This window comes from Canis aureus, chromosome 2, assembly GCF_053574225.1.
Source record: "Canis aureus isolate CA01 chromosome 2, VMU_Caureus_v.1.0, whole genome shotgun sequence".
NCBI classification, from domain to species: domain Eukaryota; kingdom Metazoa; phylum Chordata; class Mammalia; order Carnivora; family Canidae; genus Canis; species Canis aureus.
This window is the reverse complement of record NC_135612.1, coordinates 67,899,418-67,971,506: the sequence shown is the minus strand read 5'-3', so window position 1 is coordinate 67,971,506 and position 72,089 is coordinate 67,899,418. Positions and strand designations below refer to the sequence as shown.

At 37.8% G+C, this 72,089-nt stretch overlaps 2 long non-coding RNA genes across 4 annotated transcripts; one reads left to right on the top strand and one right to left on the bottom strand.

Annotated features, from left to right (window-relative positions):
• Positions 1-27,896: 27,896 nt before the first annotated feature.
• LOC144301299 (uncharacterized) lies at positions 27,897-54,321 on the bottom strand. 2 transcript variants are annotated; one of them, XR_013368131.1, is made up of 3 exons: positions 54,193-54,321; positions 32,040-32,218; positions 27,897-29,069 (listed from the first exon to the last, which is right to left on the bottom strand). It is a non-coding gene; the product is annotated as an uncharacterized LOC144301299 (long non-coding RNA). The 2 variants fall into 2 exon arrangements; XR_013368128.1 differs by lacking the exon at positions 54,193-54,321 and adding an exon at positions 44,079-44,502.
• Positions 54,322-57,067: 2,746 nt separating this feature from the next.
• Positions 57,068-60,195, top strand: LOC144290917 (uncharacterized). 2 transcript variants are annotated; one of them, XR_013358399.1, is made up of 4 exons: positions 57,068-57,214; positions 58,533-58,668; positions 58,971-59,014; positions 59,668-60,195. It is a non-coding gene; the product is annotated as an uncharacterized LOC144290917 (long non-coding RNA). The 2 variants fall into 2 exon arrangements; XR_013358398.1 differs by lacking the exon at positions 59,668-60,195 and having other exon boundaries at positions 58,971-59,639.
• The last annotated feature ends 11,894 nt before the right edge of the window (positions 60,196-72,089 follow it).

Genomic DNA, 72,089 nt, shown 5'->3' with positions numbered 1-72,089 from the left:
TGGATAAAAGGCATACCTTGGTATAGGGAGCAGAAAACTTCATGAAATTGTGTCCTACAGCCATGTGGGAAGTAGAACTTGTAAGCAATGAACTGAGGGACTGGGATATAGCTGAGGAGATTTCCAAGCGACACATTGAAGGCATGGTTTTAAAAAAAAATCTTCCCATGAAATTAATTTAGGAGGAATGCATGAAAATTAGTGACCTCATCCATTATAATGACAGCAAAGTAAATTATTTTCCATCTGATGATCTCTGTTTTATCTGCAAAGTTGGGAGAAGGAAGAGAGGAAAGCATTACCTGCTAAAAGCAAGAAGGTGGGTAGCCAAGTAGAAAACTCCAGAAATGAAGTCAGGGTTTGAATTAGCTTAACTGGGGTAATGATGATGACAATGATAAAAGGACAAATAAACACTATTTGCTGGAGCTAATATTTCTCACGCATGTACAATATGCCAGACACAATATTGAGAATTTTTGGAGTTCACTATCGCGTTGAACATAAGCCCTTTATTATTTTAAATTTTTATTATTATTTTATATTATAATATATATAATACAGCATATAATATCATATATGCAGCATAATTATAATATATAGACATATGTTATATTACATATGATTAATTATTATAAATATAATGTTTATTTTTTATCTTGTTACTATTTTCCAGAGGAGCAAATAAGTTCAGGGAGGTTAGGTAAACTGACTAAGCACACATACCTATTAGATAGCAAACCATGGAATCAAATCACGGTCTGTCTATTCCAAAGTCTGTTGTCTTAACTATTATATTTTATTACATCACCATCTTAAAATGTTTTCTCAAAAAGCCCTCTCACAAATCTGAATAACTTTCTCTTAGTACTCCTTATCTTCTCAACTCAATATCATTCGTCCATGTTCCCGTTTCTCCACAAAAAAGTGTTCCTCACACTGTTATGAGATCTCTGCTGCCAACTCTACCAATCATATCCACCCTTACATTCCTCAGCATCTGATGCCCTGCACTCCTCTTTTCCACGCACCTCCTTGGTCCATTGCCTGCAACAACAACACCTTTCTAGATCCCATTTCTTTGGTGGAGCCCAGTGTATCATTTTCACAAGCTCAGACTGAAGGCTGCCCTGAAATGAGTATTGACCAGGAAGACTACAGAGCTGGTCCTCATTCTCACTCCATCACTGAGCCTCTGAGTGGCCTTGGGCACTCTCCTCATTTCCTCTACACCTCAATTTGTTCACTTCCAAATAAGGGAGATGATCCAGAAAGTCTAAATCAGCTCCCACAGTCTATAATTTCAAGTTCATAAAAAGGACATTGAGAGGGAGAAATCTTGGCTGTCTGCCTCAGGGAAAAAATAATTAAGATATCACTTTGCAAAAGGAGTAAGTGAATTTCAACAGCATCATGCCTGTCTCTGCCTGGAGTTGGCTGCCTCTCCAGGCCTGGCCTCCCTTTTGGACACTATAAATTATCCAAGGACATAGGCTAATTGACACAGTTGAGAGGAGAGGGACACAAATAGTCCCAGACTTGGAGAGTGAGACCTCTGTGGGGAGGTTAATAGAATTGGAACAGCTCAGGCTGGAGGAACGGCCGCTGAAGGGAGCCATCATTCTGCCGACACGTTCATAAAAAGATATTGTGAGAAGGGCAGGGATCAGTCTTCGTATTAATCAACAAGGGCAGAATGAGAATTAACAAGCTGTAAGCTGCAATGAGGAATATCGAAGCTAAATATCAGGGAAAATGTTAGACCACTGGGAGCAGTTAGGCAATGGAACACACTGCTAAGAGAAGCCATGAAGTCACTCTAATTGGGGACATTCGAGACAGAGAGCAGATACACATCTGTCACAGGGGAGAGAACTCCAGAGGGAAAGTGAGGGCTAACTTTGACAGACCTCAGTGACCTCAGTGTAACCAGCCCTCAACTTCAATGTGGAGCACTATCTAGAGTCCAGGTTGAAGGCCAAGTGGGGTGACATTGGTGGTGACAGGGTGGAGATAAACATAGAGTTTGGAAGGTATGGTTGTTGAGACCACGGTTTTGAGAGTTCTCATGACCTGGGTTCAAACCCTAACCCTGCTACCTACCAACTTGCACAGTTTCCTTCTGAGATCCCTGGCTAGGAGATGCGGACCATGATGACTACCCTATAAAGGCTGCCATAAGAATGAAATAAGGCCATGTCTACAAATCATTCAGCATGGCATCTGTCATATGCAAAGTTCCAGGAAGACAATGTTTATGATGAGAGCAAGAGCTCCCTGGGGCAGGAAGTGAGGCAGAGGGAAGGTTCCAGGCCCCAAATAGCTTCAATGGTTAGTCCTGGACTTTTGAGGAGGACAGCGCTCAGTATCCAGACCTTGTGATAGACAAACACTGATTGTGTCTCCCTTGCAGGAGACAACAGTATTAAGATTTTATGGGGCCACATGTGTGAAAGACTGCTTTTCTGAACTATCCATGTGTTAGGGAGTACCAGAGGCCAGAAACTAGAAAAGGAGTTTGATAGCATCCAAACACTAGGAATTTCTGCCTGTAGCAGATGTGCTCTGTGTCTCACAACATGCCCCTTCTGCCTACTTCTGAGTTCACCCACTGTAGCGGACAGTCCCACATGAGCCCACACTCAGATTAGGATAAAGCCCTACCTCTAATGCCAGTCTTTCTACTTCCTGCCTTGGAAGATAGCCTCTCTGAAGTCAGAGAGACCTGTGCAAAAGTGTACCCCAGAAAAGCAGATTTATTAATATCCCAGAGACAATCCTCAACCAACACAAGATAGAAACCAATGGATACATGACCCCAGTTTCCTTTCCTTCAGGCCAAAATTCTGGGACGTATTAACTCCTCAGAAGTCCCCCCAAACCCAAACTCCTCTGCCTACAGCAGAAACATCCCTCCTATCAGGTTTCATTCCTGCTCTGATTTAGTTTCCCCACGCCCTCGTTCCTGCTCCCTGGGATTACTTTCCAAATAAACTACCTGCACACAAATCCCTGGATCAAGTTCTGCTTTGCAGGGAAACAAACTAAGGTACTGTCTGAAAGAGACAAAAACTCCTAAAGTCAGAACTTAGAGGGACCTTTCAATAGAGAAGCTTTGTATATTGACTAACTGTGATGAATACTTTAGAAGCAGTATACATCCTCAGTCTTTAGTTTTGAATATATGTTGCCATCTATTTGTTGTTTAATTGTTTTCCCTTCTGATATGCCTCCATCCTCCATACAGAGGTGAAAGCAACAGTTTAAGGCTTTTGAATGCCTTCTATCCTTCTCTTCTCAGACCCTCTCATGGCTGAGATTCATTCCTGATCCTTTAATCAGTATTTTTTCTGGTTCAATCTACTAAAGGATTTGTCTTCTGAGGTTTACAGAGCATTTTGACCTGAGAATTAATTTCCACCAAATCCCTCTTTGATTTAGTGCATATGTGTGTCTTATCTTCCTAAAGAATAGGAATGGATGGAGCTCATGGACACAGCTAGAAAAATATAGCTCTCATTTTATTGGCTAGATTTGTATGATATAGCTGCTCCTAGCTGCAAGAGAAGCAGGAAATTGAGTTTTTTCTTCTAGAGTAGAGATGAGCAAGGAAAAAAAAAAAGTAAAGAATGAACACTTAGGACCTATCAAGATTTATTCAAGGAAACTGTGACCTGTTAGAGATAATTTAAAACTCCCACAAACATATAGGTGCAGAAATAATAATTGCTGTTTGTTTCATAAATTATGCTTGTACCATGGAATAATGTGGCATCTACCCTCGTGAATTTCCCTGTGTATTAGATGTGCAAGGAGCTTACAACCTGTTAGGAATTTACACAGATAAGTGCAGTGCAGTGTGGAAAGTGCAGTGAGTGTGGTGTGCATACAACATTGTGGGAGCAGGTAATTGGTGGGAGTGGGCACCCAACCCAGATCTCTTGATGACATTCAGAGAAGTCTTCCTGGAAGAGCTATGGAGGGGCTTGCTTTGGATTATAAATGGTTTCTTTTGCTTAATGTGAAAAGGAGCCATTTGGAGTTGTAAGCAGAAGAACAAGGTAATCTGATGTATCCTTTATAAAGAGCATTCTATTAGTTATGTGGAGAGTAGAAGTAGGGAGACTGGTTGCAGGTCCCTGAAGTTGGCTGGGAGAGAGAAAGGTGGCTTGCTCTGAGGCTGGAGCTTGGGAGATGCTAAGGAGTGATCAAATTCAAATTATTTTTAGAGCTACTCTATGCCATTGAATCGAATGGAAAATAGAAGGAAAAGAAGGGGAAAAATGACACCTAATTTTTTTTTCTCAGCAGTGGTAGATAGAAACATGTAGGTTTTATTTACTATCATGGAGAAGACTGAAGGATGGATTACATGAGAAGGGAGGGTCTCTTGTATTTTTGTTAAGTTTGAACGGCCCATGAGTTAATGAAGTACAGATGCCAAGTAGACTGACTGGTATTCAGAGAAAGTCTAAAACCCATGGAGAAGCATGATCACTTCCTTTATGGGAACTTCCTTGATGCCTTCACTCCTAAATTTGATTTTTAAGTGTGCTTCTATGGGCTTCTTTAGAACCTCCAATGTACCTGTTATCCAAGTCTGCCTTGATTCTCTTCATCCACCTTTCTACCTGCCTTTAACCTTGTTGAGTTCAAATAACCTTGTTGAGTTCAGTCACTACACATTTTATTTATCTTTGCATTCCTGTCACAAGATCCAGCATATGATAGGGGTGTCAAATGTATCTTTTGGTGGCAACAGTATTTTGTTTAAGAATAAGCGAGCCTAACTGTAATAGAAAAAGCATAAATGACTCTAATCATCTTCTCAGCATCTGCATTTTACAGGTACTGAATGTGACATGTAAGGGACTCTCAACCCCTCTTCTAATTTTCAATCTCTAATTCTTTTCACTAGACCATGCAGAATCAGATCCTTAATAATACAGATTGACTACATTGACTTCTTCACATGGCATCCAAAAAGAAATATCTCACTTTTTAAATGGGCTTTTCATAGAGGATAGACTCCCAATGGAATGTCCATCCCTTGTCAAAGCCTGTTGCTTACAAAGGTTAATGGGTAAGTTTTATTAATATTTGATTAAGTTGTACTATTGAAAAAAATGTGTCAGCACTGGGGGATATTACCAACAGTAGTCCATATGCACAGCATTTCCATTTCAATGATAATTTTTATTACCTTACTATTTTAAGGTAAAAGAACTAATCTCTCAGAGTGAGTCTTTGTGCACAATTTAAAAATTAAGCTGGAGTTTGGGCCACAAAATTTGATATACATTTTCCTATAACTTCTCTGGAACAGAAAATAAAAATGTCCATGTTGAAAGTATTATGAAATATGTTATTTAATTGTACAAACCTGATTCAATGTGGAGTAATACATTCAAATAACAAAGATTTTCAACACATAAATTAGATGTTTATTTTGCTTTCCTTTACTTCAATTCATATGTACTCTTAAAGATTTACTGATTATGAGTGTGTTGTGATTATGACCGCTAAATTGTTATTTGCTTGGGATTTTCAAAGTTGTAACTTTGCAGTCAACATCAATCTGTAGCCTGTTTCAGTTACACTCATTTGCAGTGATTAATTAACCTTGTGGAAAAGTTGACACTTCTCCTGGGGATCATTCTTTGTTATTTTTTACCATGCTTTTTTTTTTTTTGTATTAAACTACTTATGTTTATATCTCCTGAGGCCATATAATTTAATACTTGGTGATTTCAGATAGATTTAATTGGTGGAAAACCTTACATACTATTGCTAATGTAAGAGAAAGGCTTAGGGAAAGCCAAATTGAGTTTAGAAATTATCATGCCATGGTATTTAGCAATACCTACTATAATAGTCTGCATTATTTTAGATTATTTTCCCCAAAATATAAGTGAGTTCTATGAAAAAAAAAAAAACCGGTGATTGTGTGCCCATCACCTAGAACAATATCTGCCACATAGCTTATGCAATAAATTCTTTTTGAATGATGGCCTCATTTAGTTAAAAGTTATTTTTATGATTGGGAAGCTATTGGGATGATCTCCCGGTCTTCAAAATATCATTGGTTGATCATGTAGCGACATGGCAATAATACTCAGTTACATCTGTACAGCACTTTAAAATTAGCAATGTAATTTGTAATTCTCAAAGTGCTTTCACATTTGAGAATCACAGAAACTTCATGAAGCTAAAAGAGTATTCGTATTTTAATTGTGCAGTGGAGCAAACCAAGGCTCCAATAAAAGGAGAGTCCTGGACTCAACATAGGTCTGAATTTGAATCTATGTTCTTTCAATTGTACCACATTAAGGGCTAGAGGACATCATGACATCAGCCTCTAGAAGACTAATTATCCAGTATGTGGGATTAATAAACCCTGTTGTGGAGTGGGGAGTGTCCACCACATGAAAGAGGTGATGCTTTAGCAGGCTGTTTTAGGAATTAACAAAACTAGGGAATGGGAACAAGGAGGAAAGGACTATAGAACTATAATTTGCACTCTTTCTACTACCATGCTCCATTCTCCAACCTGCTTGTTTCTCCTAGTAGCTTTTATCGCTCACTTGATTTTACTGTTTATACTCATGTGTCCATTGGCTACCTCCCTCAGTACAATGCAAAGAGGCAGGGACTCTGTAAGTTATACACCTCTGCCTCCTCAACACTTGGAAGAGATTCTGGCACATTCTAGGTACTTAATACATATCTGTGGGGTGAATGAACACTGAAGAAACCGTATGTACAGATATAGGGTATGTGACAGAGCAGTGGTCCTTTTGGAAAAATGCAAGCCCTTTTGTCTCTCTAATAGGTTGAACTGTATCAGATGCTGATACTTGACTGCTTTTGATAATATTGACATGGAGATTTTGTATAGTTCATCTTGATAGAACACAGAGAGAAAAATCAGTAAAAGAACACTTAAGGTTCGAAACAAAGGAAATGACCAAGTTTGGGATGGCCTTGGCATGTTAAAATGTTGGATAGTTCTTATGAAAAACTGGTCGCCATTGATGGGCTTTAAGTAGAAGATTAACATGACCAGATAGATCTCTCTGATAATCTGTAACTAGGGATTCAAAGGCAGAAAAATAGGAGTCAAGAGATAGCAAAAATGTCATTGCATCATTAGGCAAGAGACAGCAAGTGCCAAAACCCACTGGTTGGTGAGGCTCTGACTCAGCCCCACTCAGGCTCACTTTTTCCAGTTTCTCTCTCTCTCTCTCTCTCTCTCTCTCTTTCTCTGAATACCTTCTACATGACATGACCTAGCTGGTCTTCTGAGTACATAGCAGTGCTCCTTTTTGACTGTTGTCTCAAGCATGAAATGACTCAAATATATTTTGAGTGTCTACAGCTGAGACAGATGGGATTTCCTTGAAAACTTAGGGGATATGAAATGTAAAGAAACAGACAAAAGCATCAAGTGCAGCTTTCTGATCTGACTGAAGCTAGTTCACCCATCACAAGATCTCTGAGATCCCACCTCCTCACCCTTTTGAATTCTTACCCATTTGCCCACCCTTTCTCCTGATTAATCTGCTTTGTACAATTTAAGCCAATTTTTAGAGGGGAAAATGCACTATTTATAATGAGTATATATCAGGATTTCCCTGGACAATCTGGCCATAAGTCACCCTGGATACAACATAAAACTCAACATAGAGGCAGTCATTGGATTTCTCCCTGAGGGTGAGTTTTGCAACTAGCTTGTTTGGGATACTTCACCAGGATAGTGCAGTGTATAAAGTCTAAGTGTTTTTTAGTATGACTGTTATATCTTATTTAAATATTTCTGTGCTAAAATTATTAGTGCTTGTTCCTTCCAGCTTTCAGATGTCTATTTGGTGTCTTCTGAATGTTGTAAGAATCCTATGAGGATTCTGGGTTAATATGTGCATTTTATAGATAAGGAAATTGGAGTTAGGGATATTAGATCTAAAAAGCAGTGATATAAAGGAGAAGCAACACTAACCCTGGGTCACAGAATATGTTCTTTAGCACTGTCCATCAACACTGTTTACAACAGCACTACTCAAAGTGTAGGCCACCGATGCTTTCATCCAAATGCAATGAGAGTAGACTACAGAAACTTTTATAACATTCAGCAGAATTTCTTTATGTCTATCGAAGCTAATAAAAAAAATCAAGCTTGTATTTTATAAGCTTTTTGATTGTATTTTTCCTCATAATTCATGTTTATTTCATTTTACAAAAGCATCAGTCCATGGCAAATTGAAAATTTTTAAATATAAATCTTTTACTATAGCTCATTTGAGAAATACAGGGCTCAAGGAGATCAGGCAGTTACTTAAGCTCACTGGGTTTTAGCTTCCTCACTTTTAAAAACTGAAAACAATCTGTCATTCCACCTCACAGGACTGATGAAATGATAAAAAAAATATATATATAAAGTAGTAACTAACTTTTGTATAGGTCCTAAGGGTAGAGATTTTTAAAATATTCTCAGTAATAGCCCCAAGAATTGATAGGACTTCAGTTAGTGGAGGATGGAGCTTGGTGAATGATTTTAGCACCAGTTCTGTCCTACTCCACATTCCCTCTTCAAGCTAAGTGGTTTCATTTTCATCTCTTTCAAATATTAGGTTTCTGCTCTGAGATTGCTAGGAAAGGTGTCTGTTAAAAACAAAATCCCAACTCTTCTCTAGAATGTACAAAGTGCTTTTATACTCATTATCTCATTTAATCCTCACAAAACCATGTGATGTCCGGATTATTATTTCACAGATGAAAGAAAACAGGACAAGCTTACATGGCAGTCGGCATCTCAGCTGGTAACTGATGGATCCTGACACAAGCCTGGGCCTTAGGATTCCATGCCCTGGTCTCTTCCTGGCAGTCTGGCAAGTATAAAAAAGAGCCTACAGTTTCTGGAACATTTTTTCTTTCCTTCTACTTCTACATTTCCTTGCAGTCTTGGCTCACAAAAGAACTCTTAAAGAAGGAGTTCAAAGATCACCAGAAGTATATATTGTGCTCAGGAAAATCAAATTTATACTTCCTAAATAATAGAAACATCTCCCTACTGAGGGTTAACTGTGTGTGTGCATGTGTGTGTGCCTTATGGAGTGTGCATAAATTCATATATTCAAGTTTTTACCCCAAGGCCTCAGAATGAAACTATATTTAAGGAAGGTCTTTAAAGAGATAATTAAATTAAAATGAGATCATTAGAATGGGCCCTGATCCAATACGGCCAATGTCCTTATAAGAAAAGGAAATAGAGACACAGATGCAACAGAGAGAAAATGATATAAAGACACACAGAGAGAGAACACAGCTGTAAACAAGCCAAGGAAAGAGTATTGAAACAGATCCTTCCTCATGGCCCTCAGAACAAAGGAAAGATGCCAACATCTTGGACTTCTAGTCTCCAGAATTGTGAGAAAATAAATTTTTGTTATTTGGGCCACCTAGTTTGTAATACCTTATTATGGCAGGCCTATTAAAAGTACATAGTGTGGGGTGCCTGGATAGCTCAGTCAGTTAAACATCCAACTCTTGATTCTGGCTCAGGTCATGATAGGGTTGTATGATCAAACCCCAGGTTGGGCTCCACACTCAGCATGGAGTCCGCTTGAGAGTCTCTTTCTCTCCTTCTACCCCTCCCCCATTTCCTGCACACTCTCAATAGATAAATAAATAAATAAGTAAATCTTTTAAAAAAGAAAAAAGAATACAGTAAGTGTATGACATTCATAACAGCGTGTGGAATCTCTGTTACTTTTTATGTGCCAGGTAACAAAAACACATCATATTATTATCTGTCCCATAGATTCAGGAAATATTGTGTTTGCATCCCAAGACAAGTGAGTCACAGTTTTGAGCTTCTTTCCTTTTTTTTTTTTTTTGTTTTGTTTTCTTTTAAAATTTTGCATTTTCAGAAGCATGATAAAGCCCATAACCAAGTATTTTGTTAGCAGGAACTAAAGTGTTCTTTGCAGCTAGCAACCCAAATTTCTATAGGGATCTCACTGCTACCTGTAAAGTCATTAGGAAGGCATCTATCATTCCTAGACATAATTTTTCATCTGCAAAACAGAGAATTAGGATTATCTCTAATAATCCTGTAACAATGTATTACAGTTATAAGGGCACTGAAGAAGCAGAGATGGAGGTGGAGTCAAGTTAGCAACTCAAAAAGAGGAGACGATATTGAATAATTCACCCATTCACTCAATAGATGCTTATTAAACATCTAGTAGATGCTTATCACTGTACTCATAGAAAGGGAGAAAGTAACTTGGATTTTCTTGCTTGATCAAATTCAATAAACATGTTGATGGCCTAGGTTGCAGCAGAATTGTCTGAATCCAAGTCCTGATTTTATCACTGTCTAGCTATGTGATGTCAGGTCCCTTAACTCCTAGGAGATTTTATTTACTCTTTTGTAAAAATGTGGGTAATGTACTGAAATCACAATGTGGCTATGAGGACATAGTAGGATAATAAATGTAAAAATACTTGAAACACTGAAGAATCCAAACCAAAGTTGATTTTGCTTTCCTTTTAGTTCTGATATGCTAGGTCTGTGAGCACTTTGAAGGGATTAGATAGTATCTTAAAACATAATTTGAACTAACTTTTAAAGGCCTAGCAAGATTGCTTATGTAGAAAAAGCATTTCAATTATCCTGCATTTTTATTTCTTATCAAGGCATTTTATTTTTTTTATTTTTTTTTTTTCAAGGCATTTTAAAAGGCAAGAAGGACATCTTCTGGACATTACCATGACATGCCAGGGCAAGATGTCAGTCAGTGTGGAAACTGATCATCATCTCTAATATCCCTGCTGTTGGATGGGATGTCTTGGATATGTCAGAAGTTATTTTTGCCTCATCCAAGTTCCTAGTAACAAGCATTTCATAATTCTTAGCCAATAAAAATCCACTCTTGTTTAAAGGCCAAAGTTTAAAATCCTATTTCTTTTGATTATAACATAAACTCAAAAAACTGTACCCAAATTTTCTCTACTATATTTGGAGGTAGATGTCTTTAATTTCAAATGAGCAGATTGAAGGTACTATAGGGTCTCAATGAAATAAGATCCAAGTGGATTCTTAGTACTCACAGCCAAGCCTTTGGGGCTATCTTACAGAGTCTAAAGAGTATACCAGCAGAGATCATAGTTCTTTAGATCCCTGGAGCAGAGATGGAGGTGGAGTCGAGTTAGCAACTCAAAAAGAGGAGACAATATTGAATAATTCATCCATTCACTCAATAGATGCTTATTAAACATCTAGTAGATGCTCATCACTGTACTCATAGAAAGGGAGAAAGTAACTTGGATTTTCTTGCTTGATCAAATTCAATAAACATGTTGATGGATTAGGTTGTAATCTGCTAGGAATAAAAATAAATATACGAAAGGGTCTTCCCTTCAAGAATACATAGAGGAGACATACAAAAGTCAGTTATTATACACATAAGGGCCCAAAGCAGAATTGATGTCAAGCTGCTACTTATTAATAGGAAAGTCAGTAACTGACAAACTGACAACTATTTAAGGAGCCCTGTTGAAGGGTCCTTAGGAGCCTGTGGCTAAAGCACAAGGTTGAAGGCAGATCTCTGATCACCCAGCCCCTGGGAGATCTAAGCCTTGGGATCTTACCACCTTTGACTGACAGCAAAGAGAGAAGAATTTGTGGAAGTTCCAGAGTCCATTTCCTTGGTTTTGGAGAAGCAGAGAAAGTGAGAGAGTGAGACAGAGAGGGGCAGTGGAATTTGGGAGTATGAGAGGAATCCAAAAATTTTTTTTGCTAATTTGACCAATAAGATCAATGATTTCCCCTCCATTATCTGGAAATTAAAGGAGATCAGTGATAGGAAAATATTAAGGCTTTTCCTTCTTTTAGGTTGGAGGGAAGAAGCTAGAAACAGGGAAATGAGTTAGAAAGCTATTCTCATTGACCAGGGATACGTTCCTCCAAAGGACACTGGTGCTGTAAATGATGGAGGTATATCTGAAAGAATTTGTGTGAGAAAAAAGCATTAAACATAGAGCCTAAGAATAACAACAGCAGAGCCTTGAAAAGATGCCATATTTTTGAAGCCTATTCAGCCAAGGCAATGACTACTGATTTACTCAACACTTTAAATCACCTACTAGGTGCTTTCATTGACCTAGACTTATTGATTCATAGATATAGACATAACCTCTTAAGTTCAACTATCTTACATTTTCAGGTCAGCTATATCCATAAACACACAACTGGAATACAACATGGTTGTTGCCATAAAGGATGAACATACCAGAAACCAGGCAAATGCTGAAGGAATGCCTTGTTATGCCCCAGGACATGGAGGAAGGCTCCACAGAGACAGAACATATGAACCAAATCTTTGAAGCAGAAGCAAGGGCTCACTGAGCAAGTTGACTATATAGAAAGAGAATGTTGACTAAGTAGCCAAAGGAAAGGAAGCATGGCCAAACACACGGTATGCTGAGAACCATTTATATGTGTCTGTTGAGCTCCTGCCCTAGATAGGGATATAAGAGTTCATCACAGAGAATGTCTCTGATCTTGTGAAGACTCCACTGTGGTTATGAGAGAGGGGGAGCACAGACAATAAACAAATAAATGATAAATATATTACTAGAAACCAACACGAGTACCTAGAAAATAAAATGGGCTAATGGTATAGCCAGGAGACCTATTTTATTAGGGGAGGGGATCAAAGTAAGTGTCTTTTGGTCATGACAGTTGAACTCAAATATTAGGAGGGATTCAGCCATGTGATGAAGATCACTCCAGGAAAATGGGGTAATGAGAGCAAATGCTCAGAGACAAGAACAGACTTGGAAGATTCAAAGAATAGGTCAAATGTCTACACAGTTGGACCAAAAGAAACAGGAAATGACCAGACCATGTGAGACCTAGGAATATTTGGCATGGTAGGGATGTGGAGTGGGGAAGCTGGCAGCAAGACTAGCTCATGAAGAGCTAAAGGGGCTGAACTAGAATCAGGATTTCTAGCCACTGTGTTAGCTCAATCTTGCTGCTATGAGAAAATGTAATCAACTGGGTGGCTTGTAAGCAACAGGATTTTTTTTTTTTCCACATTTCTGGAGGTTGAGAAGTCTAAGATCAACTCGCTGACAGATTTGCTGTCTGGTGAGAGCCCACTTCCTCATAGCAGTCTTTTCTCTATGTACTCACAATGTGGAAGGGGTGAGGGAACTCTCTGTGGTCTCTCTTGCAAGGACACTAACTTTATTCATGAGGACTCCACTCTTATGACCTAATTGCTTTCCATAAGTTTAAATTGGCCCTGGTCCTAATGCCATCATATTGGGGGTTAGAATTTCAACATACGAATTTAAGGGGGATACAGCACTCAGTCCATTGTACTCGTATAATTAGAAAGTAGTGAAAGGAACAAGATTGGAGGAAAGTTTTAATTTCAGTTTTGTTAGCCAGCTGAGTGGCTGAGGCGCCCTCACCCAGACACCATCCAGCCTCTGGATAGCTTAACAATGGTCTATAAAGGGATGCTCACAGCAGGCAAGACTGGGGATTAAGCATTAATAAATTGTCTCTGTGAGCCTGGAATGCAGGCCCAACAGTCATCCAGGGAGAGGCAAATTCACAAGATTGGGATTTTTTTTCTCTCTTCTTTCACAAGCCCCTTGGACACAGAATGTCCTCTGTGAACTAGCCAGGAGAAAGCAATCTGGCTTTACAGTGCATGTAATCTGGAAAGCAGGGAAAGAAACATTTAAGCTGTTATTCAAACAAGTTTCATTCCAATTACTACTTTCCTCTCTGTCAAAATCAATTATTCTCACTTTTGACATGGCCATTGCTTGCTGAGGCGATGGAGGCATCTGGTTCCATATTTTTCTCCTGATGTTTTCTTTTTTGGTTGCTTTCGGTTGTGGGTTGTTCTATAGTGTTGTTGTTGATTTTCACATTGCAGCCAGCGCCACGGAGTTGCTTTTACATGGCCATAAAATGAAATGAATGTACACAGGAAAGGGAGCCTTGCTCCAAGTCAAGTACTGGACAGCTTAGGGTAATATGCACTCAGTTTCACAAGCAGAGACCTGTTTGCTCTCATTGCTTAAAGACACAGTTACCATTTGCTTTGTGACATCCTCCACACCAGCACTGGACTCCAGCCAGATGAGGACTGACAGGCCAGCTCATTTTTGCCTTGTGACCCTGGAGAAACGCGAGTCCTGACGACTTTGATGGGCTAATTGTAGCAGCACACTGAGTTAATCACACCACAGTTGGGTGCCTGTCAGCACCTCCATGACGCTATCAGCTGAGGCTTCATGACATAGAGAAAAGGGAAGTGAACAGAGAGAGCTTAAGTATTTCCTAATATGTGGCTATTAAATTGAATTTGACCAATGTTCATGCAGTCAGGTTGGATCCCTTTTGGTTCTGTCATCTTGAGTTGCCTTGTGTTATTCTTTGCCCTGTCTTCTGAAAGTCAGGCATGAATTTCCAAATGATGGCCAGCATGCGTGTTTTCAGTTACTAAACTTTTTATTAAAATTTATTACATCAAAATTGTTTTAAAATTTATTCAGCTGCAGTTTTAAAACATCTCTTAAATCATATATTCTTTCCTGTCCATACTCTGATGGACTCAAAGAAATCCAACTTAAAACTCAGTGGGATGATGGTAAGGAAGATGTGGGAAGGTTCAGAGGTACCCATACTTTGTTTTTGTTACAGCCATATTGAATTTATTTTTGTCCTCTGCTTATTTTCTGCTCTTTATCATATTCAAGATTTTGTTCATAGTGTTTTTACAGACTTGTCTTAGTCAGTTCTACCTACTATAATAAGTTATCATAGACTGGGTAGCCTAAACAACAATTTACTTCTCACAGTTCTTGAAGCTTCTTGTACACACATGTGATACAGTGAAATTGAGGATGTCTATCCTATACCAGTCCCACCACTGTATTTTGTACACACATAACTTACTTGGTTTCACAGGTTCATAGTTGGAGAGGAATTTTACCTCAGGACTAACCCTACCTTGAGACTTGCTCGTATCTGATTTATATGATGCTTAGAATTTAGGCGAGACTTTGGACTTTAAAGTTGATGCTAGAATGAGTTAAGACTTTGGGGCTGTTGGGATAAAAGAAATGTACTTCTCCTACAAGAATGACATGAATTTTAGGGGACCACGGGCAGAATGCTGTTGACTTAATATTTGTGTCCCCTAAAAAATTCATACGTGGAAGCCCTAATGCCCAATGTGAAGGTTATTCAGAGATGGGACCTTGGGAGATGATTAGGTCATGAGGATAGAGGACTCCTAAAAGCGTTAGCTACTTCTTCAAATTTTTTCTTGGAAATTTCTTCAGTTAATTATCCAATTTTATTGGACTCAAGATCTACCTTTCATAAAATACTAGAACACAAACAATTCACTCAAGTTGTTTGCTGCTTTATGACAAGAATCTCTTTTTTGTTTCATTGTCCAGTAATATGCTCCTCGTTCCCATCCTAAGAACTCACCAGAATGGCCTTGACCATCCGAACTTCTATAAACATTCGGTTCATACTCATCCGTGCATTCTCTCAGGAGACAAAAGCTTTCTTGAAGCTATCCTTTTTCCTTGTTAAATTCCTGTAGGAATCTCTTTTCACAGTCCTTTATGACAACCTGCCTTTCTCTAGCATGCTCCACAAAACCCTTCCAGCTGCTACCTCTCAACCAGTCCCAAAGCTGTTTCCACAATTTTAGATGTTTGTTACAGCAGCACCCCATTCTCAGTACCAATTACTATCTTGGGTCATCTTGGGCTGCCATGGCAATTACTATAGATCATAGTACTGGAGACTAGAAAGTCTGAGGTCAGAGTGCCAGGAAATTCAGTGTCTGATAGCTCTCTTCCTGGTTTGCAGATAATCACCTTCTTTCTGTATCATCACATGGATGAGAGAGAGAGAGAGAGAGAGAGAGAGAGAGAGAAATCATCTCTTTTGTCTCTTCCTATAAGGCCTCCACCCTCATGACCTAATCACCTCTTAAAGGCCCACCTCAAATACCACCACATTGGGGATTAGGGCTTGAATATATGAATTAGTCCATAGCAGAAGAATTAAGAGAAATGATTGATCTCCACAGTTTGGTTTATATTTATTATTCTCTTAAAAGGTTTCTTCCTGTACACATACTTACACATACATGTGCATATATATTAACATGTAAATATATCTATAGTTATATATTTTTCTTATATTTATTTATTTATTTATTTTTAATTTATTTTCTTACCAAATGTCATGGTTGCTAATATGTTCTATGGTAGTACTGGAAAACCTCGAGATGTATAGAAAATTATTTATCTCAGGTGAACATCAAGATTTTCCCATATTGAATAAGCCACTTTCTGTCACTCCTTATTTGTCAGATTTGCCTGCATAACAATGAGTTGACTATATTTAACACAGCCACCAGAAATATCATTGCTGTATCTCAAATTCAGTAATTTTTATTTCTTCCAGAAGAATATCTGACACAGTAACTCAAGGACGTAAAGAAGTGGAGATCTTTTCTCGTCTATTGTACACACAAAAAAATAAAGTCACATAAAGATAAAGTGGGTCAGGGTCTTCAGAGGCAAGTTATATTGACTGTCTTGTTCACCTCTCTTCCCTCCATCCAATACTGGTGTATAATAATTGCTTAATTACTAAATAATGAGTGATTAATTTGTCAATCTACTGATTAATTGTGGAAGACACATCATCCTTTACTGTCACAACTGCTCCTCTAGTTTCTGGTCTGTAAACATACAACTCTATGCTAAGTGCTTTGGTCACAAGCAAACATTGCGTGAATACCGTCACTTAAAGATTTTGAAAATGTTTAAAAAGTATCATAATCATTATCATGAGAAAGATAACTTTATTTGATGTTTTAAAAATTATCATATGTCTTTGAGTTGTCTATAGGTTATGTATGAGAGGAAGGGAATGGGGCCCCATAGTGCTTTGCTATTGTGGCCTCTGAAATTCTTACTTTAGCCATCTCTCCATGTTCTTTCTTCACCAGTTCCTGCTTCCTTTGCCCTTTGAATTGGAGTGTTTGGACTCTTTGATGCCTACCAAAAGGAGTTTTCATGGCCTGGAAAATCTCTGTAAGAACCACCTCTAAGATACCCACTCAAAAACGCAGAAGCTAGTCTGGTCTCAAGTAAGAGGCAGACCTTCACCACAGAGTGTTTATTTTTCTTATAATCAATTAGTGAAGCAACACAGACATTACAGAAATGCTGAGGGCCCTCTCCCAAAGGACCAGCAAGATGAGGTTAGAGAAGCCGGGAGGATCCCCTGGTAAGTCTGGGCAAACTTAAAGACAGCCCTGGGCTTTCTCAACTCTGATTTGAAACCTCAATGGCCCACCATGAGGCCTTCCTAATGAACTTTGTCCCACTGATGGTGGGCATTACCGGAAGAGACAACAACCGGCTTTAGTACCCTCTATGGCCTGGGAAAGATAGGTAAGTATGTGAGCTACCCAAGGTTGCAAGGACAATGAGCCCCTGCACTAGATGGTCTCAGAATAGACTCATAGAATGCAAGAGGTAAAATGGCAAATGAACCATTTCTATAATCTTTTTCAGTGGTAGTTTTTATCTACTGCTAAATGACTCCTGTGATGTGTCTTACCACTTTCTAATGTTGGAATTATTAAATCAAGTCATTTTAATTGCTAGATATGCCTACTAAAATATAACACAAGGTGACCTTGCATTATTCATTGTTTTGCTCTGTGAAGGAAAAATAAATGGGAACTTTTTCCTACTTTCTGTAAGAAGTCTTAAAATATTTGAAGATAGGAGGCTTACAACCATAATTCTTCTTTTGTCTGGGCTAAATAACTCCATTTCTCATCCTGCTCCAGCCTGGTTTCTACCCTAACTGAAATTTCTCACCATGGCTACCAGTGAACTTGCAAATAATGAATCCTATGAACAGATTTCAGTTCCTACCTTACTGCACTCCTCAGGTACATTTGACAAGCATAATTACTTCCTCCTTAGAATATTTATCTTGATACATCTTTCTCTGTTTGCCAGCCCAATGGCATGTATTATTAGTCATCCTTCTGCACTGGTTTTCTCTGCTTTAACCACCACCTAAGTGTTGACATTCCTTGGGTTCTTGTCTTTTTCTTCTTATCACTGTAGGAACCAGCCCTCAGTGAATGCATCCATACCTGTTCCTCAACTCTTATCTAAATATTGATGATACCCAAATTATACTTCCTTTTTGAACATCACATAACTATATTCAGCTTCACCAAAAAACATCCCGTTGGGATCTCAAACTCAGTAAGTGCATAACTATGATAATTACATTCCTTACAAGAATGAATTCCTCCTCTTCTGTGTCCTTGCTTTCCTCCTCTAGAGCTCCCCAACTTAATAAACTGCCCTGCCATCTATATCCTCAATGACACAGTGAAAAAACCTACAAGTTATCTGTGGCGTAAATTACTTATCTGAAATTTTCCAACAAATGAGAAATCAAAGGTGGAATTTAAATCCAAGATTTCTGCCTTCTTGATTCAAAGTCAAATGGTTTTTCTTCATATATTTATGTTTGTATACCTATTTTGTAATGTATATTACTCAGGTAAATATATGCAAATACAACTTCTCAGACAAAATTTACTATTATATGATGAAATTAATTTCAATGACAAATACAATATATATTTCCAGGGTACCTGGGTGGCACAATTAAGTGGCTGGCACTTGATATCAGCTGAGGTCATGATCTCAGGGTCCTAAGCTTGCAATGGGCTCCACACTCGGCGGGGGGGGGGGGGTCTGCTTGATATTCTTTCTTTCTCTCTCCCTCCCTCCTCCCCCCACATGTGCTCTCTCTCTTTAAAATAAATAAATCTTAAAATACACACACACACACATATATATTTCCATTCCATTTCATATCATCTCCATATAAATACAGAACTTTGATACATCCTACAATTTGCTATGAAGTCTATTTCTGTCAAGGAAAGGTGAGGCAACAAGGCAAAGTTCGTAGCTGAGGCCAGGCACACTTTGCCAACAGTTAACTTCAACAAGGAGAACTTTGACATTTGTAGTAAGGGGAAACCTTTCCGTGAATTGCTGCTTTATTAAAACCTTGCCCAGCAGATGCAGTGTAAGTGGAAAGGGAATTTCTGCTGCTGTTTATAGGACTGTGGGGTCAGATGTCAACCAGGGTCTTCTCAAGCTGGACTGGAATAGCTCGTCTCTTCTATGTCAGCCTCCATGCTTTGACTGATGACAAATATTTAAGAATTAAATACTTCTATTAAGGAAAGCATGACACCTCTCATAGCCTGCACGCCTAAGGGTCACCATGGATGTGAATTTCAGTGTTTCTACACCATTTCTAAATATTTGCAGAGAACCATTTCCTGCTTCAAGAATTACAAAAGTCTAACTTGGAGATTAAACATTTTAGGGTTAGTCAATTATTTCAGAAGAGTTGTACTTTGTTGAAATCAACACTCAAATACGCTCCAGTAACATTGGAGGGTGGCAAGCTTGCCTAATCTAGGAAGATCAAAATAAAGGCTGCATGCTCCATCCTTAGAGCTCTGGGTTCAGGTCAGACAGCACAGTGGGCTGTTACATAGGAGGCCATTCTCTTGAAAGCGAGTGGTGGAAATTGGGCATGAAATCCTCTATTCAGGAGAATACAACTTGGTATTATCCTAAAATGTGCATGATTAGGTGAACACATTCAGATAGAATAACATTTCTTCCCCAACCCACCCTGTTAACCTTCATTCGCCTCTCAAATGATTTCATTATCGAGATTATAAAATTTCACTTATTTGCCTGCTCTTGCTGCCAAAAATTTGCAAACTGTTGCTGGGATCTGCTAGATATTCTGAGGATGAATTGTCTAGTGTCTCACAATATCATATATATTCACTGTGCAGAAGAAAAATAGTTGCTGCCATTTACCAAATGCCTGTCATATGATGTATTCTATATGAGGCTCTTTGTTAACCTTATCTCTTTTAATTTTTATAAGTATTTTATGAGGCAGGAATTATTTTAAACATGTGTACATTATTCCTTAATCCTAAAAGAACTCAAGGCAGAAAAGATGATAGCAAACTTATTCCTTCAAAGAGTGATTTAAAACTCAGAGTACTTAGGTCACATTCTAAGGGGTATAGAGCTAAGGAGCAGCAGAATTGGGGATTATACTCCAATAGGAAGAATTGGGGATTATATTCCAGTTGCAAGGATGATGCATTGCCCACCACACCATCAACAGGCACTACAATGATGAGCAAAATGACTGGTGACCCACAGTAGGACTGAGGGTGACAGGACAGGGCAAAGCACAAGATGGGAGAAGCAGCTATTAGATGGAAAAATGCAAAACCAGGAGTGAGAAAAAACTTCTTTTAAAATATCTGTGGCATTTAGTATCTCACGATGGGAAGACGGTAGGCTTTGGGGATGGGATAGATATTTCTTTATCAGAATTCTCCCCACATTGTAGGATGGTGCCAATCCTCTCTCCAGATACTTAATGCCAGTAGCATCCCTTGTCACTGAGATAAACAAAAACACCCTCTGCATTCCAAATGCCTTTTGGGGTGGGGGTGGGGGTACTGTTCCCAGTTAAGAACCACAGCTTAGAGGAAGGGGGAACTATAATCCTATTACAGATATTATTATTCTCATTTTTCTAGAAGTGGAAACTCTAAGTTCCAGTTCATACCTTTGGAATGGAACCTATCACTGAATGGTGCTAAATGTTATTCTCTTAACCCAATAATACCACTGTCATAATTGCCTGGATATTTCTTTTCTTGCAAAAATCATAATCTTTTGGCTAAAGGGTCATTTTGTAAATACATATATGCAGATCATTTCCTAAAGCAGGACACGGTCTTCTACAATCTCCAGAGTGTTCTTCTTATGATATATACTTAAATACTCTGCTTAACTTCATTTTCTACTTACTTTATTAAAGATGAGATCCTAATAAACATAAGTCAACTCTTTTTTAAAATTCCAGTATAGTCAACATTCAGTGTAATATTAGTTTCAGGTGTGCATTTTAGTGATCCAACACTGGCATACATAACCCAATGCTTATCACGACAAGTGCATTCCTTAATCCTCATCACCTATATCACCATGCGAGTGATGATGACCACTCCCCTCTCTCTGGTAATCGTGTTTGTTCTCTATAGTTAAGAGTCTCTTTCTTGGTTTGTCTCTCTTTCTCTGTTTTCCATTCCTTTTGTTCATTTGTTCCTTTTGTTCATTTGTTTTATTTCTTAAATTCCACCTATGAATGAACTCATATGGTTTTTCTTTCTTTGACTTTCACTTAGCATTATACTCTCTAGCTCCACACGTGTCATTGCAAATGGCAAGATTTCATTGTTTTTATGGCTTAATAATATTGCATGGTGTATATACACCACATCTTCTTTACCTATTCATCTGTCAATGAGCATTCGGGCTGAATCCATATTTTGCCTATTGCAAATAATGCTGCAATAAACATAGGGATCCATTTATCTCTTTGAATTACTGTTTTTGCATTTTGGGGGTAAATACCCAGTGGCAAGATTACTGGGTCATAGGGTAGTTCTATTTTTAACTTTCTAGGGAATCTCCATACTATTATCAACAGTGGCTGCACCAGAAGGCAAAACAACTTTTGATCCATTACTGCTTGGGAATATGAACAAGAAAGGTTTAATGAAATAAGTGGTAATCTGGTAATACTAATTCAATACTCAATATTAACTTAATATTTATTTAAGATTTAAAGGATGTTCATAGATAGGAAGAGACATTGTGATTGAGAACATAGTAAAGTCTGTGACATGGCAAAGCATTCATAATGTGGTTACACTTAGCTGGACCAAGAGTTCAGATTATTTCCAAGTAGGAGAGTAACTTAGAGTTTCTTCAGAACTTTTGAATAGGAGACATCTCTCTCTAACCAGTGTAGTCTCATCTTTGTCCATTCTTGTCCTTGTCCATAAGTGCCAGAAAATGACCATGTCCTACCTCCAAAACTTTCACTATAGCACATGTTTCTAATGAGCACCCCAAAAAGCATGAACTCCCAGTAAACATATCACAAAAATGCAAACTTCTCAGAATGAGCCAGGTTTCATTAAGGCAAGGAAAGGAATGCTTTTATAGCCTCTCTAGGACCTTTAGTACAAACTGCAAGCATATAATCTGCCATCCAACTTTAACTCAGTCCTTCATTAACACCCAGACCCTGATTTCCAGTCTTTTCCATGCATCCCTTCTTTAATAAAGTCCTCCTTTTTTCTCTCAACTAGCTAGCTTATATCCACCTATTACCACCACCCTGAATGTGTGTATTACCCTTCTTTGTCCCATGTTTCTTCTGAAATCAAACTTCCATGATGGATCTCTCTGACTTTCAACTGGGTACGACAATTGGGAGGGGAGATCCCAATTGCAGAAAAACAGGATAAGTGGAGAGAGTGCTGGAGCATTTATCTCCCATCCTCCTCCTCACTGCCTCCCTGACTTGCTGATGTGGTTCTGGCAGTGGTTGTATTCCTCCTAGACCACTTTCCATAAGCATTTATTCCTCTATGGTCTGGTGCTTAGTGGGCTTTTGAATACTGTTTCCTCTGTTTGGCCCTTTAGACCAAGGGGTAGTAATGACTGGCCATGATTACCAGTCACTGGGTACCTTAAATTTCCTTGCTTATTCCCCTGAACCCTGCCCACATCTTGACGAATGGTTCCCTTTATTAAAGTCTCCAAAGTTGAACCATCTGAGTGGAATTCACTTCTGTTAGGACTCCAACCAATGTGTCCTCCCTCCATTGCTATCCATCATGCCCTGGAACTCCCCTCCTGTAATGAGCAAGCTCCTCTTGATCCCTGGCCCTTTCACAGAATATTCACTCTCCCATCTTGCCTAGAAATCTAGCTGGGACTCTTTCCAAGTTCACTTTCTCTATAGCTTTGCAAGTGGAAGATCTGTTATCTCATATCTTTTGTGGCTTAGGAGCAGGACTGGCTCATCATCCAGTTTTCTGGCCATTATCCATTACACACACACACCAAAAGCAAAGGAGCTCCTATAGCTTAAAACAGTCTTGCCATTCTGTTTTATTTTATTTTATTTTATTTTATTTTATTTTATTTTATTTTATTTTATTTATTATTTTTTTAATAAATTTATTTTTTATTGGTGTTCAATTTACCAACATACAGAATAACACCCAGTGCTCATCCCGTCAAGTGCCCCCCTCAGTGCCCGTCACCCATTCACCCCCACCACCCGCCCTCCTCCCCTTCCAACACCCCTAGTTCGTTTCCCAGAGTTAGCAGTCTTTACGTTCTGTCTCCCTTTCTGATATTTCCCACACATTTCTTCTCCCTTCCCTTATATTCCCTTTCACTATTATTTATATTCCCCAAATGAATGAGAACATATACTGTTTGTCCTTCTCCGATTGACTTACTTCTCTCAGCATAATACCCTCCAGTTCCATCCATGTTGAAGCAAATGGTGGGTATTTGTCATTTCTAATGGCTGAGTAATATTCCATTGTATACATAAACCACATCTTCTTTATCCATTCATCTTTCGATGGACCCCGAGGCTCCTTCCACAGTTTGGTCATTTACAATTGCACCCAAAAGCATAAGATACCTAGGAATAAACCTAACCAAAGAGGTAAAGGATCTATACCCTAAAAACTATAGAACACTTCTGAAAGAAATTGAGGAAGACACAAAGAGATGGAAAAATATTCCATGCTCATGGATTGGTAGAATTAATATTGTGAAAATGTCAATGTTACCCAGGGCAATTTACACGTTTAATGCAATCCCTATCAAAATACCATGGACTTTCTTCAGAGAGTTAGAACAAGTTATTTTAAGATTTGTGTGGAATCAGAAAAGACCCCGAATAGCCAGGGGAATTTTAAAAAAGAAAACCATAGCTGGGGGCATCACAATGCCAGATTTCAGGTTGTACTACAAAGCTGTGGTCATCAAGACAGTGTGGTACTGGCACAAAAACAGACACATAGATCAATGGAACAGAATAGAGAACCTAGAAGTGGACCCTGAACTTTATGGGCAACTAATATTCGATAAAGGAGGAAAGACTATCCATTGGAAGACAGTCTCTTCAATAAATGGTGCTGGGAAAATTGGACATCCACATGCAGAAGAATGAAACTAGACCATTCACTTTCACCATAAACAAAGATAAACTCAAAATGGATGAAAGATCTAAATGTGAGACAAGATTCCATCAAAATCCTAAAGGAGAACACTGTCATTCATTGATCTTCAAGTCACTTCTACTCATTCATTTAAGTCATTAGCTGTTAATTCATCCTTCACAGCAATATTCTTGTTTTTTAGTGACATCAGCATTTATTCACTTATTCAACAGATATTTATGGAGCAGCTATTAATAGACCATGCTGTAGTTACTAGATATACAGTGTTGAGTAAGACAGCAGTATCTCCTACTCTCACATACTAATGTGTGGGAACAAGGGAGAAAATCTATGTGAATTAATCATTTAAACCTTAGCCTAACCAGTGTCACAGATGACTATTGAATGGGGTCCTAGGAATTATCCAAGATAGTAGCCCTGTTAGCCCTTTTTTCCTCACTTTCCTTATCTCCAAAGACTTTTCAGTCTGACTTTACCTACTCACTCCCATGTGTCACACACATTGTCACCACTAGAACCTGCATTGCCTACAAAATCTCAAATTTTTTAATTTTTTAAAGATTTTATTTATGTATTCATGAGAGGCAAAGAGAGAGAGAGAGAGAGGCAGAGACAGCCAGAGGGAGAAGCAGGCTCCATGCAGGGAGCCCAACGTGGGACTCAATCCCAGGTCTCCAGGATCACGCCCTGGGCCAAAGACAGCACTAAGCCACTCAGGTTGCCCTAAAATCTCAAACTTAAATATGGAATTCTCTGATCCTCATCTTCCATTCTGGGGTCGCTTTCTCTAGTGCCCCTCCTATACGTTGTTTTGCCTCACTAGACCCTCAGTCTATTGATACCACTTTTTTCTCACTATTCCTTAGTTGTTTTTTTTTTTTCTATTGTTAGGACAAATGGGAGAGCTGAAGTGAGACTACATATTAATACAGAGATTCTCAAGGACATTGAGTGGTCCCAGCTAATGGGGACTGATAATACAATACCTTCTCTTTGTCCACCAGACCAAGAGTGGTTGTGTTTTGTGATGTGGTTAGTCTCTGTGCAACCTCTCTTAAACTTGGCAAGTCCACAACCTACATAACCAAAGCCCCGTAATAATATTCCTCTGTTTAAATTCTTTTTTTAAGGTTTTATTTATTTATTCATGAGAGACACAGAGAGAGGAAGAGACACAGGCAGAGGGAGAAGCAAGCTCCATGCAGGGAGTTTGATGTGGGACTCGATCCTGGGACTCCAGGATCATGCTCTGGGCCAAAGGCAGGCACCAAACCGCTGAGCCACCCAGGCGCCCCTCTGTTTAAATTCTTTTTTTTTTTTTAATTTTTACTTATTTATGATAGTCAGAGCGAGAGAGAGAGAGAGGCAGAGACACAGGCAAAGGGAGAAGCAGGCTCCATGCACCGGGAGCCCGATGTGGGATTCGATCCTGGATCTCCAGGATCGCGCCCTGGGCCAAAGGCAGGCGCCAAACCGCTGCGCCACCCAGGGATCCCTCTGTTTAAATTCTTAAAGTTGTTTTTGTACTCTTCTTTAGACCCTGACTAAAATACAAAAGGCCAATAACATCCAACTCAATTGTATCAGGAGGAAATCAAAATTAAGACAATATATCAACCAAATTGACAATAAATAAAAAGCTTCTGCATGGCAAAGAAAACAACAAAATTGAAAGGCAACCAGTGGAATAGGAGAAATGTAAATGACATTTCTATAAAGGGTAAGTATCCAAAATATATTAAGAACTTTTAAAAGTCAACACCCAAAAAATAAATAATCCAATTAAAAAGTGGGTAGAAGACATGAATAGACATTTTTTCAAAGAAGAAACACATTAAAAGATGCTCTACATCACTCATCATCAGAGAAATGTATCAAAACTGCAATGAGATATCACCTCATACCATTCACAATGGCTAAAATCAACAACACAAGAAACAACAGATGTTGATGATAATAACAAGAAAGGGAAATCCTCTTGCACTGTTGATAGGGATGCAAACTGATGCAGCTACTCTGAAAACCAGTATGAAGTTTTCTCAGAAAGTTTAAAATAGAACTACCCTAGGGATCCCTGGGTGGCGCAGCGGTTTGGCGCCTGCCTTTGGCCCAGGGAGCGATCCTGGAGACCCGGGATCGAATCCCACGTCGGGCTCCCGGTGCATGGAGCCTGCTTCTACCTCTGCCTGTGTCTCTGCCTCTCTCTCTCTCTCTGTGACTATCATTAATAAAATTATCATTAATAAAATAAAAAAAAAAGAACTACCCTACAATCCAGCAGTTATACTACTGGATATTTACCCAAAGAATATAAAAATACTAATCCAAAGGGACACATGTACTCCAATGTTTATAGCAGCATTATCTACAGAATTATGGAAACAGCCCAAGTGTCCCTCAGCTGATGAATGGATAAAGAAGACGTGATATATATTGACAAAATGGAATATTACTTAGCCATGAAAAGAATGAAATCTTGTCATTTGCAACAACATGGATGGAGCTGAAGCGTATTATGCTAAGCAATAGAAGTCAGAGAAAAACAAATACCATATGATTTCATTTATATGTGGAATTCAAGATCCAAAACAAACAAGCAGAGAGAGAGAGACGGAGAGAAATCAAGAAAAGGACTTTTAACTATAGAGATAAACTAAGGGTTACCAGAGGGAAGGTGGGTGGGGGATGGGTGAAATAGGTGATGGGGATTAAGGAGTGCACTTGTTGTGATAAGCACCAGGTATTGTATGGAAATGCTGAATTGCTATATTTTACACCTGAAACTAATATCACACTGTATGTTAACTAGCTAGAATTTAAATAAAAACTTTTAATAAGAGAAAAACACCTATATCTTAAAGAAAAGTAGTTGACATGGTTATAGAATTAAGAAATAAATACATTTCTACTGGGTCTGTAAATTAAAATAACAAATTGAAATTGAAAACAATTTACATTACCTTACATTAGTAGACATTTACATATATAGAATTTCTAATTCCTAATAATTAGAGAAACTCTTGCGCTTTATACTCTTATGCAAAGGCTTGCATAGTATTAACATATTTTTTAAACGTTAGTAATAATTAGAAAGAAAGAACTCCAAATGGCCATTAACAATGGTATGGATGATAAATTTTGAAATATAAATATATACATATGATAAATCATGAAATGTATACAAAAATGGAAAAATCTACCTTAGAGAGTTTTAGTGGTGGCGGTGGCGGTTGTTGTTATTATTATTACTTGGAGAGCACGTATGTCCATGCACATGCTCATTCATGAATAGACAGGAGGAGCAGAGGGAATGGGAGACAGAAACTTAAGCAGGCTCCAGGCTCAGCATAGAGCCTGACCCAGGGCTAGATCTCACCACCCTGAGATCATGACCTGAGCTGAAATCAAGAGTAAAAATCAAGATGCTTAACTGACTGAGCACCCAGGTGCCCCTCTATTGGTTATTATTTAACTGTTCTATGCCTCAGTATCTTCATTGGAAGAATGAAGAGCTGACACTGCTCTCCTGGGGACTTTTGTGAGGATGAAATCAAGTAATTTAAGCAAAGCATTTAACAGTTTGTGGCACAAAGAAACATTCAAAAATGATATTTCCTCTTATTTTATTATCAATAAAATTAATGATATTCTCACATAAAAAGTAAGTCATAGAAAGCACAGTACAGAGATGGTTGGTTGTAGTGCAAACATGACAGAGTTTTTCTGAGATAGCTCCACTCTATGAGAAGGAACACTCATTCATGTATTCAACATCTCAGATAAGCTACCCAAAGGGCATTAATAAGACTTTTTACTGCACAATCATGACCTTTTCCAAAGAATGTCCAAAATGCAAGCAGAGTGACCAGAAGGAAATAGTCCTGTGGTCAGAAATAAAGTTTAAACAGAAATAAATTATATGACATTAATGAAGTTCCATCTCTACCTCCAAAAAGCTGGGCATTAGCTTAGTCTCACTATATCTTAATTTCCAAGTTTTATAATAACGTTAAAAGACTGGTCTCTGCAATGAAACTGCTAGAGATTTAGTCTTAAATCCACTGCTAACCAACTATATGACTTGACTCAGTAAACTCTCTAGGTGTCAGTTTTCTTATATATAAAATAAGGATAATAATACATAAATTGGTCAAGAAGATAACATGAAGTAATGTTTATAAAAGACTTCACCCAGTAGCAGGCATATTCAAAGTGCTCAATAAATGTTTTGGCTGCCATTTATCTGTCTCCATCATGGCAGCTATTTAAATCGTGGGAGTCACTTCCCATTTATCTGTATCACTCTACATCCCCTAAAATCCAATACATAGTGTATGTTCAATCGGTATTTGTTGACTTGCATTCTTGTTGATCACAGAAAACCCAATTAGGTCTTTAGCATCCATGTGAAGCTTATTTGGAAAACCCTTCAGAGTTAATTGGTGCTGTGCTCTCAGTAAAGCATGGCTTCCTTGGTAGCAAGAGGGGAAAAGTCTATATTTTAAAAGGTTTCATGGACTGCCAAGAACTGTTATAAAACAATATTTTGATGAGTTATACAGTAAATGAATCAGAAACATATGAGCTTAATTTCCCTGAAAATACATGTGGGTTTAAAAATGAAAGGAAAGGAATCTTGGCACACTTTGCTATGCCAAACCCAAAATGTTAGAAAAACATTTTAAGATGTTAGGATGCACAAATCCTAAATGCAGCTCAATTTGCTCATCCTTAAGTGGCCTGCTCCCAATGTACCTGTTGAGTCTGGTCTGCCATAGTCATAATGAGGAAAACCTAAAAAAGAAAAAAAAAAAAAAAGCACATTGGCATAAGACAGGAAACCAGGAGTTCCAAGTCTAGGCCTGGGCCTGCCACTGGCTAGCTGTGGGACTCTAGATTAATCACTTAGCCTTCCTGGACCTCAGCTCAGGAAAATAGTCCATGACTTGCAGACCTCACAGAGTTGTTAGAAGCTGTTAGAATGGCAGTTTAAAAATGTGCTAAGCCCCGAATGGTAGGGACCAGGCAAAAAAGTGAGCTGGTGTCCTCAGGGCGGGACAAGTGTCCAGATGAGTCCAGATCAACATGCCAGAATAAAACAGGCATGAACAAGATGAATACGTGACCAGCTACAGATAACTCTTCAGCAAAATTAAGCAAGCACCCATGGCAAATTATCTGAACCATTCATGTCACCAGTCTCCTCAAACCTCTTGCATCTCCTGCCTTTGCAGAGCAAAACCCCACCATCAAGGTAGCTGGAAACCTCAAATGTAAGGTCTTCGACATAAGTTGGACCCACAGCGATCTTTCTCAACTCTTCTACTTCCATTATTTCTATTCTATTTCCAGCTCTGCTCTTTTCCATTATGCTAGCCCCAGACTCATAAGTGAATTCAAACTCTCTTCTAAAACTACCATCCTCTTATTTGCAGCAAATTTGGAGTCAATAAGCATTAATGAATCAATATTATTCTCATCTCTCTATTTATTCTTGTCCATATGCACCTATATCTATTGCAGTGTAACATATTACCCCATAACTTAGCCCCTTAAAAAGTGCATTATCCCACAGAGTTGCAGATGGTGGGAATTGAGGAGTATCATAACTAGATACTACTAGCTCAGGATCCATCACATTTTTGTACTCAAGTTGTCAACAGGGACTACAGTTGAGGGAAGACTTGGAGTGGGGGGATCTATTTACAAGTTCCCTTAGGTGGTGGTTGGCAAGTCTCAGTTTTTGTTGGCCCAGGGGCCTCTGTTTTTCATTGCACAAGCCTCTCCATAGGGTTTCTGACAGGTTCTCAGGAATGGCAGTTGGCTTTCCCCAAAACAAGTGACCAGGAGAAAAAGAATACACCTAAGACATAAGTCAATCTTTTATGAACTAATCAAGAATGTGACACACTATCAGTCTTCCCATATACTACTGGCCACACAGATCAATCCTAGTGTAATATAGACAGGGAACAACAACAAGGTGCAAATATCAAGAAGTGGCAATCACTGGGGCCACCTTGGAGGTGGCTTCCACACCACCGACACTCTCATCTGGATGTTTCCTTCAGCCGAGATCTTGGCCCATCAAGTCCCACCTCCTCTGGGCTATATTGTTCTCTGTCATTCTCCTGGTGCTCTACCTGCCCTTGAAATTATTCTCTCCCTGTTTATGGATTCCCATTTCCAGCCTTAAAATGTATTTATAAGTCAATCGGAAAAGGACATACATTATATGGTCTCACTCATTTGCAGAATATAAAAATTAGTGAAAGGGAATAAAGGGAAAAGGAGAGAAAATGAGTGAAAATATCAGTGAGGGTGACAAAACATGAGAGACTCCTAACTCTGGGAAGCAAACAAGGGGTAGTGGAAAGGGAGGTGGGTGGGAGGTTGGGGTGACTGGGTGATGGGCACTGAGGGAGGCACTTGGCGGGATGAGCACTGGGTGTTATGCTATATGTTGGCAAATTGAACCCCAATAAAAAAACTGAGCTATAAAGGTCAAAAAAAGTGTATATATACATATATATATTATACTTGTACTTGACTAGCTACAGAAAAACCCTATGGCACCTCAGGAGATTACTATACCTAAACATCCCCCCTTTTTAAAAACAGTAGAAGTTTAACTCTTTTGATAGTTTTAAGGCTTATGTCATTTGTTTAGTAGAAGAATTATGCCACTGTGTTCACAAGTGATTAAAGTAGTAAGTGAACTACACATTCCTGGGTAGGGACTAAACAAGACTGAGGTCAGCCCTATCTGAAATGGCTTGGTGCCAATGTCATCCCAAGGGCCTCCATACTGGTCAGTAGCAAACCTGTGCAAATAAATCAGTCCTTATTCAAAAAATAAGTATTAAATAAATGAAGAGAAGTCAAGTTACCTGGATACAGGGCATAGACCAAATAATGGAAACATGATGTGTCAGTTCCTCATATTTTTCATATATTCAAATCTGCAAACAGGGAACCCAAAGCTTCTGAAGAGCTAAAAAGATAACTTCCCTTGTTTCTCTCATATTCTTATTTCTTATAATTAGTATCCCATTGTCAAAGGGAATCTATGCAAACATAAAGTGCCTGATTTTCCCATTCCAATAAATAAAAAAGTACCAGTAGTTTTTCCTATTGCAGCATTCCAACCATACCTCTACTACTTTCTTCTTTAGTCAAGATGAACTAAAGAAACTATTTCAGCCTCTGGACCTAGACTACCCCCTTCCAACCCTTCTTTGTGTAGAACTACCCTGTGACCCATCAGTGTTCATATCTTCTCTACTTACTCATACCCTATTAGTTTTGTTCCCGGATTATTTACAATGATGTGTCCATGCAACACAGGATGAGTGACATGTTGGGGGAAAATATAAGCCATGGTGACTTAGCCAAATATAGACTTTGACTTTTGCACACACAAAAAAAGAAGATAGGTCTTCCATGGCCAACTGGCTAATTTAGTACCTTTCTGTGTAAGCATCATTGAGTGTAGTTTTTGTCCTCATGCTTGTGAGTGCAAAAGATTGTAACTGATTGCTTCAAGTCCAATATTGCATCAGTGTCCTAGGCAGTAACAAGAAATGCAAGGGTAAAAGGCATGTGGCATCTGTGTCTACCCTATTTAAAGAGTTCTCCTGGAATCTTCACTTAATGACCTTAGTTACATTTCATTGACGAGAACTCATTGCCATCACTACTGATTACCAATCCCAGCCACCTGTAAAGGAGTTAGGATATATATTTTTGAACAGGGAACATTACCTCTCTGAACAAAATCAGGCCTCAGTTGGTACAGATGAAAGAGAAAAATAGATATTGAGGGATTTCTCCAGTTTCCATTTCAAAGAATCCAGAGCAAGACAGGCACCATGGTGATTTCTATCGTGTCAATTTACCGAAGCAGCAACCGAGTATCCCAGAATCTCCTTTCCTGTAAGGTTCTGGGCGAAAAAGGACAATTTGAATCAGATTACAAGGTAGGAGTGACACAACAACCATACTCTTTTTATGCCTGTGTGGTCAGTACAAAACACCAGGAGCTGTCGTGATCATGCATGTTGTTGATCTGCTGGCTTGTCTTGTGACCATGAGGCAGCAGCTGGGCACACAGCTCCTCTTTCTTCATGTCCTACAGATTTTATTTGCAGCACCAAACACAGAAGGAAAGGCACACATCAATGTTTGACCTACTTACAGAATTATATTAGTTCAAGTCCTTGTGATAAAGTTCATATTTTGAATCGTTCTTAGAGGTTCTATTTCTCTTATCAAATAATGGCTGATTAAAAAAAATTCTCCATTTGGTAGATGAAGAAACTGAATTATCTGATGACTTCCCAACATTGAAGTACGTAGAAAGCATCCTACTCGTAGTAGAAAAAAATCTTCTGTTACTGATCAGCATGGTGAAGAACAAAGTGCCATGGATACCAAAGTCAGAGAGTCATTGGTTTATGTCCCAGATATGCAACTTCCTGGAGGTTTGACCTTAGGAAATGCAACCTCTTGAAGACTTGGTTTTCTTATTTGTAAGACAAAGCTAATTGTATACCTATCTTTCAGGATTTTTGTAAGTTTTACGAATAATATACATAAAAGCCCAGCACATTATTTAATAAAAAGTAGATGTTTCTAGAAATCCTGGCTGCTAATGAACAGTTTCCATTATACCAATGGAAAATAAATAAAAATATCTTTTAAGGAGCCACACATCATAAATGCAGGAAATCAACAATGAATTGTATTAGATAATATAAACAGGAAATTTGTCTGATGATTGATCATTTAAGACAGAATTGATGCCTTCTTTCCCTCTCTCCCCCCCACCACTATCCCACTGCCATCTCAGTGTGGAGATTTAACAAATAACTTGCATCTTTTCCAGTGCCATTTAACTGCCTTAAATATAATTTAAAAAATGTTTTGATCCATTAATAAACAGACAAATATCTAGGTAGAAAAACAAACAAAGAGCATTAGTGAAAAATTGTCAGGAGAATGAATGGTAATGGCAAAGTCATATATTAAAATATATTCATTCTGGGCAGGAAATATACAAGATGAGCCTTGCAGAGTACTGGTTTGCAGAGCCCAAGTAAGGGAATGCTCGAACGAGAATAAGAAAGAGTTGCAATGATAAGGATATGTCACAGTGACACAGGAGCCACTAAAAGTGCTCCCAAAGGTCAAAGCTGGAACAATCTAAGAAATCAAACAAATAAAGTAGTAATTTACTATATCCCAAAATATTAAATAAATATCCATGAGGTCATACTGATATAAATAAATGAGTGGATGATACATAGGTAGATAGATGATAGATAGATAGATAGATAGATAGATAGATAGATAGATAGATTAGATAGATAGATAGATGATAGATAAATGTATAATAGAACAATCTCCCATGCAGAAAAATTCCAAATAATTTATGTAGTTAACTGACCTAAAGGAGGTGAAGGATAACTTTGCTCCTTGAGTGCAGGACACACAAAGTGACTTTCTTCCAATGAGTACAGTATGGAAAAGGAGAACAAAAGAGAACTTTCTAGCAGAGGAACTGACAAACACTACTTCAGCCAAGTGATCAGGTCAACATCAGCATTTATAAGTCATTTGATAGCATATACCATAGACATAATGTAATAAAAATGGCACTTCACCTCTGTTATCTTCCACATAACTAGAAGTATAATCATGAAAGATATCTCAGGAAAACCTCAATAGAGGAATATTCTACAAATACCTGACTAGTACTCCTCAAAATCATCAAGGTCATCAAAAACTGAGAAAGTATGAGAAACTGCTGCAGCCATAGAATGTTATAGAGGCTATGTAATACAATATCGTGAATAGGATTCTGAAAAGAAAAAGAACATTAGGTCAAAACTAAGGAAATCCCAATAAAGCACTTACTTTGGTAATAATAATGTATCAATACTAGTTCATTGATTATAACAAATGTATCACACTAATGTCATATATTAATAATAGAGGTAAAGGTGTATAGGAGTTCTCTACTACCTTCACAATTTTTCTGTAAATGTAAAACTATTCTTTTGAAAAAAGTTCTAAAGAGATGCTCATTATCATTTTAAGAAATTAATAACTTTTGAAGGGTACCATTTTTTCATATGTTTTACTGGCAAAGAAATTCGGTGTCAACCAGAAAATAGATACTCAAACTCTGGAAGTATAAACTTATACAACTTTTCTAGAAAGCAATTTGTGTTATAAAACAGTTAAAAGCAGAATACACTTTGATTTAGCAATCTCATTTCTAAAGTGTATTCCTATGATGCTCACTTACTGTATAAGTGGGCAATTGTACAAGGATGCTTCTTGAAGCTAAATGCTTATCAGTATGAAACTAGTTAAGTAAATAGTGCTGCTAGTTACTAGTTAAATAAATAGTGCTTATCCAGCCACTAAAATTATGCACTTGGAAAAATTATGCTCATATCCAAGTTTTGATTAAAATTTTGCAGTATGGCCCTACTTCTATGAGTGTAGTACAATATTACATGTGTAAATTTACACACAGACACACCCACACACACACACAGAGGTTAAAATATTAGCAGCAGTTAATGGAGAATGTGGTATATAGAGATATCATTTTTCTATTTTTCTGTTTCTTATTGATGTTTATAAAGTATAATAAATCTATTTTATATGGTAAAGCCATATGATATCTGTTTGTTTTTAATTTTTAGACACCTAAGGAACACCTTACCTTGGTGAATGAGTCCGTAACTATGAGCCCCCTTCTGCCCTAAGTTGATGCTCAGAAAAAGAGGTTCTCAACTCCCAGTCCCACTTTCTAAGTGAAGCTCTTTGGATCTTAACCAGCTAGGGGAGTGGAGAGGGCTGGAAATGTGAACAAAAGGAAACTGAAGTCTTCAGTGGTTCAAAAACTTGACCAAGGTCCCACTGTTAGCGAGAAGCCTCAGCAGTATGCATATACTGATCTGTTTCATTCCAGAACTAGTCTTACAACCAATTTCCAGAAATTGTTTCAATTTTGACTCTACTATGTCTTAGCTGTGTCAATACTGAACAATTTAAGTAATTTCTCAGACCTTTTCATTTATCATCTGTAAAACTGAGGTGGCTACACCCAGTTTGCAAAGTAATGTGAGAAAAGGATGATATTGCCAAAGTAGGTACTAAATAAATATTTCTTGAATGAATAGATGAATGAATGTCAGGACAATAAATATTAGCTAAACAGAGTATAATGACCATTTTTGTCGACATACTAGTAGAATAAGAGGTTCCTAATTATAAAACATCCTCTACAGGAATTATTCATCATAAGATACAAAACTGTGTATACTTTATTCACCACTAAGTAGTTTTTATCACTTTGATCTCCTTCAGAAGTGTCCATTCTTTCTCAAATGTATACTATGAACTCTTTTAAAAGGTGTTTATTTTTAATTTGGAAAAAATACTACTTGCCAAAATAATAAATATGTTATATATACATAGGTTTTTAAAACTATTGTATTATATTATATTAAAATAATTTTATTAATTTAATAATTGGAATATAATACATTAACAATAAGGATGTTTTGACATTAAGAATCTGTCAACATGATATCTAGAAAGATATTATAGATATATAATATATATATAGCTGGAAAATTTCTAGAAAATCTAGAAAATATAGAAAAATTTGGAAGTGAAGCTATAGTCCAAACATTGATGCCTCTCATCAGCTAATTGAAATTGATATATATCAAGAATTACCTCACCATCAGGGTTATGTTCCCCCATTTTTTGTCAGTATTGGTCAATTATATGATGGCAGCATAAATACACATATGAAAGTTGATCTTCATAGGTTTTTTAAAAAATATGAATGTAATTTTTCTTTGACAATTGCTTCTAAAGGTACATTTCTTAGAAAAAAATAAACTCCAGTTTGTTCTCTGTATTTAAGAGTCTGGTTTTTTTGTTTGTCTCTTTTTATTTATACATTTCCTCATTTGTTATTTCTTAAATTCCATTATATGACATATAATATTATATAGTGCATATAATTGTATAATATTTATGCACATGTGATATTGTATAATGTACTTAATTGTATATTATGATATACACATATAAACATATAATTTATTATATGTAAATATAAATTATGTAAAGTAACATACAAAATATTGTAAAATACATAAAAATGTACAACATAATCTAAAGAAAAAATAAATGAATAAATAAAATTCACACTATAAAGTAAATGGCATCTTTAACCCCTTAAAAATAAATAAAAATAGAAAGATACTAAATAAAATAAATAAGTCCTCTTTTGAAAAAGAACACAAAGCTGAGAGACAAGAAACTGAATTAAAACTCCTTAGCATTTAAACTTGCCTAACCCAAGAATTTCCACAGGCCTGATAGGGATGAGCTCAAGCTCTGTGGTAGGAACAGTGCTGTGGGTTTATCGGCAACAACGATGGTTAAAATCCAGGACCTTTATGACCTGCTCAGTGGTGGGTTTACATTGAAACTGTTATAAATTATTACAGAGGTGAAGCCAAGCCAAACAGTCCAACATAAATATATCTGCAGACACACTGGCTACTATATATTCTAAACACTGTCAGTAAATGAATAAACAGAGGTTTCTAAATCATTTAAGAAAATATATTTATTCATAAAATCAATAGTTTTTACTTTTCAGCTTGAACCCCCATCAAAAAAAAAAAGACCTATTATATCAAATATTTTGGAATCTGTAAATCTCACGGACTCCCAGGTGGCTCCTTTCCTGCAATAATGGCCAGAACTTCATGTGTCTCTGAGCGATGTGTGAATGTTTTTCAGTTTGTATACTTGACTAATCACTACCTGTTAAAATTGTTCCACTGCATTACACAAATTAAATATTTGATCTCCACAATTTCAGCAGACTGACTCTTCATCTGTGTAAAGGGACAAAGAAGTATAACATGACAGTCTGATTTTCCTGGGGTTTTGGGGAAAGCAGCAAGACTGCTGGCTTGCCCATGTGGGTGAATCATAGCCAACCAGAGGAGACCAAATTTTGTGGTCTGCTTTTATTTGCCTAGTCATATAACTCAGGGCTTTAAGTCTGCACATTGTTGACCAAAACATTAATTGTGGCAAAATAGTTTGTGTCTGTACCGACAGAGTAAAACCAAAGTAACCCACATGTACGACCATGAATTAGCTTAAACAAGGGGAAAAAAGCTCCAAACCTCTGAAGTTAAAGTCATTGAGAGGTCTGCTGTTTTCAACAGCTTCAACAGAAATGAGGAACTTTTGGGGGCCGGGGGGAGGGGAACAGGGTTCGGGAGCTGCCTGTGGAAGCAGTAGGGATTGGAAGTCAAAGCCTTTCTGGTTAATATTTCTTTCTCTCTGTGCTCCAGTATTAATCAATGTAATTGTCTTTCTCTGTCATCTGAATTTCCTTATCTATTAAACAGAGCCAACTTGTGATAGTCTGCAGCCCACTTTTCCTAAGAGTAATTTGCTTTTCCCTTTAGTGATAGGTGGTATCTATGAAATTTTGATGTAATCAACAGAAGTTGGACACTGGGGAGAAAAGCAAAACCAAAAATGTCAAACCGGATGTCATAGGATGTGAATGGTTTCTAAGGAAACTATGAAAGGAGATCCCCTAAAACAAACACATTTGAGTTTAGGATACAGGTCTGAGGGTGAGAATGAAAATTAATGCTAATTTTTTTTTTTTGTCATTCTACCCTAAGAATGTCCACTTTGAAGCTAAGCTGGAGACAAAACATACCCTATTCCCAATGTCTTCATTCCATACCAGGCCAGCCTCCAGACATCAATGCAGTAGTCTAAGTTCCTATGAGTGAGAGATTTTTATCTTCTCTTAAACAGCTCCAGGACCCCATAGGGTGAAACTGTTTGCCAGGGACCTGGCAACAGTAACATCTGATAGTGGAAGATTATAAGAACTCCTGACTGATGGGTGATGGGAATAAACTTCCAGATCTCTAAATGCCATCCATCATAATGGGGCGGGAGAGGCTTTATTTGTTGGTTGGTTGGTTTGTCTTTGACAGAAAGTTCTTTAACATAGGAGAACCACCTTTATAATAGCATTTACAATAGAAATTGATGTCTATCCCACCCATGTGTCTTTCGAACAAGCTTGTTACGTTTCCTAGGGCTGCCATAGCAAAGCACCACAAAGTGGGTGGTTCAAACAGCAGAATCTGTTCCATGCTTCTCTTCTAGCTTCTGGTGACAACAGGCAAGTCTTTGCATGGTAAAGCACTTCAGCCTCTGCCTCTGCTGTCACATGCTTCTCCCTGTTTGTCTCTCCCCATTTCTAATAAGGACACCACCCAATTCCCAGATGATCTCCTCTTAACTAATTACATCTGCAATAACCCTGTTTCCAAATAAGGTTACATTCTGTGGTACTAGAGGTTAGGACTTCAACATGTGCTGGGGGAAACAATTCAACTCATAACACCAATCTATTTATATATCATACTTCTTCCAGTTTATAAAAATATTTCAGCCTTAAATGCTCATAACTAGCAGTTCTCAAAGTGTGGTCCTACAATCTGTAAGACATTCTCAAGGAATCTGCAGGACCTTCTTAAGGAACCTGTAAGGTGAAAACTATTTTCCTGATAATACTAACAGTTATTTCCCTTTTATACTCTTTTTTTTTTCATGACTATACAGCGGACTTTTCCAGATTCTTTACAATATGTGATGACATCATCCATCTGATGACTAATAGAATGAGTGTGTATTATCATGTTTTTCTAGAATTTTCTAATGTTATAGTTTTAGAGAATAAATGTGTACATTTTCTGAGATTAACTTAGGCTTATTCCTAGTACTTCTACTGTACTTGTAGCTTTCTTTGGAAATATCTGCTTTAATCTCTGTATTCCATTTTTATCTAAAAATCATTTGTTTGAAATTCTAAAATTTCCCTGTACCAAGGGGAAGAAGAAATAAGAAACAAAAAGAAATAAGCACACTTGTACTTATTTTTACACTTGTGTCTTAGGCTTAAAAAGGGAGAATGGAACACTTGTTCTAGCCCTACATATGTCACCTTTTACATTTGAATATGTAACAGGGGCACCTGGGTGGCTCAGGAGCATCTGGGTGGCTCAGTGGTTGAGTGCCTTCAGCTCAGGTCATGATCCCAGGGTTCTAGGATCAAGCCCAACATCCGGCTCCCTGTGGGGAGCATACTTCTCCCTCTGCCTAAATCTCTCTCTCTCTCTCTCTCATCCGGCTCCCTGTGGGGAGCCTGCTTCTCCCTCTGCCTAAATCTCTCTCTCTCTCTCTCTCTCTCTCCCTCTCTCTCTCTCATGAATAAATACATAAAATATATTTTTTTAAAATAAATAAATATGCTGAACAATTTGCTGAAAAAATATGCTGAAAACTGTAATATGAGGAAATTACATGGAAAATTTTAAAAATGAGAGTGAAAAAATATTTTACTTGATCACATCTCATGCAATACAACATTCTTTAACAGTATTATGGTGCTGGGATGCCTGGGTGCCTCAGAGGTTGAGCATCTGCCTTCAGATCAGGGCACAATCCCGGGATCTGGGATAGAGTCCCACATCGGGCTCCTTGCACAGAACCTGCTTCTCCCTCTGCCTGTGTTTCTACCTCTCTCTCTCTCTCTTTCTCTGTGTGTGTCTCTCATGAATAAATAAATAAAATCTTTAAAAAATAGTGTTATGGTGCCAGTTAAATTGAGATGTTATTCTGAAATTAAACATTCAGAGTTTGAGAAAAAGAAATTGAATATTTTAAATAAAGGCATAATGAACCCTTTAAGCCAACAATTGTTTGGTACAATTTTTCAAACTTAAAAAGCCATTGAAGCATGTTGTAGGGCATGTTACATATTGCCTTGGCTAAAGAAGAGCAATCAATAGCTAAGAGCTTAATAAAACCTTGCCTAGGGATGCCTGGGTGTCTCAGTCTGTTGAGCATCCAACTCTTGGTTTCAGCTCAGGTCACAACCTCAGGGTTCTGGGGTGGAGTTCTGGGTTTGGCTCCGCACAGGCGGAATCTTCTTGTTCCTCTCCCTCTGCTTTTGCCCTTCCCCTTATTTATGCGTGTTCTCTCTCTCTCTCTCTCTCAATCTGTCTCAAATAAATAAAATCTTTTTTTAAAAACTTAAAAGTAAATAAATAATAAAAATTAAAATTAAATCTTGCCAAATTGACATTTCCCAATGTCTGCTGAATGAAGTCAGTAAAAGAAATCACAGCACTGCCAGTTTTCAATGACACAGTAACTTGTCAAATGAAAGATGTAGCTGTAAATATGAAGACCTCCACTGAAGAATTGAACTTAAGTTGTTTTTCACCATTGTAGATTTGCAGGAAATTTTTTTAAGTGAACAGGAAAAGTCAGTATTACTTAAGAACATCTTTAGTAAAGAACTATAAGTTACTAATGTTATTAAATATCACCTCTTGATGACAAGTCATGTTTTAATATTTCATGTGGTGAAATGGGACATATCTATAATAGTGCCTCTGCTTCAGAGTTAAGTCTGATGGTTATCTCCAGGACAAACACTGATGCAATCAATTGAATTAAAAGTTAACCTACTATTGGTGGGTTTGTTTTTTGGGGGTTTTGGTTTTGCTTTTGTTTTTGCTTTTTCATGAAATACCATTTTTATTTAAAAGAATGACTGACAAACTATGTTTGTTCAAACTTGATTATTAAACAAACATTTCCTTGAACACTAATGAAGTGAGACTGTCTAGTCAAGAAAAACAACATACTGCAGTTTTTGCTGCCAAGGATAAAATTCAAACTTAAAAGTGAAAATTAGGGTTTTGGAAATCTTGCATCCTTCTCTGTGAGATTGACAGTTCTCGATTCACAAACTTTTCTGTTAAGATTGGTGGTGATATTAACAAATGCAAATATCAGTATTACTTTAGATCTAGATAATTCAGTGACCTAATATTTTTTCAAATGACCATTACGCCATGTTACAAAATAGGTCAAGATGGACCAATGGATTTTAGTGTAATAGAAAACCCAGTTTATTAATATGGTTTCAGATTACACATTGCAACCAGCCTGTTAGAAACTGCTACTTAGCAGTTCTATCGCAATGTCTAGGAAGAAATCCACAATTATCTGAAAAGCTGATTACAGTGCTCTTTCTTTGCTCGTACACCTGTGTGAGACTGGATTATCTACATATATTTCAACCTAAACAATATATTATAAGAACTGAATGCAGAAGCTGATAGGAGAGGACTTGTCTTCTAGTAAACCAAACATTAGAAATGACAAATACCCACCATTTGCTTCAACGTGGATGGAACTGGAGGGTATTATGCTGAGTGAAGTAAGTCAGTCGGAGAAGGACAAACATTATATGTTCTCATTCATTTGGGGAATATAAATAATAGTGAAAGGGAATATAAGGGAAGGGAGAAGAAATGTGTGGGAAATATCAGAAAGGGAGACAGAACGTAAAGACTGCTAACTCTGGGAAACAAACTAGGGGTGGTAGAAGGGGAGGAGGGCGGGGGGTGGGAGTGAATGCGTGACGGGCACTGGGGGTTATTCTGTATGTTAGTAAATTGAACACCAATAAAAAATAAATTAAAAAAATAAAAAAAATAAAAAGTTTTGCAAAACAATAAAACAATGACAATCTTCTCACGAGTAGATTTTGTTTCCAATATAATATTTTTGCACAAAGTATGTAGGTTAGCACTTCATAATTCATTATTACTTTTAAATGAATTAATAAGAGTGAATGGGTGACGGGCACTGGGTGTTATTCTGTATGTTAGTAAATTGAACACCAATAAAAAATAAATTAAAAAAACAAAACAAAACAAAAAACAAAACAAAATCACCATCATTAAAATAATAACAAATCTGAGTAAATGATGGTGGCATTAATGAGTCAAACAAGTTTCAATTCTTATTGATTAATTGGTGAAATGTATATCATAAGCACTGCAAATCTACCTTAAATAAATGTAAGAGTGGAGAAGGGAGCTGTGGTTTTTATAAAAAAAAAAAAAAAATTTTAAATAAATGTAAATAAATAATTAACATCTCTTTGGGGTTCTCAATATTGTTAATACTAAAAGAGATCCTAAGATCATAAAGTTTGAGAACTGCTGATCTAAATAATCACTGAGGGGCATCTTGGTAGCTCAGTCGATTGAGCATTGACTCTTGATTTCAAGTCAAGTCATGATCTCAGGGTCCTGAGATCCAGCTCTGCATTGGCTGTGGCTCAGTGGGGAGTCTGTTCTCTCTCTCCCTCTGCCCTTCCCCTGACTCCACCCCCCCCAAATACATACATACATATATACATCTTTAAATAAATAGAAAAATTAACAATCACTGATAATCCTTCTTTACCTATCTCCTTGCTCTTTGAATCCAATTTGCTTTAATTCAGTTCTGTATTCTTTATCTCAAAATCATAACTCTAAGCCCTTGCTGGTATAACCCTGTGAGGGAGAATCACTGTCTCACTCTCCAGAACACTATATTAAAAAGAAAGGGGAGAAGAACAAAGGAAAGAGAAGAAAGAGGAAGGGGAGTAGAGGGGTATGGCTGGAGAGGTAAACATCCTGTCTCATCCTCGCTCTATAACACAATCCAGAAACTAAGGTGTTAATACCTGGGCAGCAAGGAGCTTCCAGGACCCAGACCCAACACTAAAGCATCATCTGTTCTCACCTACTGATGCTGTGTTCTACTTGCTATTAAATGTTTTTAATCATTCTGACACAAAACTGCTAAAAGGATTAAGTAATACAACATATGTAGAGGGTTAGCACAGTGCCTGAAACATAATTTGCTCAGTCAGTGTTAGATGTTGTTATAATTAAAATCTCTTCACCCTACTCCTAACACTGCCTGTTCCTTGACTTGTCTCTTGAGCTACAACTATATTTTGCCCTATCTTTCCACAATAGGGCATCATCAGCCTTAAATTATTCAATAAGGATTGAAAGAATCTCCAGAATATTCCAAAACAATGTTTGCTTTGGGATGCAACCCAACACCTTTCAAAGGAGCCTGAACAAAGTGTTCAGGGCATATGCATACCTTCTAAGCATTGGCTTTAGCTGCCCTTTGACAGTTGCTAAAGGAAAAAGAGCAAACTTGCAAAAATACCCCTGAGAGACTTCTTGGTATTTGAGCCTGGCTCAAGGCAGAAAATATGAAAAGCCCTGTGTGAAAACCTGTCTCTGGTTAGAGACCTCTGGCCAGCAAAGACTGACCCCAATACTCTTCATAAAGCAAACAAGCCTCTGCAAACCTGGCCATTCACTCCCAAAGCAATTCAAATTCCAGCACTGGGAATCTAACTTATTACTAATACAATTTCCTTCATAAGGAGATGTTGGACACAGAGTATATCCCAACTAGGGCAATTCTGACCCCCAATCCTTCCTATTTTACTTAAGCTGTAGGTGTATTTACACAAAAGTCTGGGCAGCATTAAACCACAGCTAGTCAGAGAGGTCCTGGACGCATGGACTAACTCATCCTTCCCCACTTGAAAGGCATCTTTTGGCCCTGGAATTAGCCAAAGGAGTTTCCGGTTCACTGGGAATCCAGGACTCTAGCACAACATGGCTTTTGGTTTTGTTTTGTTTTGTTTTCCTTTCCCTACCTGTTCAACCAACAAGCAAGCTAAGACATTAAGTATTTTTCCATGGCTCTCCACAAATGCAAATGCTGCTTCTGCTCACATATAAATGAAGCCTTACAGTTTATAAAGTGCTCTCTTACCTGTTTCCTCATTTTATCCTCACAGAAGCCCTGAAAGTGAGGCATTGGAAGTGCCAGTCATTGTGGGGTAAAATAAAAACAACTGCATCTGGAGTCAAGACAATTGAGAGGAAAGTTCAGTGCTGTTAGTAACTGGCCATGTGATCTTATATCAGTTAAGGTTTATATGAACCTTGAGAGACCAAAAAAAACACTAAAATAATAGTGGTTCAGGTCTGTTTGTCATATAACAGAATCCAGAATTTTACAGTCCAAGGCTGGTAGGGTGAAGCCTAAACTTTTATTATTCCACCATTCTTAACATGTGGCTTCCACCTCATACTTTAGGACAGCTGCTTTGACTTCATCCATCCATCCAGCTCACAATCCAGCCATCACAAGGGAAGAGAAGATGAAGAAGAAAGGGAGCACAGGGTACATAACATCTATCTCCATGCTGCCATATCCATCTTCTACTTATCTCTCATTGGTTAGAATTTGGTCATATGACACAGGGACCTACCAGCAAAGAAGACTGGGAAATGTAGTCTTATCTTATTTCAGATCGTGTGGCCAACTAAAAATCTCATTGGCAAAGAATAATGAGAAAATGAATTTTGGAGGACAACCAGCAGGTTCTGCTATTACCTTAAGCAAGTTATGTGTATTCTCTGAACCTATTTCTTCATCTGAGAAACATAGAAACCCTTAATTCACAGGCTTGTCCTTAAGCAAAGCTGCAGCAGCTTCCTGGTCATGATTCACCAGCTTTGAAATAGATGATGCCAGAGTCAGAGACTTTATTCCTATGATATGTGAGCTTCCACAACACTAGTGTGGATTCAACAAGAACGTGGCAGGAGAGTGGAGATCTCAGTCCAAGCACAGAGAAAGAGATATTTTTGGGTGGGATGGAGATGGAAGCAAAAGTCAGCACTAAGGAGTGCTTTGGTTGAATTTATTTAGTATGTGTCAAATTGCTTTATTCAGTCATATCTATGGTGTTTGATTTGCAAGCAACTCAAAACAAAGGTAATGTGATGAAGTGGGAAGGAGAAGAGCTTATGTGATTACTCAGAACTACAGCTTTTTAGTAGCATTGGATATATTTTATATGTGTATATTAGGTGTTTATAGGGGTATGTTTCTAGAAGAATTAATCCAGTTTTAAGGACTATGGTCAGTGTAGACAATGATAAGGGTTACATGAGAATACATGCCAAACAGTTTTGTGAACTATTTATTATCACTCGAATGTAATAAATGCTAGTAATATTATAAATAACCAATACTATCTTATCATATTTTTGTGATTTTAAGCTACCATGAATCTTCAGTGTCCAAAATGAATGGTTCTGAAAATGAGATTTAGGGCCACTATAGGCCAAGGACCAAAGAAACTTACCCTTTGGTTGAGAATACAGTTCTCAGCTACTCCCCAATCTTAACCAAGAGATAGCTTTAGAATGGAGTAGAGGAGACCTGGTTTCCTGATCCAGTTCCACTATTTACTAGTTTTGTGAGCTTTGGAGGTAATTTTGCCAAACTGAGCCTCAGCATACCCACAAAATGAAGTGATATGTGAAGCAATACGTGTTTATCCCAGAGATAAAGTTCCATATAGATCCTGTATCCACATATTAAGCAAATATTAACAGAATAATTTCTCTGTGTCACAAGCTTTGCTAGAAGCTAATCAGCTCTAATGCACTAAAGTAAAGCAGTATTAGGCTATGATTAGGAGTGTAAGTATGGGAGGCAGACTACCTAGGATTGTTCTGCTTCTTGCTGGATGCATGATTCTGGGCAAGGCACTTACCCTCTCTGTGCTGAAGTGTTCTCATCTGCAAAAGGAAGATGATAGCAATGCGTTCTTTACAGTACATGCATGCAGATGCATGTAAAGTGCTTCTAGAGTAGTTTCTTTTTTTATTTTAAAATATTTTATTTATTTATTCATGAGAGAGAGAGAGAGAGAGAGAGGCAGAGGGAGAAGCAGGCTCCATGCAGGGAGCTCGATGTGGGACTCCATCCCAGGTCTCCAGGATCACACCCTTGGCTGAAGGCGGCACTAAACCGCTGAGCCACTGGGGCTGCCCTAGAGTAGTTTCTGTATATAACAAATGTTCAATATATATTAACTAGTATTATTATTGATGTTGTTGTTGTTCTAGCAAAAGCAACTGCTTAGTCCATTCACATGTACTTCTTATCCTTGGCTTCACTATCCAGATCTTTCAATGGATGTCATTTTGGGCAACTTCTACAGGACCAGCAATTGACAATGACTTGGAGATCCACTATCTATTTCTTACAGGCAGCCCTAGAATTGTTCCTGTTGTTATCAGAAGAAACTCATGCTTTGTCTAAGCTCACACTATTGGTAAGTAGTAGACCTGGGATCTGAATGAGGTTTTTCTAGTTCCAATGACTGTGTTTTTTCAACCTCAACCTATTTTATTTTTATTTTTCTTCTCGATATTTTCTAATTATTTGTTTATTCCACCTCTCTGATTAGAAGGAAAAGGAATTCTGCTGAGTTCACCCCTGGATGCTACCTACAGCATAAGGGCCCTGCTGTTTGGCATAACACTCAAGGCCTCCAAGGCCTGATCCTTACCTACTTCTCTAATCTCTCTTCTCATTCCCCTTCACTGCTCTGTCATTGATATACTTCCTTCCTCTTATTGAATTTTCTGCAGCTCTTTGGAGAAGGTTTCCCTCCAATAACCCATGTCTTTGATCTTGCCACATATTCTACTTTCCATGCTCCTCTTTCCTCTGCTCGTGCTATGTGATAACTCAGCCTTCTTCTTTAAAATTCACCTCATAAAAGGCACATCAGGGGTGCCTAAGTGGCTCAGTTGGTTAGGTGTCCAACTGGTGATTTTAGATCAGGTCACATAGGAGTCCGTTTGGGATTCTCTCTCTCCCTTTCCCTATGACTCTCTCTCTCTCTCTGTCTTTAAAAAAATAAATAAATAAGTTTTTAAAAAAGAAAAGGCACATCATAACTTATAGAGGGAAGGGATAGTAAGAGAAGGCTTCATTGAAATCCATTGCAACTGAATATTTATAGCATCCCTCTACTTCTGTAGAATAGGGGTAAGATATGCATTTCCTTCATTTCCTCTAAGATGTAAGCTTTCCCCTAAATTTCCAACTGAAGTCTCATTCTTTTAGACATTTATTGACCTCAGACTCTATGACAAACTCACTTAGAGAGAAGCTGACCCTCTGAAGGTGCAGTGTACACTAACCACATCCCTAAATATATGCAATTATCCCTGCTCCCCAAATGTAGCCGGGTATTTATCAAGATAATTTGCAATTTGAATCAACGCCATAGATATGACTGAATAAAGCAATTTGACACATACTAAATAAATTCAGCCAAAGACTTTCTGTGCATCCTAATTCCTAGTTTGAGCTCAGTTTTCTCCAACTGCTCTTGAAAACATCAGTTCAGCTGCATTGCATCTCTTGGGGCTGAACTGTATACATGTGCACATAATTATTATGTTCTAGTTTATGACACATCTACTCCAAATAATCACACATGCCTGACCTCATGCCCACTCTGGGAAAATGGGACAATGGCAGTCAGTGTATTTGCATTATATGTCCTGGGAGTGAAACAGACAAGAGAAGACAATTTTGTTAATTCTCTGACAAAGACTAACTCTTCAAACTCTTGAAGAACAATAATTTTTAAAATACCACATTAGAGTAATACCTTATCAGAGCTGTACAAAGAACTTTGTGAAAAAAGGGTTTGTATTTTAGTTGTAGGAATTATCCTACCAGCTAGACATGTAAATGGGCTCTAAATAAAATACAAGCTTTGTTGGTATTGCAGAAAGAGCACAAGGATGGAGTTGGAACTCAAGACAAATTCCAGCTCTGTTACATGTCATGTAACTTTGAGCAATAACCTTAAACTCCACTAAACCTTGATTATTTCGGCTATAAAATTAAAATAGTAATAATTTCTAGTGCCTGGAAGTGCCATAATCATTAGTAGATTATCTATGCTACTACTTGTCTTGGAAACTAGAGCCTTAGGGATGAATGCAGGCATAAATATAAGGACTTCTTACAGAGAGAAGAAAGCCTGTGCTGTGACTGAAAGTCCAGCTAAAGCTGAGTAACCTCCATTCCTGAGTCTAAGTTTCTGCTCTGAAATCTCAGCGATCTAGTCACAGCAGCCCCAGAGATGATCAGTTTTAGAGAAACCAACCAAAATGCACAGCAGATGATGAAGGTAGATCACAGAATGTTACTATAACTGGAAATCTGAATTTGAACCCTATCTTAAAACTACATTAAGAAGTTACATAGCTATTTATCCAAAAATGGAAGTAAGCCCACATCGGTAGTTATTGCAAAGCTTAACTGAATTATGAATAGGCACTAGAGAAAGCTGAGATCTCCTAAAACTAAAATAGGAAAGTGTGTGTATGTGTGTGTGCATGCGTCCTGGTAGATCTCAGAAGGAAAGAGTGGGGAATGAGGAAGAAGGATGGCAAAGAGAGAACTGACTAGAGAAATGACTTCTCAATGACTTGTTGGAAGAAAACAACTATAAGGTTTATCTTAAAGTTATTTGTGCTGATCTAATATGCTGTTATCTCAAAACTGCAGAGATTGTTTCCAGGCCTACTCTGGCCTTGTGCATATTGTATATTTTATGTTGTTATGAAAGAGAGTTTGAGTTTCCTGGATCAATGGCAGATGAAAGATAAAGGAATAGTCACAAAACCCCAATGAGCAAAGATAGCAAATTAGGGCTAAAAGTGACCCCAAGAATGTGAACATGCCTCCTCTGCCCCACCATGGAAAACTCTCAGAAATATTGGGAAGAATATTGAACTCTTCCACAATGACATGGAATGGGGGATTGCGATGATCTTACCTAGAACTTAAGGAGTAGACATACATGCCATGTTTTCAAAGAGGAAAAAGAATGAATCCGAAGAATGAGATTATATGAAATCTTTACGAGTGTCTGCTCTCTCTGCCGTTATGCTCCTTAAGAATCTGTTTTAATCAGAAGTATACTTAGAGGAGTGGAAAGTCAAAATATAAAAATGTAATGATTTTTTTTAAGTAGGTTCCACATGCAATGTGGATCCCAGTGCTGGGCTTGAACTCACAACCCTGAGATCAAGACCTGAGCTGAGGTTGAGTCAAACTTTCAACCAATTGAACCACCCAGGTACCCCATGAATGTAATGTCCTTAAGTAACATTCTTTTGTAAGATTCTGGATTTTCACAAAATAGGGGTGATCTCTGAAAATTAAGAATAGCCTCCCCAACTTCTATTGACCAAGATGCCCTCTCTCCCAGGCAATGTTGGGACATATTGACCATGTCTTCATCTACTTCTCTCTTGGATGTACTTTTCTGATTAACTTCAGCTGGTGTTTTTTCTCTCTCTTCCTTTCATTAATAGTATTGTCTACAACTCAACTTTATCATGTTCTTATAGCCCAAACATTGCTAGCTACCTCCAGAATGGAATAACCTCTTGAATGATTCACACTGCCATTTTAGGCTTCTTCTTTCAGGATTGGTTAATTTTCCCCCACCATGTGCTGCCTTTGCAATTTAGATTTTGGAAAGTAATCTTATTGTTTTTGTTCCCAACTCCTTAATAAATAAGGAAATGTAACCTTGTGTAAGGAAAACTAGTGTCATGAACTTAGCGCCCAGTCAATGTTCAATACATATCAATCTCCTTTTTTTCCTGTGGGGGATAGAAGACCATCACAATCTATTAATGAAAAAGCACTTCATAAGAGCTAAAAAGAGTTGTGAGTTAATGACAGAAGCTGCCGTGAAAAAATATATTGGCAAAGTCAGTTAACAACTGTAATGTCTTTCACACAGGAAACTAGTAAAGTGGATTATAACTTAGTTCCAATGGTATGGTCGAGATTGAATGAGATTATTGATTACCATTTCAATAAAACTGGGCAAAAGAGTTTTGATTCTAAATTTGTCTGGAAGTTCACACAAGTCAGTATAGACTAATAAAATTTAAAAAATCGTTAAAAGTGCTCATGCCACTAATATAACATATATCTGGCAAGCTTATCTTTATATATCTGTTTTCTCTCCTAGTTTGTGAAATCCTTTAAGGTAACACCTGTGCCTAATTAATCTTCTAACCCCTAGTAATGCCTACTACACAATAGTATATAGATATTTACAGAATGTGCATTGATTCCACAACTGATCTTTCCACTTATGAAATAACCTTGTCCATGGAATAACCATATGTACTTTAATGTAATACTTTGTAAACATTCAACCCTTTTGCTGCATTTCTTTCCAAGGGCTAATATTTCTTCTCTATCAGTGTAGAGCTTTTGTAAAAGAACGAGAAAATAAGAATGGAAGATTGGGGTGAGGCAGAAGTTTTTCTTTGGGGTTTGGGTTTTTGGTTTGTTTCATTTTGGCAGGACTACTCAAAATTTTAATACTGAAATATTTGCCACTTATCAAAACAACCCCTCCAAAGATGGGATGGAAAGAACAAAATAAGCAAATATGTTTGACTGCTACAGAACTCAGAGAATCTTCACTTCTCTCATTGTGCATGCTGATGCTGCCTGAACCTCTTGGCCACTGAAGGAAAAAAAGCATATCTCCCCATGAGTCATGGACTGGCTCTAATCTGCTAACAGATGAAGGAAAATAGAAAACAAATATTGGGTTCCTGGAAGGGGATGAGTGGAAGAAAAATGAATTGAAAATGTGTTGTGGGTCTACTTTGCACCACATGTTATGGGTAGAATGATTTTCTATGGTTTGTACAGTCTCATAAGAAAGACAGAATATGGTTACCATTCTAAAGATATGGGAACTGATGCACTCACAGTTATATAGCTAGTAAGTGGCTGGGATGCTTAAGTAGGTCTTTTGGGTTCAAAGCTTCTATTTCTACTAAACCGGTATTTTCTTTGTACTTTTGAGTAAGAGAATCACTTGGAGCACTTGATATGATATATGTTTCCAGGTGTCCATCTGGACATCTTGACTTGGTAACTCTGGGATGAGGGTAAGCGAGTGAAATGTGTCAGTTACACGACCTAGCAAGCCTTGTGCCACCTGCGGCATCACAATATCTTCCCATAGACACCCAAAATATCAAAATATCCCAGAGTGTCAGAATAGCCCAAGATGGATAAGAAGCTAAAGGGCTTTAAGTATCTCCATCATCCCCCTTCCCTTCCAGTCTTTGTCTATCCATTCCATTTAATGAACAAGAAAAATATATTCATGTCATGTCACCTCAGCTTAAATCACCGCTTTCCACAGATTGATCCTGCTAAAACTATCCTATACAAAAATTTAGAAGTCCACTCTGGGAGGGCACTTAGTTTGGACAATGTCATTCTAGAAAGTCTAGGCAAAAAGGAGTAAGTCAAATGATTGTTCACGTTAATGTAGTTTAAAGGGAAATTTCTCTCTCTTTCTCATCTCTGTTTTTCTGTCTCTGCATCTGTTTCTGCATCTCTGTGTCTCTGAAACATGGATGGATCATCTGTGAATGCCTACCTCTTGCCACTAAGCTTTGAAGTATTTATAAGCTCTCATTTATTAAATGAGGTTTCTATAACCCTCTCTACAACATTATTTCAAAGGAATAAACAATTAAGCTGGTGTTTGTGAAACATTTCCTTTGAAGTGCCCCAAATGATAGAGAAAAGTTACTTGGGCTCCTGGGAGCTGTGAACAAAACCACATCATCCTACAAAAAGTGTGAAACTCATTTAAAGTTTCCCCTTTTCTTAAACTTTCATATGCACTGAGCTTTCCAATATTTAAGAAAAAGCACTTCATACTTAAATGTTAAATATCTTAACTAAATATTAAATGGATTTAATGAAAATTTAATTACTTTAATTGAATAATAAAATTATTTAATAAAAATTAATGAAATAAAGTAAACTTTAAATATTTAGATTTAAATATGGGCTTTCCATATTCAAGATACATTTCTATTTGCTTTCATTAAAAACTATATTTTCCCAGTATGAATAAAATTGAATCTTCATGCATATTATATGTAACACATTTAGATATATGTATATATTTTTATATTTGTCTTATCTAAAGGCTTTGTCATCCCCGTGCACAGATGAAGACACATGATATTTATCTGTGACTATGTATTAACACTTCAGCTTACTAGATCAGCTAACTTTCCCAAGACAGTGTGATTCAAGATGGTAATCCCTTAAATAGGAAGTGAGAAAGACAAGCCACAAGCAGTGGTATGAGTTTACCCTGATGTTGAGTGTTAAGTAAAAGATAATCTATTAGTCAGTAGGAGTAGAGGTATGCCTTGGCGTTAGTCAGACCTGCTTTCCAAGTCCTCTCTCCCTTGACCCCAGACTAAGTAGTAGTGCCTAAATTATTTTCCAGATTACATGTTGCTTCCCCATACACCATCACATTCAATCTTTGTATTAATTTTACAGAACTCACAAACCAGAAACTGCAATAAGGAGCAGCAAGATTATGACTTGCCCAGAAACATAAATAGTCTAGTCTCTCTTCACTCTTCTACAGTTCTTTCACTCCCAGCAATATCTTAGACCTTGTCATAAACATAAGACAGATTTAGTCAATCATGATGGAACTGAATTTGTTATCCCTATTTAACAAGACTGTGAGTGCAAAACTTAGAATTACAGCTCAATCTTTCCATACTTCTGAATCTGGGGTCATTAAAAACCTCATGCTGTTTGCAAAAATGCTAATGATAATTTGACTCATATTTGTGCACCTCCCCACAAACCAACTTTTAGATTATAAATATGGAACTGTGCACTGCCCAACCAAAATGTCTCCTTCTGAGTTATTGCCGGAAAATCAAGGGACTATATTTTAAGTTCCAAAGGGCTAGACTGAAGTCAATATTTGTAAATATTATCTAGTGTATTTTTTCTTCTTAGTGGTCCAATCTTAGTGGATAACAAATAATCCAAATTGGATTGGGATCTGCACTAAATAAAACCCTCCATTTACATGAAATGTGGTCTTTAGCAGAATGGTGGTGGTATAAAAAAGAGGCACAGTTCATCTCAGAAGCTTTGACTCTTTATCATCCATCAGTCAAGGTGAAAAACTCTCTAAAACTCTAATGAGATTAGATTTAACATAAACTTCCTGAGCTGAATTTCATTATTGCCAAAACAAATAGAAGGAAACTATTTAAATATTTTCCAGAATGCCAATATTGGGACCTACTCAGCTTTTGACTAACAGAATTTTCAAGAGTTTATCCTCTCTCAAAGTATCAATAGTCACTTAAGTTTTATATCTAATAAGGACATTAGGGACACCTGGGTGGCTTGTTCAGTTGGTTAAGCATCCGACTCTTGATTTTAGCTCAGGTCATGATCTGAGGGTCATGAGATTCAGCTCCAGGTTGACCTCTGTGCTCATCAGGGAGTCTGCTTAAGATTTTCCCTCTCCCTCTGCCTCCTTCCCTCTCTCAAATAATAAATACATCTTTAAAAATAATTTAAAATAATAAAAAGGACATTAAATAAGTGTAATTGCAACTTCTCCACTAATGAAAGATATCCTGTTAGAACTGAACCAAACATTGCTCCAAATGTCCAGTAATTGGTACCGTTACTTCCCAAGGAACATCATTCCACTGTTGAACATAAAATTATGTCATTGGATACAACCAAAGTGAAATGAAATAACTGTAAGCCCATACCGTAGCCCCCAGACAAGGAAACGAAATAGTGATAAATTTATTGTATTCTTACAGCCAGGCTTGATATGGTTATGATGAAAATAGTTAATAGTTGAAACATCTGCTAGAAATCTCATTCAGTTAAAAGAAAATATGCAATAAGTTCTTAACTCACTAGTGATTATTTCCATTTTCAGGATCTAGAGAAAAAGAAATACATGTGGAGATTTTTTTTGTAAGAAGTAATTACTAGTTATATGGAAATGATTTAAACTTAAAAAAAGGATTAGTACATTATATTAAATTTCACATAATTGAGAAAATCAACTTGGTACAAAATTGGACATGAAGCAACTATCAAAAGGCCAAAAATAAAAACTCGTTCAATCTCATGATATCCATTCACTTACCTATTACTTTTCCACTATTTGGCATTTATTGTGCATCTACTGTGTGCCATTCTCCGTGAGCAATAAAGGGAATAAAGATGGAAGGAGCTGGCAATCTAGAAGATAGCTGACTGAAGGAGCTGGCAATCTAGAAGACAAAACAAATAAATCCAGGATGCAGGCCTATGATCATAACTTTAAGAGAAAAAGTTGTGTTCTCCCAGGTCTCCAGGATCATGCCCTAGGCCAAAGGCAGACTCCAAACCACTGAGCCACCCAGGGATTCCCCTGAACAAGGAGCTTTTTGAGTCTCCTTATAGATGTGAGCACTTAGATCATTAGTGAGAGAGTTTGTTCCTATCCTTATCTTAAACGGTTTTAAAACACCTCTAATGACATTCTAGGAATAAGGTAGGGTGAGAAGGAGAAAAGTAAGGCAACTAACACTTTTAAGTGCCTAATAATATTAGTCATCATTACACTAGGTGTTTTATTTTTTTATTTTTTATTTTTATTTTTTTTAAATTTTTATTTATTTATGATAGTCACACAGAGAGAGAGAGAGGGGCAGAGACACAGGCAGAGGGAGAAGCAGGCTCCATGCACTGGGAGCCCGACATGGGATTGGATCCCGGGTCTCCAGGATCGCACCCTGGGCCAAAGGCAGGCGCCAAACCGCTGCGCCACCCAGGGATCCCTTATTTTTATTTTTTTAAAGATTTTATTTATTCATTCATGAAAGATACATAGAGAGAGAGGCAGAGGAAAAAGCAGGCTCTCTGCAGGGAACCCGATGTGGGACTCGATCCCGGGTCTCCAGGATCATGCCCTGAGCCAAAGGCAGGCGCTCAACCGCTGAGCCATCCAGGGGACCCTACACTAGGTGTTTTAGATTCAATATCTAACTTCACCAGAAGAAAAATAACAGGGAGCTAAGTGTTACTTTATCGATTTTTATGGCTCAGGGAATTAAAGCAGATTCTATCACATGCCTAAAATCACATTGGCTTGGGTGAGTCATGGTGAGATCAGATATAGATCAAGAGAGGGAAACTGTAAAGGGTGTTTCAGGTTTGATACCAATAGTTCCCGTCAGCATGTGATGCAGGGCCACACAGGTAAGCATTGAGGTCTGCCATGAAGAAGGTAGAACTGTGGGTGGTGCCTTTATGTACTTTCCATGAGAAAAAGTGGGCAAGGCACAGTTAGCAAACTTAGGATTGGATAGTTTGAACAACTCCAGCAGGTTCTAGGCCACGGGCTGTTCCTGGTTGTCTGGCACCTGACCCTGGGAGTTTTAGGGGAGGTATACTAGTTATCTAGATTATGAAAGCCCAGAACAGAGGCAGATAGGGATTGGATTCTATCAGCTAATCAAGAAGGAGAAATAACTGGCCTATAGTGAGGGTCCCAAAACTGGGTCAAAAGAAAGATTTTTAAAAATTATTGCACTGTGTGTCATCTCAGACACCCCAGACAACTCCAACCATGACATGCATGTGGTGTTGTAATTAATTGTTGTTTATTGAGTTTATCTTTCCCACTTGATTAATCTGGCTCTGTGAGGGCAAGAACAAGCCTCCATCCTAGATTTAGGAGATGTCTGATACATGGTTTGAATGAACGGTAATCGCATTTCAGTTGTGTTTTGAAGGATTAATAGGAGATCTCTAGGAGCAAGTTGAATTGGGTAGAAAACTTTAACAAAGGAAAGAGTAGACCAAAAGCTTCAAGATACACCAGGAAGTGTTTACTGAGAATGACAAATGGTGTTAGGTTTTTTAGGTTAACATTCAGTGAGAAATATCAATATGTAATGAGAATAGAAAAAATGACTTTAGGTCTGATTAAGAAAAGCTTTCTAGGGGCACTTGGGTGGCTCAGTCACTTAAAGCATCTGCTTTTGTCTCAGGTCATGATCCCAGGACCCTGGGATCAAGCCCCACATTGGGCTCCTTGGGAGCCTACTTCCCCCTCTCCCCCTGCCTCTCTCAAATAAATAAGTAAAATCTTTTTTTAAAAAAGAAGCTTCCTATATTAGGCTGAGAAATTGTGATTTTATTTTCTAGCAAAGGGAAATCAGCAAGCCCTAGCACTAGAAGATGACCAGATCAGCAAGTATCATGGGTAATTTCTCAGTACAGAAAAGAAATAGGAAAGATAAAATGTGTCCTACTACAATAGATGTCCAGAGTTCAACTGTTTTAAATAGAAATGCTTTTATCTCTATGGTCAGCCTCCCCATTCAGTTCACAGCAGGGTCCGTGATGAGATATAGTGTCATGTGTTGATGAACCCCAAAATGAGCTACAAAGAAATCCCTTAGCTCCTATTACCAATAGATTACATCTTGTTTTTCACCTCTTTTCCCAGTGTGGTGTGAATAGATGAAAAAGAAGCCTACGGAAGTATAGATAGTGCATATTTCCAAGTAATATGTAATGTGTAATACATAATTGCTAAAGTTATAATAGATCTGATCTCTAGGCAAGTTATATTTATCTAATGACTGTCCAACTATCTTTAAATTACTGTTTAATAACTATCCTGCTCTCTTATTAAGGGAAAACCATACTTGGTGTGATATTGTGCTATCGTTTATTATTTTTATTCAGACACAGACATGACACCATAACATTAAGAAGTCATGTCTTTGGCCATATTCAAATAAATAAAATACACTAAAAGCCGCAATCTGTGAAAGATCGCAGAGTTTCCATGAGAACATGAAAATGTAGATGCAGACATCTGATTTGCTCAGTTTCTTCATGAACCCTTTGCAGCCTGCTCCATGTGAGACACAAAGGGCTTTTGTGACGCATATGCTGTGCATCACAAATGGAGAGCCCCAGCCAAAGAAAATATACAGTTACCAGAAGAATAAACCCAGGATGAAAAGCACAGAAGTAGCATCAATAGACGTCTACTACGCCATTGGCCCCATCTGGTTAGAATCACATCATCAAAATTAGAGCTGGAGTAGACCTTCCAGGTCATCCCCGGAACACCTTGCCAACACAACAATCATCTTTTTGAGGACCAGGTCCAGTTCAATTTCATATGTCTCAAGAGACAAGAATTCCACAGATTCTGTGGGCAAGATATTTACCATATTTAAAGAGGCAAATATAGACATAGTAGAGATTTCAGTCAGTAACATAATTTCAGTCAGCCTTTGAAACATAGGCATTGGCTCTTTTTAAAGTAGGTATTTTCCTCCATAGAAGACAAAGAGTTTGGTGCCTGGAGAATCACAATTGGGAAAGAAAAAGGAATTGCTGTAAGCAGTCAAGGTTTTAAGGTAGCCTCAGAGCCACGTGAAGGGATCTCCTAGAATCAATCCAAAGAAATTTTGTCAATGTTCAGTCCTTTTGTCCATGATACAGAAAGGACTGGCACAGTTGTGACCAGGAACCAGCTAAGGTGATGCAAAAAGACATAATCAGAGTTATAGGTTCTGACCGTAGATAATAGAGGATACCTGGTCTTTTTTAGGAGATGGTGGGAGAAAGGAGGGTGATTGCATATTAAGAGAAATCCTATGTGAAAAGCCAAGAGGTAGAGTCAGAACATATGTCCAATTTTCAAAGATCTGAAGGTAGGATCAAAGATGTAGCCTGTGGAGTCAAGAGTTTGAAAGTAGGGAGATAAGATCTAGTACAAACAGTTTGGGATCAGAAGGAATGAGGTGGTCTCCTAAGTGATTATATTTGAGTCATTTAAAAATTATTTTTAAGTAGTGAAAACCTTTGTTCAAAAGAAGTGTTATGTGGCAGCTCGATATGTGCAGCACATATACAACATAGAAACACCAGCCTTTCTCAGTGAAACATGACATGATGTCGGATAAGCAGAGAATGCTGGGGTCTTCATGCCCAAACCTACCTTTTCCAGTGGAGAACCTTGCTGTAGAACCCCTGGGATTGATTTAGAACACGAAGTTGCAACAGTAGAGTTAATAATTGTGTTGAATATTCTGTGGTGGGAAACACTAAAAAGGAGGAGGTATAACTCTTTAATAAAGAATTCTACTGGGGGATCCCTGGGTGGCTCAGTGGTTTAGTTCCTGCCTTTGGCCCAGGTCTGCTTCTCCCTCTGCCTGTGTCTCTGCCTCTCTCTCTCTCTCTCTCTCTCTCTCTCTGTCTCTCATGAGTAAATAAAAATCTAAAAATAAATAAAAATTAAAAATAAATAAAAATAAAGAATTCTACCCATGGAGCTTAGAGCTTGTTTTATTTAAGGCAATATCCTATTACCTCACACATGCAGAGTAACATGGGCTGATTTTGTAAGGTGAAGCCACACTTTTATCACAGAGTTCAAGTCAACAGCTTAAATGTTTATGCATATTGGACTGACAGGGACCAAGTGGAAGAAAGAAAAACTTTTGGAAAAACCAAGGAAAATAAATCAATTTGTCTGTGATCTCCTTGAAGACAAGCACCACATTTTCTCTATTGTTGGGTATCCAGTACTTAGCAACATGCCTGGCATTTGGTAAGTTCTTTATAAAAGCAGAATTAAGTAATTAAATGAGACTAGGGATCTGGTAAATAATATCTATTGTTAGTTTCATCTAGGCATTTTCCAGTTGCTTAGGGCATATCTGAGTAGATAAGACTAAGCTGGTACCAAGAACTAAATCTTTTAAGAAGCAAGTGTGCTGTCTTGATACTCTCCATTAACTGTTCTGCTTATGGTATATTTGAGTAGATAAGACTGGGCTAGTACCAAAACCAAAACTTTTAAGAAGCAAACGTGCTGACTTCATTTTCTACATTCACTGTTCTTCCAACTAGATGGGGATGGCAATGAAACTCTAAAGAACTCCAGTCACAAGCTGGTAGGTACCTGGGTCTGTGAATTACTGTGATGAAAGATTAATGCCAGCCAATAATAATCTCCAGTTGAGATTGCTTTATTACATATTATGCCATCTTTTTGTTACTATAGTTCAGCCTACTTTAAATCATGTAATTTGTCCATACCCATTTGGCTCAAAAGCACAATACCAGCTTTGTCAACATCTCAGGATGATAAGGGAGAACTATGTTTTAAAAAGTTTTCAGTGAAAATGGATGTGCTTTATAGTTTATAATGCTTTGATATACATTGGTTTGTATGATCCTCCCAACAACCCCATAAAATAGGCAGAGTAGATATTCTTTTCTCATCTAAGTAGTAAGAAACTCAATGATCAAGAAGATTAAACAATTTGTCTAAATATACTGAGTGCTAGGTTTAGAACTCAAGAGTAAATCCTTTTATTTCAAAGTCTTTGCTTTTCTCATTGTAAATATGCTGAATGTCTGCCTCTGTACAAAATATTTTTTTGATGGATAACTTTATGCAGAAATTCTCCCAGGGGATTAGAGATTATTTTAGGAGATTCAGCTCACTTGAATTCTAAATGTGGAATTTAAATATGGAAGGATTTATAATTCCAGAGGATTTAGCAATGAGGTTGGCTCTACCGCAGACTATTTTTCTTTGTAGATTCTCTCACTGCCTCAGATTTGGACTAACTCCCATCGAGGTTATTGACTCATTCTCCTTCCCAAAAAACAAAAGCTTCTCTGGCACATCACTGAGAACAGGTCAGCCTCACTACTTGATCATCTCTAATGATAGAGCACACATTGCTTCAAAAGCTTTCTCAACCTACTGTTAGAATGGCCAGCTTGTCCTCTTTTCCAAGAACATTTCTGGCTTCACAAGTGAAAGTCCTACATCTTGGGAACCCCTCAGTTTTGACCAAACTGGGAAGGCTAGTCACCCTATTATTGCTGAACGATGGAAATTATTAATTTCCAACTTAAATGAAATGACATGTGCCTTACTATAACTTCCAACTAGTTTCTATTATTCAACCAAAATTGGTTTCTTGGTGATATTTGATTGTCTCTGGTTTTCTACAGCTACCAAAGTCTGAGGCAAAATACTACCATAAACTATGAGATCAATAGATCATAGACCTAAACTTTTCATCTTTGGGTTAGACAGGGTCTGATGACACTAGCAACAATTCATATCCCCTAAATACATTATTTTAATAATAAAATATAAGTATATAGTGTTAGCCTTTTGAGATTGTTTTCCTGGTTTCCCCAAGTTGAGTTTTATGATAGAATTAATAACAATAAAAATAAAAGTACTATTATAATATTTAATGAGTAAAGATAATTTATTAATTAATGATAATTGATTCTTTTTTTGATAATTGATTCTTAACAGAAATTATTTTCCCACTTAATGATCTTGAGAACATTTCACCATTGAGCGTAATGTGTCTCTGAGAATTGACTTTTTTTTTTTTTAAATATGAGTGAGTGCACCACTTACTCTTTGGGAAAAAGAACAGCCTCTGTTATTGGATACTGAAGGAACACCAAAACCAGGAAATTCATGCTTTATTAGTTTTCCACAAATCAAAGCAACAAGGTTATGGTCAACATCATCCAAGGACCCCAATGGGTACTTCCAGAGAGGTGCCTTTGGGGGGCAAACGAAACTTTCTGCAGTGAAAAGCATATCCACTTCATTGCTTTCTTTCCTGCTGAAAATCAAGACTGGGTTCCTAAGAGCCCATAAGGCTCTGCACCAAGCCAGACAGGTCTCTTTCAGCTGTCTTGACTTTCTTGCTACTTATGATATCTGTCACCCGATAAAACACTTCATAAACCTAGTTCGTGACTGTATACTTTCTGTACATAGCAAAATAAAAGCTAAAAATATGAATATTATCATAATTACCATGATGAATCTGAGAATTCTGAGAAGTAAATATTTCTAGAGAAGATTTAGGTTGACAATACTTTGGGAAGGTTATAATAATATAAAGTGATAAGGTTAAAATAATGTAGTCCTATAAGTAGGATAGGATTTATAAGGGCTAATTTTTTTAGTTATAGGATGATAGAATGAAATGGGACTTGGGATATCATTTAATTAAACCATACCCATTTTGCTGATGGGAAAATTGAAGTCCAGAGAGCAAGATCATCATGCTTATGGTCCATGGTGGATTCTGCAGACAACCAGTCTGACTTCCATTCTAATTCAACAAGTTCAACAGTGGTTCTCTAGGGTAGTGATGAAGCCCTTTGAGAACTGGATTAATGTTATGGAACCTGCCAAAATGCACAGTCACTCAAGATTTCTCATGTAATTTCAGGAGATTTATATACCTTATGAAGTTTGTCTTGGATCCCCTTGGATCGTGCTCTTAGGCCATGGAAGATTTTCCAAGGGAACAAATCAGAGAATTCCTGAATGGCCTGTATATTTAATGGACACTTAGAATTAAGAATTTAATTATTTGAAATTCAATACATTTTTAAGAGAAATAAATTTTAGTCATTTTTTTACATTCAAGTTAAGGCTTTATGCAAGGTTTCTCTGAAAGAATTGTTTAGATGTTAGAATTAAAAATCAGAAATTTACCTCAAGGATTAGTAGGGCAGAACCTGGCACTGTTACTCAAATGAACACCTTAGACTATATAGATATGGTTTTTCTAAATCTGTGATTCAAGCTTTTTATAAAAATTTAGGGAAAACAACTTACACGTTTTTCCCCCAATTTTAGTATGACCTACCTCTACACTCCAACTATACTTACTCTTTGATAAATAAACAATGATAAATAACTAATACTAGCAACTAATATTTATTGTCCTCTCACTTTATACCAAGTGTATTCTAATGAGTTTATGTTATATCTTTTCATAACCATATAAGTTGGGTTCTTCATACATATTTTTTTTAATTTATTTTTTTATTGGTGTTCAATTTACTAACATACAGAATAACACCCAGTGCCCGTCACCCATTCACTCCCACCCCCCGCCCTCCTCCCCTTCTACCACCCCTAGTTCGTTTCCCAGAGTTAGCAGTCTTTACGTTCTGTCTACCTTTCTGATATTTCCCACACATTTCTTCTCCCTTCCCTTATTTTCCCTTTCACTATTATTTATATTCCCCAAATGAATGAGAACATATAATGTTTGTCCTTCTCCGACTGACTTACTTCACTCAGCATAATACCCTCCAGTTCCATCCACGTTGAAGCAAACGGTGGGTATTTGTCATTTCTAATAGCTGAGTAATATTCCATTGTATACATAAACCACATCTTCTTTATCCATTCATCTTTCGTTGGACACCGAGGCTCCTTCCACAGTTTGGCTATCGTGGCCATTGATGCTAGAAACATCGGGGTGCAGGTGTCCCGGCGTTTCATTGCATTTGTCTCTTTGGGGTAAATCCCCAACAGTGCAATTGCTGGGTCGTAGGGCAGGTATATTTTTAACTGTTTGAGGAACCTCCACACAGTTTTCCAGAGTGGCTGCACCAGTTCACATTCCCACCAACAGTGTAAGAGGGTTCCCTTTTCTCCGCATCCTCTCCAAAATTTGTGGTTTCCTGCCTTGTTAATTTTCCCCATTCTCACTGGTGTGAGGTGGTATCTCATTGTAGTTTTCATTTGTATTTCCCTGATGGCAAGTGATGCAGAGCATTTTCTCATGTGCATGTTGGCCATGTCTATGTCTTCCTCTGTGAGATTTCTGTTCATGTCTTTTGCCCATTTCATAATTGGATTGTTTGTTTCTTTGGTGTTGAGTTTAATAAGTTCTTTATAGATCTTGGAAACTAGCCCTTTATCTGATATGTCATTTGCAAATATATTCTCCCATTCTGTAGGTTGTCTTTGAGTTTTGTTGACTGTATCCTTTGCTGTGCAAAAGCTTCTTATCTTGATGAAGTCCCAATAGTTCATTTTTGCTTTTGTTTCTTTTGCCTTCGTGGATGTATCTTGCAAGAAGTTACTATGGCCGAGTTCAAAAAGGGTGTTGCCTGTGGTCTTCTCTAGGATTTTGATGGAATCTTGTCTCACATTTAGATCTTTCATCCATTTTGAGTTTATCTTTGTGTATGGTGAAAGAGAGTGGTCTAGTTTCATTCTTCTGCATGTGGATGTCCAATTTTCCCAGCACCATTTATTGAAGAGACTGTCTTTCTTCCAATGGATAGTCTTTCCTCCTTTATCGAATATTAGTTGCCCATAAAGTTCAGGGTCCACTTCTGGATTCTCTATTCTGTTCCACTGATCTATGTGTCTGTTTTTGTGCCAGTACCACACTGTCTTGATGACCACAGCTTTGTAGTACAACCTGAAATCTGGCATTGTGATGCCCCCAGATATGGTTTTCTTTTTTAAAATTCCCCTGGCTATTCGGGGTCTTTTCTGATTCCACACAAATCTTAAAATAATTTGTTCTAACTCTCTGAAGAAAGTCCATGGTATTTTGATAGGGATTGCATTAAACGTGTATATTGCCCTGGGTAACATTGACATTTTCACAATATTAATTCTGCCAATCCATGAGCATGGAATATTGTCTTCCTCAATTTCTTTCAGAAGTGTTCTATAGTTTTGAGGGTATAGATCCTTTACATCTTTGGTGAGGTTTATTCCTAGGTATCTTATGCTTTTGAGTGCAATTGTAAATGGGATTGACTCCTTAATTTCTCTTTCTTCAGTCTCATTGTTAGTGTATAGAAATGCCACTGACTTCTGGGCATTGATTTTGTATCCTGCCACGCTACCGAATTGCTGTATGAGTTCTAGCAATCTTGGGGTGGAGACTTTTGGGTTTTCTATGTAGAGTATCATGTCATCGGCGAAGAGGGAGAGTTTGACTTCTTCTTTGCCAATTTGAATGCCTTTAATGTCTTTTTGTTGTCTGATTGCTGAGGCTAGGACTTCCAGTACTATGTTGAACAGCAGTGGTGAGAGTGGACATCCCTGTCTTGTTCCTGATCTTAGGGGAAAGGCTCCCAGTGCTTCCCCATTGAGAATGATATTTGCTGTGGGCTTTTCATAGATGGCTTTTAAGATGTTGAGGAATGTTCCCTCTATCCCTACACTCTGAAGAGTTTTGATCAGGAATGGATGCTGTATTTTGTCAAATGCTTTCTCTGCATCCAATGAGAGGATCATATGGTTCTTGGTTTTTCTCTTGCTGATATGATGAATCACATTGATTGTTTTACGGGTGTTGAACCAGCCTTGTGTCCCAGGGATAAATCCTACTTGGTCATGGTGAATAACTTTCTTAATGTACTGTTGGATCCTATTGGCCAGTATCTTGTTGAGAATTTTTGCATCCATGTTCATCAGGGATATTGGTCTGTAATTCTCCTTTTTGGCAGGGTCTTTGTCTGGCTTTGGAATTAAGGTGATGCTGGCTTCATAGAACGAATTTGGAAGTACTCCATCTCTTTCTATCTTTCCAAACAGCTTTAGGAGAATAGGTATGGTTTCTTCTTTAAACGTTTGATAAAATTCCCCTGGGAAGCCATCTAGCCCTGGACTCTTGTGTCTTGGGAGGTTTTTGATGACTGCTTCAATTTCCTCCCTGGTTATTGGCCTGTTCAGGTTTTCTATTTCTTCCTGTTCCAGTTTTGGTAGTTTGTGGCTTTCCAGGAATGCGTCCATTTCTTCTAGATTGCCTAATTTATTGGCGTATAGCTGTTCATAATATGTTTTTAAAATCGTTTGTATTTCCTTGGTGTTGGTAGTGATCTCTCCTTTCTCATTCATGATTTTATTAATTTGAGTTTTCTCTCTCTTCTTTTTAATAAGGCTGGCTAATGGTTTATCTATCTTATTAATTCTTTCAAAGAACCAACTCTTGGTTCTGTTGATCTGTTCCACAGTTCTTCTGGTCTCGATTTCGTTGAGTTCTGCTCGAATCTTTATTAACTCCCTTCTTCTCTTGGGTGTAGGATCTATTTGCTGTTTTTTCTCTAGCTCCTTTATCTTCATACATATTTTTAACAGTTAAAAAGAATTCCACAGAGGTTTAAATATTCTCTAACGTCACTGTTAGTGCCATGGTTCTCTTCCCAGGGCAATTACCTCCCTTTCTATTCCATTCTGTTCTCAAGCCAAGAGATAGTTGGCAATATCTGGAGGCATTTTTAATCATCATGACTGAGAAAGTGATACTCATATCTAGTAATTCAGGCTAGCAATGCCACTAAACATTCAACAATGTAGGACAACCCTCCCACACACAACAAAGAATCACTTGGCCCAAAATTTCAATGCAACTGAGGTTAGGAAACCCTAAACTGGGATACCTGGGTGGCTCAGTGGCTGAGCATCTGCCTTTGGCTCAGGTCATGATCCCAGGGTCCTGGGATCAATTTCCACATCAGGCTCTTGAAGGAGACTTGCTTCTCCCTCTGCCTGTGTCTCTACTTCTCTCTGTCTCTCATAAATAAATAAAATCTTTTTTAAAAAAGGAAACCCTAAACTATTAAATATCAAATTGAGGATTTATGCCAAAAGAATATGATTCCAGAATGAACCCTCAATATTTGCTCTCAAAATACAGTTTAGTATTGTATACTTTTTTCAAAATAATATCTTTCATTTTGAAAAATGTTGTGCTCACCTGAAAGTTTATAAGTCCCAGTAATTTTTAAGATGTAAGACTGGGGAATTCGGGGTAGACTATGACAACATCATTTGCATATGTGTACCACAGGAGTTGGTGAGAAGGATGGAACCTAAGACAATCTCAGTGGCAGGTCCACCCTAATAGGGTGTTAATACTTAAAGAATTATTTTGAAGATCACATTTGGGTCACATTTCATTGAGGGAGATGCTTTGTAGAAATTGACAGAACTAAAATTGAGGAAATCTGTGTGCTCGATATTAAAGTATTTCCCCAAGCATCTTTTGTACAGAAAGTTGGAACTGGTACAGTTCTTAAAGTTATAACTCAGGGTCTGCACCCAGAAGGATGTCATCCAGGCTGGCTGAGCTCAGGTCTTCAGCTCCAAGCTGTATCCTGAGCAGAGAGCAAACTGCTGCATCCTGTCCTCATCCAACACTCCTCTGGGAGGTACATGTCATACATGCCCTCAGAGGCCAGTGGAGAAATTATGACTTTGTGAAGCCAAAGCAGACTGTGGACAGAACACTCATTTATCTTGGTGCAAATATGCAGCCTTTGGTCCTAGGCTAATTCCTTTCGGTGCAATCAGTGATAACCTTTAATCAGAAAGGAAATCCTGAGGATCAGGATCTGCTAGCACACAGCCAGTCATGGATCCCAGACCTCACTTACCATTTGCATTAAGCCAGTAGAGCATTAGGGTATGTATGGCTCTACTGGGATATAGAAACAACTCCTTTGTGCAACATATTCAGTCTACATTAATTTCCTATGTATTTCATGAGTATTTGGTGTTAACCATACAACTTTTTCACAGTACACACACTGGTGAAACCAATAAGGGTATAAGACCATTATTATGCTCTTGGAACTTTTAGTCTAATTAGAAAAATAAAGAAAAATATTGTTAGGAATAATAAATGCACTTTCCAGACACTTAAAAAACATCACACATGAGAAGACAGTCCTTTCTCTGATTACATTATTATTAGTGTGTCAATCTGTCTGGATAGTGTGACACACCACCCCTGCCTCCAACATGTCCAATCTCTGGGAATCCCACCTCTTATTTCTTAACTTTGGCCACCATTCACACACCAAATCCTGTCCATCCAATTTTTCTTAGTATTTCTCAATCCTTCGCACTTTCCTTTCTCCATTTATACCACCCTAGTTCAAGCCTTCATCATCTCAATTTCTAATTTTGGAAGCCTGTTTTATTTATTTTAATAGGAAGATGAAATTAAATATTAAGGTGAAAAAACAAAAACGAAAGGTGGGAGCTAGCATGTAAAACAAGTACATGTAAACCTTGTGCCAGGGTCTTCATACATTACCTAATTTTTGTCCTGACAACAATCTCATGAATTCAGCTGACACCTCAGAGCACTCTATAGAGAGAAGCTAAGATGATCAACAATTATTTTTAACGTTACATAGCTAATAAATGACTAAGCATATTCTTGAATATAGTATCCTTTCTACAATCAAAGATTTTAAGAATTTTCACAGTAATTACCAGTTCATCCTTTAAATGGCTAATCTGCATTCCAACTGCTTTACATAAATCTCTTTTCATCGTTTTCTTTGCCTGATGGACACAGGGATGAACTGTTCCCTGTCACTCATCTATTACACTTTTATACAGTTGAAGCTTGAGAACCTCTCCTAATTTTCTAATTAATCAATCAATCTTTCACACACTGAGTTCAGTTTCCATTGAAGCAGTAGCCACAGATTGCTTCACCATCCTTGGCACGGGGGTCAGGAGGGAGGGAAATGACAAGTTCACTGCCATTGGAGTACTTAAGTCCAATAGAAGTTTGACAGATGACAACCAGGCAAACCAGTTAAGTGCATTCTCTGAAGTCAAGTCCTGAAATAAATAGGAAGGCTGTGTGTGAAATGAGGCAATAGTCCAGCAGCCCTCTTACTCAACTGAGCAACCTCTTAGAGAAATAAACAGCATCCTTTTAACCATCCAGACAGGCTCATGGTTGAGTCGATTTATCTGTATCATCTACAAACAATATTTAACTTAATCTAAGGCAGAACAGGAGCACAAACATTGAGGTCTGGGTCTGTAATCATTCCTCCAGCACCGCAATGTTTATGGGAACATTCAAGGCCAAGAAAGAATATGTAAGTTCTCAGCAGACATTGCCCTCCTTGCTGGATGCCGATTTCTTACTTATTCATATAGCATGTGCTTCAGAAGACCTACATTATCCAACAGTCCTTTGGGACAGGGGAGAGGGGTGTGAAGTCAAGAGTTTGTGGTTCTGGGCTGAGCTGTGCTTCTTGCTAGTTATGTAATGGTTAGGAAAGTCACTTAGTTCACTCAATCTCAGTTTGGTCAAAAGTCCAAAAAGAGAGTTGGGCTAGATTTCTCTAAAGAGCTTTTCCAGCTTCACAATTCAAGAGTTTCATCTAAATGAGGATTTTTAAAAGAAAATGGGATCAATCCTTCTTATCTGGTGAGATATAGAAGTAATCTAAATAAAAAGAGGGTCTTCAGTCTCCTTCAATCTCTAAGTCTCCTGTGTGTGTGATTGCCATTGTCCATCAATGCCAGCTAGGAGTAGACTGCCGCTTTCTCTTAATCCTACATGTCTGTCATGTGCACATTCCCACTAACCGACCTGCTATAGATCTGTCTTAGGCTTAGCACACTATCATTTCCAGGTATCACACTGTGTGTCAGAGAGGGGGTATCAGGCAGCGCTATGCCAAAATATAATCTATGGAGTCCACCTGTGAGATGAGAAGGGGAAATTTGGATAAAGGCCATATAAGGAAGCAACTTGAATGACTTCCTCAAATAAATTTGGGTCTTCAAGGGATGTATTTTTGTTGTTTTTACCAGGCCACCATTCATACCCCTCCCTTCAGTAAATGCAAACCAATTTCTCCTCTACTCTCAGGATATATGGTTCTGGAATAGACATGGGCCTTAACTAACCACATGGTCTATCTCCTAAATACAATAACTGCCTCAGTGATGAGTACATAACCTACCTGGGGCTGGTAAGAAGTTTATGAAGGTTGAAGAGAGAATTCTCCTCCTAAAATTACCCACAGCAAGGATGATAAGCCTTGAGCTGCCATGAACTATCACATAAAGTATGAAAAAAAAAGCCAAAATAAGGGAAAGCAGAACTCAGAGATAAAAAAATAAAAATGAGTCATGATGATACTGACAGAGGCCTTTGATTCAACCATGCCTGAAACTTCTTTTTTCATTTATGCAATCCAGTGGAGTCCCTTTTCTGTTTAAGCCAGCTGGGTTTTTACCACTTGACCAGAAGCTCCATGACTTACAATTGAATACAAGCATTGGACCTTATATTTGCATATTAAAAATTTCAATAAATGGTTTGACAGATTCAATTATCTCTAAGATCTCTTTCCAGTTCTACCACTTGGTAGTTATTGTTTTATAACAATTTATAACTAATTTATTGTTATATATATATATATATATATATATATATATATATATATATATATAGTTTTAAAACTAATCTGTCTGAGGAAAGCAGCATAGTAGAAAGAGCAGGAACTGTGAAATCAGGTAGACCTGAATTTGAGTCCTAACTTACTCACTGTCTCATTCCAAAACCTACTTCCTTAGCCTCTACAAGCTTATATGTTTCTGTAAAATGGGGAGTAGTAGTATGTGTAATTGAAATGTTCTTCCCAGGATTAAATTAAAACACTGAGTACTGAACACATTGCCTCCCACATAATATGCCAGCAGTGGATGACAGCTGTCATTACCTTATTAGTTTGTAGAACCAGAAGCCAGATCAGGTGGTGTCCACTATGAATGCAATAATGGTACTTCCTTACAACTTCAAGGCTTAATATAGTTTACAAAATATTTTCTTACCCACCAGTTCATTCCTCCTACTCTCTAACACTCAGAAGTTGTGAAATTGGGTTTGATAACTCCAACTTTGTAGAAGAAGAAACCAAGGTCTTGCAGTCAGTAACAAGCAGAGTCAGGAACAAAGTCTCAGCATTTTGACCCCAAGCTCAGAGTTCTAATTTGTCCACTGTGCAGCCCCACAGACCTGATGCTGAAAACATGAGTTCTCTCTGAATCTCCACTGGTAATTCCCTGAGTTGCCTATACTACATAGGGTAATAAAGCTAGAAAACTCATTGGAAATTCCAACCTCCATCCCTGAAAACTTCCACTAATACTATAGTTAAAAGTTTAGGATGGAAGGTAAGAAGATTAGGGTTAAAATGCACCAATTTGAGGCATTGTGGCTACAAGTATATAAAAAAAGTCCTGTTGAGCTATAGTTGTCTTACTGTAGAGGTCCTAAACTGTCTATCTCTTCTGCTTATAGAAATAATTAAATGGGCATATACTGTAAAGCAATTAGCATAATACCTATCACATGGAAACTCTGTGAATGGCATAAATTATCTAATTACTTTTTGTTACAATTATTGTTATTATTATAAACCCACAATTCTGAACTACCAATGTTTTTTTCCACTCTTTATCTCTCTATACTATACACTTTAAGAAATATATATATTGCACTCAGGCTAGAGGCTCTCTCCATTGCCTCTGTATCCCAAATCAATTCATATTTCTCAAATGTCACGTGTAATGAATAATTGCCATGTCTTAGCCTTCATTCGAAGTATTATCCTAAGGGAATAATTAATTTTCTTTGAATTCCTGGAGGGCTTCTTTCCCTTCTCACAAGGAAGAAGACTACAGAAGTTGATGAAGGTGAGGAAGGTCAAATAATACATTTCTGTTCTTTCAAGGGTTGTTTCTTTTTGCGTTTTTTTCATCTCTGTTTACCCCTTGCTTCTTTACACACCTGCTTCTTATTCAGTCAGGGATAGAGGGGCTGGGTGTGAACCCCATTAGGGAAGATTTGGGCTTTATCCTTTGCTTGTGTTCTCCACTTGTGATTTGTATTAAATTCACTTTGGGACACATGCTATAAAGTACAAGAGGCCTTTTTGATTGAACAGTGAAAGAAGCCTATTAGAAATGTGAAATCATAATTTCTGGAGGTTTGGGGACTTAAAAAAATGTGGACAGCTGTTGGCTAGAGAACTGAGAAATGTTTAAGTCAGGAAAATATCCTAGGTAATGGAGCCAGAGAGCCTAAATCAGTGGTAAATACTGCTAAGCCATCATTACACACTAAATAGTTATTAGTCATCTCTCTGTTTTTAACAGAAAGCTTAAGGGTCTGAAGTCCCAGGCTTAGACTCTATTCTCTCTAACAAATCAAAAATCCCATCCCCTCCAATAACAGAAATCAGCCAAGAGAACATTAAAGGTCAAGCTAAACCCACAAAAGCAAAGCTATGCTGATTTCAAAGACTCTGAATGGAAAAATACAATTAAAAGTCACCGGTTCATTCTGAGTAGGAGAAAAGATTGAGAGCTTGATTTAAGGTCAGGAGCCCAAGGGGCAATGGTGAAGGGAAGCAGGAACCCCAAGCCAAACCATAAGCAAAGTGGCCTGGAAACTCTCAAACTTGGCGGGAGCCTTTCCCTTTCCAGCCCCCTCTTCGGTGAGTGGGTCACAGTGTGGTTGGAACATTGAGTTGCCCCCATGGGACCTATATTGGGAACTGAATGTGAAGACCTGGCCTCCAGTGGGTAGGCCTGTGCTATGGACCTGGCTCTGTCCCAACTCCACAATGATTTTCCTGCATTACCCTACACAAGTCATTCACCCTGCCTTGCCCTAGTTTTACCTAATTACAAAATAATTTCTTCTAATGAGGCTAAGCTTACCAGTAAGCCTATATTTTGTGGTTTGAGGGATGCCAAGAAGTCACCACTGGGACTTGAGGCCCAGCTTTATAATATTCACAGCCCCCATTATACGTCTTCTCCAATGCCTGAAATACCACGATTTATAAATATACTTACTCTAAAAAAAATCTTTTGGATGCCTACACATTTTTTTCATGCCAGACATTGTACTAGGCACTAGCATACAAGAGTGAATGAAACAAACATGGATCTTACACATGGTCTAGTTGGAAAAGAGAGATTGAATGAAATAGGTAAATGCACACATACATATGTGAAAATTGAGTGTCCCCTGTAAAGTTACTGAACAAATTACTCTGGAAAATACTGGAAGCCAGAATTTTAGTGAACACCATTAGTGAAGCCACTTAGAGGGTGATCTATGACTTGAGCAACAAGTGGCAAAGGCATTTCTTGGGAAAACCTCTGGAATACAGATAAATTAGATTATTGGGCTGTAGACTGAAAAAGAACTACCCCAGCCACCCCAGACCTGTGCATGTCAATGTCATAGTATATGCATATGGATACTAAGTTTGGGGGATAGTTAATTCTGCAGCATTACTGTGTCCATAGTTAGGTGAGGCAGGAACCATGAAATTCAAGGGAAAATTATGCATTCCATTTTGAAGTATCAAACT